At 38.2% G+C, this 72,089-nt stretch overlaps 2 protein-coding genes and 1 pseudogene across 3 annotated transcripts; 2 read left to right on the forward strand and 1 right to left on the reverse strand.

Moving 5' to 3' along the window:
* Positions 1 to 223: 223 nt before the first annotated feature.
* On the reverse strand, positions 224 to 7,940 carry LOC121247282 (annotated as a pseudogene).
* A 2,084-nt stretch (positions 7,941 to 10,024) lies between these two features.
* Positions 10,025 to 37,196, forward strand: LOC121244240. Its single transcript, XM_041142259.1, has 17 exons — positions 10,025 to 10,247; positions 10,429 to 10,509; positions 10,761 to 10,898; positions 13,501 to 13,611; positions 13,709 to 13,759; positions 14,496 to 14,596; positions 24,326 to 24,419; positions 31,030 to 31,158; positions 31,249 to 31,509; positions 31,627 to 31,705; positions 31,837 to 31,928; positions 32,039 to 32,122; positions 32,576 to 32,650; positions 32,781 to 32,828; positions 34,660 to 34,755; positions 35,046 to 35,275; positions 35,953 to 37,196. The coding sequence occupies exons 1-17, from the start codon at positions 10,083 to 10,085 to the stop codon at positions 36,899 to 36,901; spliced, it is 2,784 nt and encodes a 927-aa protein (XP_040998193.1). The 5' UTR covers positions 10,025 to 10,082; the 3' UTR covers positions 36,902 to 37,196.
* A 1,126-nt stretch (positions 37,197 to 38,322) lies between these two features.
* Positions 38,323 to 50,021, forward strand: LOC121244248. 2 transcript variants are annotated; one of them, XM_041142267.1, is made up of 10 exons: positions 38,323 to 39,480; positions 39,587 to 39,666; positions 39,827 to 39,907; positions 40,861 to 40,932; positions 41,001 to 41,145; positions 41,266 to 41,320; positions 41,660 to 41,788; positions 41,887 to 42,004; positions 48,603 to 48,685; positions 49,262 to 50,021. In XM_041142267.1, exons 1-10 carry the CDS (start codon positions 38,325 to 38,327, stop codon positions 49,665 to 49,667), a joined length of 2,325 nt encoding a protein of 774 aa, XP_040998201.1. In that variant the 5' UTR covers positions 38,323 to 38,324; the 3' UTR covers positions 49,668 to 50,021. The 2 variants fall into 2 exon arrangements, with proteins under 2 accessions (XP_040998201.1, XP_040998205.1); XM_041142271.1 differs by having other exon boundaries at positions 41,001 to 41,097.
* Positions 50,022 to 72,089: the final 22,068 nt, after the last annotated feature.

The following is a 72,089-nucleotide window of genomic DNA, read 5'->3' on the forward strand; positions in this document are numbered from 1 at the left end:
TTAATATTTATGAGGAATGAAAATAATTATTTCTATGATGCGTTTTAAATTTTTGGTACTACAAGGTCTAGTTTACTGACTAAACCTCTATCTTTTCCACTATGATTCTATATCTGAAACAACGTGCACTTCCATCTAGATGAGGTAGGCCAATTCCTGACCAAACCCTGAGTGTTGACCATTTGGCTAGCACCCTTGTCACCCCAGAACCTTGCCAAGACCTTTACACAAGGGACGAGGCATCTAGTTGGTAGTGGTAATCTTTTCCCAGGATCCATTCTTTGCAAAATGCACATATCCCTCTATGGTGCCATTCTACTAAAGATACAATCTTAAAATGCCTTAACCTGATCCCTCCATGCTTATCATCTTGAAGCCAACTTACAATAGGCACTTTGTTGCCTGAATCATTTGGTGTTTTAGGCGTCTCAACATGGAGAATTTCTTTCATCTTCTTTTGTTCTTCTTCATCTCCAAAACTAGTGTCCAAAAGAAGTACATCTTGTCCTGCAGAGACAGCTAAAATAGGAAGCTCATGCAACAGATTCCATGCTACACACTTAATTGTTTCACCAATCTCTCAGACTTTAAGACATCTACCAGTTTCAACTTCCCAGATTCGCATATTTCCATCAAGAGAACCTGAAGCAACCCATTGCCCAAAAGCTTCAATGGAAATTGACAGCAGACATCCTTATTACCTTTGTACTCGAGACATCTTTGTTGCCTTTGTACTCAAGATGACATGTTATGGGGTAAGACTTAAGATCTTTCCTACTTGGCAACTTGACCTTCAAGGATTTACGATCAATATTAATACATTTTTTTACAGACTCATGAGCACAAATATAGGTCCAAACAACGTTAAAAAATGTCCTTAACATCATTATCATATGTTGAGATACTTCTCAAAGACATATACCTTCTAGGTAGAAACTTCGACCGATGTTCCTCGTAAATCAGTTGATAAGAATTAATTTCTTCTTGTGTTGGGATTTATTCCAAAGAAGGCTTGTACGATCCCTCATGGCCTGGCAATTTTGTCTTCAATGCAGGAATTTAGGCTAAATGATTAGCCTTTTCTGTTGAGCTGGAATCATATCCCCACCACAAATATAAATGTTGTTCTTCCTTTGTCTTGTCAAACCTAATTACACCAATTTCCCTAACAAGCTTAACAACCTTCTTATTTTCCCATTTTGAAGGAATGAATCGCCTATTCGGCTCCGGAGCATTTGAGAGTGGGTGCTTGGCATCATCCCATTTAAACCACTCAATATAAGGCGCCTAAGGATCAAAGTCAACATGTGGTGACTTCCCTTTGAGTAATCTGCGAACAAAAGCCTCAGATCTTTTCGCGTCACCTTTACTTCCTCATCATTGAGCCAATTTTTGGAGTCATCAGCACTCACAAGAAACAAATCCAATTTATCTTTAGTTCTTTCTTCTTAACCTTCTTCCCAACAAGGTCATATCCAATATGGGCCTCGTCCAAGCCATTGTCATCATCTGAGTTGGCAATGCCCTAATCTCCAGATGATCCGAGTCACCAGCCTCTAAGAAATCCGGGGAAGGGGGGATATGTTCACTCGGTTCCCTCTCTTAGTAATTTCATCAAACAACTTCTTTGCTCTAACCAAATCTCCAACCACATTTGGGATATCCCTATAGACTCTGCTTCCTGTCATAAAGACCCTACTTAAGCTTGTGTAATTCCGATTATGCCACTGAAAGGCCCGACCAAAGATGGATTATCGACGAACACGAGCTTTTTGAGAGTGGACAAGAAACTCGACAAAGCGACATGAGAGAATGAAACACCCTGCATTGCCCTGTTGAAGCATTTATAGAAAAAGAGCTTGCAGAGAAACTTAAGGAGGTGAAGAAGAGTTGGTTGAGGGCAGAGAACTTTGGGGAGCAAGGCGGGTTGGGAGCGCAGTCCGAGAAGTACCGAAGGTGAGCTAGGTGGCATGGACCGTTTCGTTGGCCTCGTCTTCAATGTCAGAGAAGTAGTCACGGATGACACCGTGCGGGGCGGTGGAGCACAAATCGTCGGAGAAGAGGGAGCATCAAGCGATGGTGAGGTTGATGGAGTGGAGGACCTTGTAGGCATCGTCTTGCTCAGTCGGGTTCAATAGAGGTTGCTGCTGATGCGAAACAATGACGAGGGATAATAGTGTCGAAAGGAAGACAAGGGAAAAACCAAAAACTAAAAGGAATGGAGAGTGGGTTAAGCTTCTAAGAATGAGTTTTCGTGGTGAAAACAGAGAGTTGTAGAAGCGTTGGCGGTCATGGAAGAGAAAGGAGGGTGAGGAGCATAGGCAATGAAAATCGACACCACCAGGGTCAAACTCCCATATGGTGCTATGGATATCAATTTCCTCTGCCTCCCAATCAACTATGGATGAACATCCAGGTCCCTTGAGGAAAAAGCCAGTGGTGGAACCAAGGCTTAATTAGCGGCTGGGGTCGCTTGAGACAGGATTGTTGATGCGCTTGCGGTGGGTTTTGGGGATTGGGTACTCATCATCACATACATTACACATCACACTTATTTTTATTTTTTAATTTTATTTATTTTGGTTTTATTCTTGTTAAATTAATTGAGTTCTTCTATTTATCATCCATACATTACATATTTGTTAAGGAAAAAAAATAAAAAATCATATGTGGTGTGTAGTATAGGGGTGATGAATAAAATTTTTCATCACCTATACTCTCAAAAAATGCTAGGTTTCTAAAATGGGCCTCGAGTTTTTTTTTTTTTTTTTTTAAATAACCTCTTGTATTCAACTGAATAGTCATTCATTAGACCACTAGTTACAAATTCTGCTGCTTCTTCTATCCATACTCTCTCATAATCTAATTGTAGAGCTGCTTTTGCTAATGTGTGTGCAATTGTGTTTTTCTCTCTAAGTACAAATCTCACCTGCCACTCTTTTCTATCATAGAGATATTTATTTATTTCTTGAATGATGTTCCCATAGCTGAAATGGTCTTCCTCTTCATTGTTAACTGTGTTGATAATAACATGTGCATCACCTTCTAGTACCACTTTTGTAAAACTCAAGTCTCTACATAATTCTGTTGTTCTCCATAAGGATAAACTCTCTGTTGTAGCTGGTTGGTGTATAAGCCTTCTTTGATCACACATTGCTGCCAGTACTTCCCCTTTCTCATCTTTGATAATAATTCCAATTCCCACTTTTTTTTTTATCCACTGCTGCATCTCAATTTGTTTTGACAAAATTCTCCTTAAGTTTCTCCCAATGCTAGTTCTTCCTCTCTTAGATGGTTGTGTTATTGGCCCTCTTCCACAACTGGATGGCTGACTGGTATTCTTGGAGGTTTTCCCTTGATAATCTAATCACACTAATAGGACTTTTAAACTTGTTGTAAAAAATGAACCCATTCATTATCATCCATAAGGCCCTCATTGTTGTTGTTGTCACTTCCAATTATGCATTTGTTATCATCTCCTTAAGCTTCTCCCACAAGCTGAGGAAATCATCTTTTGCAATTTTTCACTTCTGTATTGAATTTATCATCCCTGCTACTAGACACTGCCATAACAAGTGCATCACTGACTCATCTTCATGGTGACAAATGGGACAGAGGGGATTATCCACAATCTTTTTCTTGAATAAGTTCCTTCTTGTAGCAAGCAAATCATTACCTGTTTTCCATAGAAATATCTTTAATGTTCGAGGGACATTTAGCTCCCATATATTATTCCATTTTCCATCCATCTTGTTTCTCCCTGAATTACTTTTTTCCTCTCAATCTCCACATGATAAGCAGTTTTTACTGTGAATAAACATTTTTCTAAAGGGCTCCATATCAATTTATCTTTTGTACTTACATTACTTAAAGGAATGTTGCAAATCTGCTATACTCCCTCCTGAATAAATATGCTCCTTATCAACTCATCATTTCAATCATTATTTTGCTGGTTGATTAGAACATTCACTTTTGCATCTTCATTTAGTATCGATATTGGAGACTAAACTTTAAAGGAAACTATTTTGGACAACCACTTGTGCCCCCATATTTTGATTTTGTGATCATTACCCACCCTCCATTTCAGACCCTCTTTCAACAGTCCCAAAGCTCCCCACACACTCCTCCAAATAAGTGATGATATATCTCCCAGTTTAGTATCCAGCATGGATTTTTTTTTTTTAAAAGTATTTCTCTTTGTAGATCACTGCCACCAAGCTGTTAGGATTCTTGATAAATCCCCAGCCTTGCTTAGCTAACAAAGCCATATTGAGACTCTCTAAGTCCCTGAATCCTAATCCTCCATTCCCTTTCTATTTTTTCATCTTTTCACAATTCCTTCATTGCACACTACTATTCTTTTGTTGAATACACCACCAAAACTTTGCACATATCACATTTAGCTTCCAACACAATTTTTTGAGAATCTTGAAGACAGTCATGGTATAAGTAGGAATAGCCTGCAATACTGTGTTTATCATGATTTCCTTTCTAGCAGCAGACAGATATACATTCTTCCAATTATTTATTCTTTGCCAAATCCTCTCCTTAATACTTCTAAAGGTATTGTATTTTGATTTGTCTACCATGGTTGATAATCCAAAATATTTTTCAAAGCTACCCCTCACTGCTGCTCCTCCTGCTGTTAGAATATCCATTTTGTCTTCTGTTATAGTGTTGGAACTAAAATAAATGGTTGTCTTATCTCTACTAAAAATTGTTCTGAGGCTTTTTCATATTTAAATAACATCTCTTGTATTTTTAACCATTTATCAAATCTATCCCTTCCAAACAACATGTAATCATCCGCGAATAATAGATGATTAATTCTTGTTCCTCACCTTACTACTGCTACCCCCTCTTGTGTCCCCTTTAGAATTAGATCTATGGAGCAGGGAGCTTAATCCCTCAACACATAGAATAAACAAGTATGAAGACAAGGGATCTCCCTGTCTTAAGCCACTTGAAGGAAATATTCTCTCACCTAGCTTACCATTGATCATTACTGAGTATGACAAAGTTGATACACAAAGCATAATCATCTCTACCCATTTACTACAGAATCCATGATCATCTCTACCCATTTACTACATAATCCTATCTTTCTTATTGTTTTCTCCAAAAAAGCCCACTTTATTCTGTCATATGCTTTTGACATATCTATTTTAATGGTCATACTTCCCTGAGCTCCTTTTTTCCTAACTTTCATTGAGTGCATGACTTTATAAGCTATCATAATATTGTCGGTTATCAATCTCCCTGGTATGAAAGCACTTTAATTGAGAGATATGATATTTGTCAATACTTTCTTAAGTCTATCAGCCAACACCTTTGACAGAATTTTATACAAGACATTACACAAACTAATTGGCCTATACTCACTTGTACATATGAGACTCTTTGTTTTAAGAATAAGCACAATGTGAGTAAAGTTCACTAAAGGATTTAAAACATTACCATTCAAACAAGCAAGTACAGCTGAGCTCATCTCTTCTCCAATTATGCTCCAATGATTTTGAAAAAAGCAAGCTCCAAAGCCATCAGGCTCAAGTGGTTTGAGTGGAACCATCTGGTTTATAGCAACTTCCACCTCCTCTATGGTGTAATCTTTGACAAGATCACATTCATCTCTTTGGAAACTCTGATCTCTAGATTCTTTAGATAATCCTCAATCTCAACTGTACATGGCTGAGAAGAAGTAAATAAATTTTCAAAGTAGGATTTAAATGCTTCTTCAACTTCCTTTGGCCTTGAAAAGCTTCTGTTTTGATCATCAACTACATGCTTTATTAGATTCTTCTTTTTCCTATGGCTTGCACATGCATGAAAGAACCTAGTATTTCTGTCTCCATAGTAATACTAATTCCTCTTTGCCCTTTGTCTCCATTTCAAATCTTCCTTATCAAGCAATACTCCTATCTCCCTTTGAATCTTTTTAATACTCTTCGAGTTATACCCATTCTCTTCATATTGTAACTGTTTTAGTTCTTCTGTTTTTCCTTCCAACTCCTTCCATTTCTCTGCTCTTAAATGTTTGTTCTATCTAACTAAAGCCCCTATGCTTCCTTCCATCAACTTCTGTACCTTATACATTTGCTCTCTACTTTATGGTTGATTACTCCATACTCTCTTCAACACCTCTTCACACTATTTCTCAAGTGCCCAACTTGCTTCGTATCTGAACAATTTCCTCCCTCTCCACTCACATTTACTAGCCTGACTTGTAGATAATAGAATGAGTTTATGATCAGAGCTACTTGCTACTAATACTTCCATTGATTTATCATTAAAAACTTCTAATCATTTCGCATTTGCAAAAACACTATCTAGCATTTCTTTAGTAAAAGAATCATATTCATGTTTGTTGATCCAAGGAAATTTGTCCCATCTCTAACCCAGGTCAAACAATTCCCCTTTCTCTAATGCTTCTTTAAATCTGTCCATTTGTCTTTCCTGTCTTATACTACCTCCTCTCTTTTCATCATGTGTTAGGATTTCATTAAAGTCACCAATTACACACCACCCATACTCTCCTATAGGTTTAAGTGCTACTAACAAATTCCAGGCTTTCTCCCTCTTGCTTGAATCAGGCTCACCATAAAACCCCGTCAGCAACCACTTCATATTCCCTTCCTCATTGGTTATCCAAGTCTAATATGCCTCTGTGAATAGTTTATCACTTCTACAGTTGTCATATTATCCCACATCAGTGCTAAATCTCCCCTTCTACCAACTGGTTCAACAACAAAACACCCCTCACAATTCAACCTTCTCTTCACTCTGCTACACTTCACTAAATTTAACTTAGTCTCCATCAAGAAGACTACATTAGGTCTCTTCTCCTTTGCTATATGACAAAGGTCATGAACTGTTTGAGGGTTTCTAAGCCCTTAATAGTTCCAACTTAGTGTTTTCATTCAGATTGGCGAGGCAATATTACAGGCTCCGCCAATTCTTCTATATGGATTTCTTCATTCTCAACACTACTATTTTTTGCTTTTTTACTCCCTTCCAACTCTTCATTCTTGCCCTCCTCCACCCTCATGTTTCTTTTCCCATGTGTATATACACTTGGATTTGATATTCCCTTGCCCTTGCCTCTTGCCCTCCGTTTCCATGCTCCCTTTGTCTGGTTTTTTTATTTATTAATACCCTCACATTTTGAGAGGCCTACCTCTTCTACTTCATTTTCACTTATACATATTTCTTCACTCTCTTCAATCCCTATACTAACTTCCCTTTCCCCTACAACTTTTTTATTGTTTCCATTAATTTTCATATTTCCTTTTTCCTTCCCTTCAAGTCCTTCCTCCCCTACCTCCTAATTACCCAACACTAAATCTATATTACTCTCTCTTGCTTCCACCTTCTTCCGACCCCCATACTTTCCTTCTCCAAAGGAGAATTGTGAACCATCCCGTTGTTCACCCCTTAGTTAGGTCCATTTCAATACTGACCCTTAGAAAATTTTCCCATTTGCTACTATCCTTCTTCACATCTACCTCTTCCACACTACCAACCGACTCACCTATCAGTTTACCTCTTGCTTCATTCATACATGAACCCACATCCTTTCCTTATTGAAGTTCATCCTCTGCAGTGGCATGAAGCCATCATAGAACCTTAAGACAAACAAGTGGTTGGGCCTCCCCTCCCAAATGCGATTGATTCTTGTTAGCTTGATTAGCAAACATGATAACGAATATGTTTGGACTTACCTCTTGAAACTTTGCTTTCTTACTGATCCTCCATACCTTCACCAGAGTGGATTCAATCACATATGGGTTTATACTCCTTTCTATACAGACCTTCCCTACTAGGCTTCTTTCCTCTTTGTAGCTCAACTCTTCTGTTAACTCTTCTCCTATCTCTATTCTTCCTCTTTTGTTAGACACAATTTTCCCCATTCCTCTTCCAGCTCGTTCATCTTCCTCCTCCATAGTTCTTTCTTCTCAGCATTGTTTCGCCACAGCTCGCCCCTCTTGTGGTAACTGCCTCTTCCCACGTTCACCACTATTTTTGCACTCCACCGCTGCTCACCCCGCTCGTGATAACTATCTCTTCCCACATCCACCATTATTTCTGCGTCAAACCTAAATTAGATTAGAATCTTTGTGGTCCCCTAGAAAAAACTTCACCTCTTCCTTTCTAGAGAGAAGATTAAGGATGAGTTTGAATAGAAAGTTCAGATGTAATGTTTTGTTGAAAGTTAAATAAAGTATTGTTAAATATAAATTTTTAATATAATTTTTATTTTTAAATTTGAAAAAGTTGAATTATTTATTATATTTTTATATGAGAATTTAAAAAAGTTGTAATAATGAGATAATATATATTTGTATATCCAAACTCACCTAATACTATGTGCCTCTTGAGTTTGCCCCATGTTTGGTACGTGTTTTCACTTTTTTTTTCCTCAAATAATAGCAAGGCAATGTAGGGTTGGGGTGAAAACCGACGTCGTCGGCGCGGTTTTTGGACAAAACCGACGCCGACCGACGTCTGAAAAAACAAAGGAGGCCATCGACCGTAATTGGTCGGGAGGAGGAAACCGATCGAGGCGGTTCTCTGGTGGTTCTCGGTCGATGTCGGTTCTCTGGCGCTTCTACTGAGAGAATAATGAGAGAGATTGAGCGAGAGAGAGAGAGAGAGGGTTGCATAGGAGAGAGAGAGAGAGTTATAGAGGAGAGAGAGAGAGAGTTGCAGAGATTGGATTTGGAAGAAAAAAGGGCTGGGGAAGAAGACGACTCATCTCGAAACGACGCCGTTCCACTTAAGTTTAAGTGGAACGGCGTCATTTGAGACTTATTTTTTTTCTTACGTCCTTAATAAAACGACGTTGTTTGGTTTAATGCCAAACGACGTCGTTTCCATTATCTGTTGTAATACTTATTAACATAAACGACGCCGTTCTACTTAAACTTAAGTGGAACGACGTCGTTTCGATAAGGGTATATTTAAAAAAAAAAAAAAGATTTTATTATATCGGTCGGTTTAGCGGTTCGGTCCAGCTTCAAACCGAGACCGAATCACTGAACGTCGGTTTCTTCAAATTACCACCGCATGCCGACTGGTTCTCTATCGGTTCCGGCCAGTTCCTGACGCAACCAGTCGGTTCGCATCGATGGCGGCCGATGGCGTCGGTTTCTGTACAGCCTACTGTAAGGGTAAAGTCGAGGCTGGGGCACATTTGGGACAGCGTGCTTATACTCTTATATCATTTTTAATTCACTGTATAACATTTTTATAATTTTTGAATTTTATTTAAAAAATTTTAAAAATTAATGACCAGACCATCACATCAAAGTTAATGATAGTTTTTAGTTTTTAAAGTTCATTTTATATTTAGAATTAATTTCAATTAATCTTATTTAATTATTATAAATTTTTAATTCTTTATATAAAATTATAATAAATAATTTAATTCTTTTAAAATTTAAAATAATAATAATATTAAAAAATAATATTTTATTCAATTTTTAATTTTTATATTAACTCATTTAATCTCATTTCATTTTACTATCTAAATTATTATTTTTTATTTTTTTATTCTTTCTAATTTCTTATTTATTTTTTTTGGCTTTTCGTTATTTTTATGTTTTCTTATTTTTAACTTTTCCAAAGCCCGTTTGATTTTTCTTTTGGCACCGTTGAGGTGGAAGTTTTCTGCCCTGAAGTTTTTAGACGCATTTTAGATAATAAGTTGAGATTAAGGGTGCGTTTGGTTACTAAATTCACCTCAATTCATCTTAATTTATCATTATAATTTTTTCAAATTTCAATACAAAATATAATAAACAATTCAACTTTTTTAAATTTTAAAATAATAATAATATTAAAAAATAATATTTTATTCTACTTTTATTTAGGATATGTTTGGATATTAAAGTGAGTTGAGTTGTGATAATAAAATATTATTAGAATATTATTTTTTAATATTATTATTATTTTAAAAATTTAAAATTATTATATTTTATATAAGAATTTAAAACAATTATAACAGTAAATCAGTAGAATCAAATCAAACATATAGCGTAGATGGTGAGTTAGACAGAGAAGGGCAGAGCGAGAGAGCGAGAGGCATGGAAATGGAGTTGGAGCCCCGGGTGAAACCTTTGCCCTACAAGGTGAAAGCCACATCGAGGGAGTCGCCATCTCAGAAGGCCACTCACGTCCTCGATTCCGACCTCCGCACCCACTGGTCCAGCGGCACCAACACCAAAGAGTGGATTTTACTTGAACTCGACGTACCTTTCCTTGAATTTCATTTCTGGCTTTTACGGGTTTCTAATTTCTGTACTTGAATTTCATGCACGGGATTAAGTTCCGTTATTTGCTTAAGTTTCGTGATTGAACTTCAGTAATATTTGTGTAGGTATTAATATATTCATTAACATTTGTTAAGATATTTCTTCTACTTCTCTGCAGGAGCCTTGTCTGCTATCACATGTACGGATTTATAACAAGTCTGTGCTTGAATGGGAAATTGCAGTTGGCTTGCGTTACAAGGTTAGGTGTTTCAAATTTCAGTTAGTCGATGTTTTATCAGATTGTCTGAGGTTATTTTTTTTTTTTTCACAAAGTTGTGAAGGTTTGAACTTGCGCTTGAAAGTACTCTGTGGTATATGTGATACGAAAACTATCATTTCATGTTGAATCACTCATTTGAAAGTACCTGAGTGTAAATTGTCTGTGAATAGAAGGGCCTGATTGTCTAACATTGAGGTTGTTTGATCTGGTGATCCACTTTTTCTTTCCAGCCAGAGACATTTGTCAAAGTTCGCCCACGCTGTGAAGCACCTCGACGTGACATGGTGTACCCCATGAACTACACCCCATGTCGCTATGTGCGAATATCTTGTTTGCGGGGAAATCCCATAGCTATTTTCTTTATTCAGGTAATGTAGGAGTATTGCATGTCCTTTCTTGTCTATACTGCGGTGACATTATGCTTTATGTTGATTCTGTTTCAGCTTATCAGATAATAATTTCTATTCATGCAGTAACCATCATGCATTAAGACTTTTCAAACTTGCAATTCCTATTCACTTGGTAAACTAGGCCAAAGTATGTTCTCAATCATGGAGGGTGGTTTCGGAGTTCGGAACCTGCTATTGTTCAATTGGGTACTATTCGGGAAGTGGCTTCACATTATTATAATGAAAGATAAGCATTGTAGAGGTAGTTGTAGAATCAAAATATGGATGCATGGGTGGGTGGCGTTCGAAGAAGGTACAAGGACCTTTTGGGGGTAGGAGTATGGAAGAGCGTAAGAAAAGGGTTAGAAGAATTTTTTAATCGTGTTATATTTGAAGTGGGAGATTGTGCTCGTATTAGATTTTAGCATGATGTGTGGTATAGTGCTAGGAATCTCAAGGAATCTTTCTTGGATGTGTATAATTGTAATACTCCTGATTTAGTATAGAAGGGTGATGAGTGGGATCCCACATTGCTTGGGAAGGAAAAATTCTTGGCCTTTATAGATTTCAAGGAACTCCAATTGTAACCTTGACTTGTATTTTTGGAGGATGGATAGATGTGGTTTGGGCCTCCTTGGGTGGTTAGATTAATATTGCTCTTGCTAAGAATGCTTCTTTGGTGTGCCATTTGGAAATATTTGGTGACTTCCCTTAGAAGAATGTTAGCTCCATTTGAGTGGCTCACAATTTATTTATTTATTTGATTAAGAAGAGTTTTATTAATCAACATAATTAGGCAAGGCCCAAGTACACAGGAAGCATACAAGAGATGAACCTAATTACAAGCTAAGTTCTGTGAAAAACAGCATAAAAGTCTTTAAAACTAGTCACATTCAATACAATAGCTGAAGCCCAATGTAACAATGCATGAAAGAAAAATAACCCTCCCATTGAATGTTCCCTATTATCCAAACAACGACCATTCCTCTCGTTCTAAGTGCACCACATTAAACATAGAGGCACCATCTTCCAAACAGCCGTGATTTGACGATTGCCCCGAATACCTCTCCAACATGACAATAAATCTACTACCCTCCTAGGCATTACCCATGTGATACCAAACCTAGTAAAGATTTCATCCCATAAAGCCTTAACCACATCGCTGTGAAGAAGAAGATGATCCACCGATTCTCCTTCTCTTTTACACATAAACACCAATTGATTATAAAAACCTTTACTGCATTCTTTAATCTACTATATTCCACTAGTTTGAGACAAGTAGGTGGAGACATGCTCCTTTGGGCCTCTTCCAGAAAATGGATATCCAAGGTTTACTCTTTTCATAATGTCCTTATTATTACTTGTGACAATAAACCCATTTCCTTGTTTGGTGGATTAAGGTACCTATGAGATCTGTGTTGTTAGTATAGACAGTCTCTTCGGGGAAGATTCTTACCTTGGATAATTTGGGGAAAAGACACATTGTTATGATGGGGAGTAAGTAGATTATCTTTTACTCCATTGCGAGTTGGCTAGTGATTTGTGGAGTGATTTTTTCAGCTGAGTTCGTTTTGATTGGGTCATGCCCAAAAGAATAGTGGAACTTTTTGTCCCATCGAGGCAACTATGTGGCCAACAAATTGCAGCAGTGTGGAAAATTGTCCCTACTTGCCTCATATAGTGTGTTTGGATGGAAAGGAGCGAAAAATATTTTGATGATTGTGAAGTTACAATGTAGTAGTTCAAGATTTTTTCCTCAATACTCTCCCCTTTTGGATAGCTTCTGTACATTTCAATGGGCTTAATTTATTTAACTTAATTATATCTTTTTGTCTTTCTAATCAGGTGAATCACTTGTTGATGCAGCGTATAGGTTAGATCTGACACTACAAACATAGCTGACATTGTAGAAACTGAATCCAAGATTGCACAACTCTTCTGTAATTTTAAACAAATCCACTCTAAAATCGCAAGGAATGAAGAAAAATCTCTTTTGAGCTTCTAAAATTGAAAAAATTAGAATAGCAAGAGTCTAGTTTTGCAAAACCCTAAATATTAAATCACTATTACAGTCCAGTTATGACTAAAATTCCTAATTAAAATCGAAGTTGTGTTGAAATGAAGATGATCCTGGTAAGTTCGCTCGTTCAAAGGTTTTCACTGTGTGTCTTGTGAACTTACTCACAAATCTTGCTTGAGTGCACCTAAAATAGCAGTCTTGCTCAGCCACGCCTTGAGCAAGGGTCAGGCGAATTCTTTGTGAAGGTTGGCTCGACTGAACCTACAATGAGAATTTGACAAACTTCTCTGTTAGGTCCTTTTCCTTGTGTGGTTTTCATCCTTCCAGCACTCTCCTTGCTACACATAAGCTCCTCCATGCCTATAATAGTGATGGGAGCTGCATCACTTTGTACACGTCCTGTGTACTTAGATTGCACCTTTTGCCTGTGATAATAATTTTAGTACTTGAAAAATAAAATGTTTATCTTGTCCCATAAGTTATAAACTCTTGCAACTCGTCTTTTGATGTTTGGTCTCAACTTATGGCACTAAAATTGTTTCCATTATTCTGGCCTTGCAGCTGATTGGTGTTTCGGTCACTGGTCTTGATCCTGAATTTCAACCAGTTGTTAATTACTTGTTGCCTCAAATCATATCACACAAACAAGATGCTCATGATATGCATCTTCAGGTGGACTAGTCGTTAATGCCTTTTATTATGTTCTGATGTGCACTTGATTGCATATATTATATCATTTATTTGCCAACTAATGGGCGTTAGTTTGTAGTTGCTTAAAGACCTGACAGATCGGTTGCTTGTGTTCCTTCCACAACTTGAGGTATATGTTTATTGCAGATTAGTTCATGATCGATATTATTTTCCCTAAGGTGTCATTTTCTTCAACATACAATATTTCATTTTCTGTTCGCATAAAACCCTGAAAATGATTTTTCACTTTTTTTTTTTCATAAAAAACTCAATGTAAATGCCCACAGAAACTAGTAACACTGAAGCCAATGAGCTATCAATTTTTTTTTCGTAAGGAGTTGGGGATGTTGGGTTGGAGATTGCAGGCAGTAGCAAGGTACAAAGAGCAAGGAAAGAGGGGATAAGAGATGTGGTGGTGGCCATGCAGAGGACTGAGGATGGGGAGGGTAGAGAAAGGAACTTTGGAGTGAGCAGGGCAGGCAATGGCTGCAAGGAGTGAGGATAAAAAAAAAAAAAAAAAAGAGCGAAAAAGAGAGAACAGTTTAAGTATAAAAAAGAATAAATAAGAGAGGAGGCTGAGGGCTGTGTTTTCAAGAAATAACTTATGTGTTGTTAAAGTGTAAGTCACTTTTCAACACAGTGCAAGTAATTTTTCTGCCATTTTAGGTCTGTGTTTCAGTTGACAAGGAAAATATTTTTAGTTAATTAATATTTCAGTAGTACCAATCATTGGAAAACATGGAAAACTTTTCTCAAAAACGTTTCTCACCAAATATATGGAGCTTTAGTTCTCTTTTTTCATTTTTCATTCCATATTCTTTCCTTGTTGCTATCATATTGATGTGTTATGTCTTAAATCTTTGCAGGCAGACCTTACAAGCTTTTCTGATTCTGCTGAGCCTAATTTACGTTTTCTTGCTATGCTTGCTGGTCCATTTTATCCAATACTCCACATTGTGAATGAACGGTTAGTTTATGAAGGCAGATATAATTCAAGCATGCTCTTCCCATATCCAATACTCCAAATTGTCTGTGCTTTTGGTTTCCTTTTGATTCTGTTGATAATTTTATGAGTACAAGATCGTAGTTATGTATGGTGGTATAATTCTGCCTCTTCCTTTACAATCCAACCATGCATGTAGAAATCTTCTAGATTCCCTAGCTCTTCATTCTCTTGACAATTTGACTACTCTAAACAATTAGTAGATGATTTAATTTTTTAATCAGAGAAAAGGAGAGGTAAATTTTCCTCCTTTATTATTTGCCAAGTTTCATAGTTAAAGAATATTCCGTCATTCAAACGTAGGAGCTTGATCTTCTTGAATTACATTTCATTTGCATCTCCCTTGCTGTTTGGGATTGCATTTAGCCATTTTTACTGCTTTTCCTCTGGCAAATCTTAGACTTAGAGATGTATATTTTTTAATGCTTATGAAAACTAGTTAAATCCTAGCTAGGTATTTCTCTTGTATACGTCCTGTGTACATGGGCTATGCCTATTTCCTTTATGAGTAAAAATCTTGACCGGCTATATAAAAAAAATGCTTTTGAAAACTAGTACCTACGAAGACTATTTCTTTATCAGAAAACTCTACAATTGTATGAAATTTTCTGAGTGAGTAATAATTTGAATTGACTTTGAAATCTCAGAAGGAATAAGTATTTTCCTTGTGTGGCTGACTTGTGTTTGTGAGATAGAATCTTTCCATTTAATTAATATTTGGTGTGTATTTGACGCCCTTTGATGGGGTTGCAAACTTAAAAGCTGTCATTTTTACTGGACAGCTGATTCCATTCAATCCTGAAGTAGGTATGGGATGCCAAACATCAGATAAGATAGAAATTATGAGCTTGAAAAGTAAATAATTTCATGTCTTTTAGATTTAGAACGTGTAGCGACCTGGGAATAGTGTTAGCAGTATCTATATTATAATCCCAAAATACTAGTCAATTTGAAACTTCTCTAGAATCATTTATAGTTTAATTTCCCCTATTAAGTAGCCAATGTGATTTAGCATTCATGACTACCTTTATAATTTACTTGGTCTCTATATGTGTTATTAATATTCCTATGTGGGACTGGGATGTTACATATGGATTTTATACATTCTTAGCCTGTTTCAAGGGAAAATGAAATTAAGAATGCTCAGAGTATTTCAAACTATACTTACAGATGAGTGTATTAATCTTACATTTGATATACCAAGCATTAGGAGTTGGAAATCGAAGTTGAAATGGCTGGAGAGGTCCAGACTTGGTCACCCAAAACCTAAGTTGAAAGCTTTACATAGATTATCTATGATTTTTGGTGTCTACAAGGCCAATAGCTTATTGCATTCAACTTCATAATTGAGCCTGAAGCTCAAGAGCATGTCTAGTTCAGTTTATCCAATGTTTACATCTGGTGGCTCCATTAATTATAATTCTATGAAAAAGCCAGCTCCTACAAGCTGACTGAATCAAATGGTAAAGTTTTGTTGGACCTCTTTTATATGTTGCCAGTTAAGTTTTACTCGTTAGTTGGTGTAACACCCTCTTCCTTTCTCGTTTGGGAAAAGATGCTACACATTGTACATACTATGGTGCAAAGATTATAAAATTCAGTAAATAAAAAATGTAAATAGCTTATATTAGTAACACGTTGTTATTAGTCATTAAAGAAACTTAGACATCAATTTAAATCTTCAACCGGAAAGTAGCGCAAGGCCTCGTTTGGATTCGAAGATGAGTTGAGATGAGTTGTGAATAGTAGTAAGATTTATGAGTTAAAGTTGATGAATAGTAGTGAATAGTAGTGAGATGAGTTGAGATGAGTTGTGAATCCAAACCGGGCCTGAATAAAGTCTCTATTGTGTTGTAAGCAGTTGTTGAAAAATATTCTTTAAGTAAAGACTCTGACTCTAGATTTGTTGGCCTATGGACTTGTTCTTCACAGTATCTGTGTAGTTAAAAAATAGAAATAAAAATGAGTCAGAATATTTAGTGAATAGATGTATCATATGTAAAAAGAGTTACTGGCATCTTTTATATTTAGTGAATAGATGTATCTTTTATAATCGTTTACCTATAAAAAAAAAATATTTGAAAACATATTGTGAAAACACAATCAAAACATTGCACATGGATAAAAAAATTTTCATTAATCTCTTGTAGGGTTGTAAGTAATTTGGTCCGGACTGGCAATACCGACTGGACCGAACCGAATTATGGACCGGTCGGTCTCGGTCCCAAAATATGTGGACCGATAACATTCGGTCCGGTCTCGGGGTCTACAAATTTTGGATCGGACCGGACTCCTATATATGTATTTTTAAAATATTTTTAATAATTTAATATATTATTTTTATATAGTAATTATATAAGTTAATGATGTAATTTTCATCTAATTCAGTGTACTTGTTATTCCTTTTGATATATATATATATATAATATTTTTACTTATCAAAAAAAATTTTCATCGAATTTATTATCATTGACCATATAAAATATAAAATAATATATGCTATCAATTAATAATAAATCATAAATCATGTGATAATTTATGTCATTATATGTAGATAGTTAATACATCATACATTCATACATACTCTACTATTTACACTTAATTAAAATAATTAGGTAATTTTTTTTAAATACCTAAGTTGCAAGCAAGCATGAATAATTTATGTACATGAAATTATTTGATATTCATTAACATTGGCTCGAGCGGGGTGTCGAGCGTGGCTCGAGCAAACATTGGGGTTTGTGTCTCGCTTGAGCCCACTGTTGCACGAGACTCAAGCGAACTCACGGGTTGAGTTTTGCTCGGGCCCACTGTCAAGCGAACCTCGAGCTAACTCACGATTAAAGCTTCGCTCGAGCACTAGGTCAAGCGACAATCGAGTGAACTCATTGTTTCTAGATTTTTCAGCTCCAAAACCAGTCTCCACCCTAACAATTAATAATTATGCATACTAAAGAGTAAAGTCTAATTTAGTAAGTAGTAACTATCAACATCATAAATATAATTATAATAAAATAGTTCAAATTCTACCTGGTTAATTGGTCAACAGTTTGTACCCCAATTTCTGGGGATGGTTTGGGGATTCTCCACTTGATGAAATTCAACCAGGCTCTTTTGGGTAAGTGGTTGTGGAGGTACCAAAACGAAAGGGAGGCCTTATGGAAGTCTGTTGTAGATTCACAGTTCGAGGAAGCTTGGGGAGGATGGTGCTCGAATGAGATACGAGGCACTCATAGAGTGGGGTTGTGGAAAAACATTAGGAACCTTTGGGACCTTCCGAGGACATGTACATTTTGTTGTGGTCGATGGTTCGCGTGTCCCTTTTTGGTTTGATAGATGGTGTGGTAGCCATTGTCTACGAGATACCTTCCTTGCTATCTTTGCGCTCGCTAGAGAAAAGGAGGCATCAATCGCCGATCTTCTGGTTTTTTCAAATGGCACCCCTCAATGGAATATTGACTTCATTAGGGCAGCCCATGATTGGGAGTTGGAGCCTATCACGGAGTTCGTTGCGGCATTATATTCCGCAAGTTTTTCAGGGGCACCGGAGACAAGATGCATTGGAATCATTCTAAGAAAGGTATTTTCTCTGTTAGTTCTTTTTATCAAAAGCTTACAAACTCCGGAATGTCTACGTTCCCATGGAAGAGCATATATATGGTAGATGAAAGCTCCTTCAAAAGTAGCTTTTTTTTGTTTGGAGAGCATTTTTGGACAAGATCCTCACTACAGATAATTTGAGGAAACGACGGGTTGTTGTCCTAGATTGGTATTGTATGGGTAAGAAGCATGGAGAGTCAGTTGATCATCTGTTGCTACACTGTGAGGTGGCCAAGGTTATGTGGGATGATTTTTTCTCAAGGGTTGGATTGTCTTGGGTTATTCCCTGTAGATTAGTGGATTTCTTCGCAAGCTAGAGAGGACTACACGGCGATTCTCAGGTAGTAGCAAAATTTGGAGATTGGTTCCAATATGCATGTGTTGGTGTATTTGGAGGGAGAGAAATGCTAGATGTTTCGAAGATCAAGAGAGAACAATGGATGAGCTAAAACTTTTCTTTTTTTAAGTTGTCGTTCTTATGGGCGGGGGCCATAGTTTGTAACGGATCTAGTGTTCATGATCTTCTTTCTATTGTAATCTATAGTTAGACATTCTTCATGTATACTTCTTGTATACTTGGGCTTTGTCTATTTCTATGAATATAATATCTTTGATTACGTATAAAAAAAATTATGGTAAAATATTTTTTTAATGAGTTAGTTACATAATCTACATTAATAATTTACTTAATTTTAATTTAGTAATTTAAATAATTTTTTTATTAATTTATTTGAAAAAACAAAGATGAAAAAAATAATAAAATAATTAGGCTGGATGGAACGGACTGACTGGACCGGACCGATAGCTATTGGTCCGGTCCAGTCTAGGGAAAATGATGGACTGTCACGGGACCAGACTGGACCGATTTACACCCCTAATCTCTTGGGTGGCCTACTCATGATTACTCCTTATGCGTTGGGGTTGATGTTCACAAGGATTATATTTAGTTACAACTGAAGTTTATCACCTATCAAGGATTATACTCATGACAACACTTGACAAACAGTGGTGCACACAATCTGCACTCCGTGAATCATACAAGGTGGTTGCCTACATCTTTTAAACAAGTACAATTGGACATTCATTCTGTTCATATAGCCTAAAAATTAAATAATATTTCGTGCAATCAGACCATACTTGTTTTTTTCTTTTCATTCTTACCTAATATTCATAACATATTCAAGGCAATAACATATCAGAAGCATACAAGTATACAACATAAAAACATTTGAATAAACTCATGGAACTAACACATAAAATGCATGAAAAGGGACTTCTAAAGAAGCTAATTAAAAAATATTTGCGTATTCATACATTATCTTTTTTTTCTTCTTCTCTCTTTCCCATATTCATATCATAAACATATCAAAAGCATAAAACATTAAAACACTTGAATAAACTCGTGGACATAACACATAAGGTACATGAAAAGAGACAGCTGGAGAGGGTAATGGCAACTCACAAGTCGCAGCAGTGTGAAAGATTATCCCTCTATCTAGTATGGTACATTCAGAGGGAAAAGAATGATAGAAATTTCGAAGACCGAGAGTGAACAATGGAAGAATTTTATACCCATTTTTTCAATACATTGTTTCTTTGGACAAGACTTTAATTGGTTTCTTTTCATAATTTTCTTGTATCCTTTTCTCTTTCCATCTAGGTGTTTCTCTTGTATAGTTCTTGTGTACTTGGGCTACATCTTTTGAGTTCTTTAATAAAATTCTTGATTATTATCACAAAAAAATAACTTAAAAACAGTTTTGAGAAATCATTTAATTGAATGGTTGAAGCAATAAAGGTAGGATTATATCTACTTACATCATCCCTCGGCTCAAAACTCAACTTCTAGTCAACACCTAACAATCATATTTGTAAACAATCAATCTTTTGTAATATTTTCCATCATTTGACCTTCCTAAACACCACTCTCAACACTAAGCTTAGATTTGCTATCTCCTCTTTTGAACTCTCAAAATTGCGAGTTTTTTGCTTTAAAAAAAAAATTCATCATTAAACAATCACAATATGCATGCATTCTAACCTATTTGCTATGTATGATGTAATGTATGTCTATGTCATGCTATGCTTTGTTTGCAAATTTAATGTTATTTGAACTTAGCCGTCCAACATTTGTTAGTTCTCTAAAACAGGATTTTAATGTTACTAGTCTTAGACTTGCTGAATTACTGTCCATTGATATTGTTAAAGTTTATTCGACTTTGGGTTCACTAATTTGGGTTCTTTTGTGCCTTAATGGCAGCAGCCACTAAGTAATATTTTCTAGGTTTTGACAGCACTCAAAAGTCTCTCTAACAAATATGCTCTTGGTCTAAGAAGGTGACCTTTTGAGGCTGACCATAAATTTGAAGTGTTGGTCTAAGAAGGTGACCATAAATTCGAGCAACTGATCTTAATCATTTTATCTAAAATACAGTTCAACCTATGCCTACTGCTGGCTGATTATTTAGAAAGAAAAACAGTACTCTTAACTCTGCTTTCTTCATATTTTTGCCATTCTAAACTCTTGATTAAAATATTACAAATAAAATGATAATGTTTATTTTTTTTGATAAATAATAAGAAAATTTTATTCATACGAATGTTAGATAATGTTAGAATGTGACAAGGCTCTTACATAATAGAATATTTTTATTTAAAAGCTAAGAAAAAAAACCAAGAGTGGCCAGGAATGAATCTTGATTAGGGCTGCCAACGAACCCAGTTGAACCGAATTTGAACAAGGGTGCTCAAGCTCGATTAGCATATTTACTCATTCGAACTCAGCTCGAACTCGAATAAAACTTGAATATCCTTGTTTGAACTAGGCTCGCTAACCATTAATGTTGTTCGAACTCGTATTGAGCTCGACTAAAAATAAATGAGCGAATCGAGCTCGAGTAGCCTGAGCTGGAGCTCGATTTTTTATTTTTGGAAAATCTGATTTTTAATCTTTCGATTAATATAAGAAATTTTAATTTTACATAAATTCTATCCATTTAACTATTCAACCAAATAGTTTTGATTTAAAAATTCTTATGATATAACTTTTAAATTAACTTATATTTATAAAAAAAGTAATACATAAGATAAATGCAATAAGTTGAACCATTTAATATATATACATAGCATAATAAGTCAAAAGTTCTAGTTGTATACTATATTATTAAATATAAATTGTGAATATATCATAGCATACATTGTAATGTTATATGTATTACCAGCATACAATATAATATATAAGTTATTGTACGTATATTATACTATAAATATATAATAATATGATAAGTAATAAGTAATAGTTATAAGTTACAATATGTGTTATCATTTATTTAGTATAATGAAAACTATATTGTGTATAAGGTTAATGATATGATTCCTTAATTAAAAGGAAACACTATCAACTTTCATTATGATATGTATTATTTATATGATCTATAGTAAACCAATTAAAGTTAATTTGGTAACTGTTTCAAGTAAATGTGCATTCACTCCTCCATTTATAACTATATCACTAAGTTATAACCTATATAACAATTAGAAAATTGATATATAACACTAATGTTATATTATATAATACATAATTAACTACGTATCAAAAAAAAAAAAAAATAATACATAATTAACTAGGTATGTAAAATAATTTGTATTGCAAACATAAAATAGCTTGATATATCTTATAACTTGTAATAAAATACACAACTAAATATAGATAACTAATTACATAAAATATATCCTATAAAAAAGAATTATAGAAAGTATCCTATACACACTTTGAGAACATAATAAATATATTAAATAAGGTAACTTATAAATAAATTAATAAGCCTCCAATTTTCTTTGTTTAGCAGTTTGGTGGACAACCATCCCATTCTGTTTGTATATTTTTGTTGGACTCACTGCTAATTCCACTCGATCGCTTTTTCTTTGAGGAATAATTATCCTTACACAGCTGTAACACCCCCTTTCCATAGGTTAGGAATACTACTCATTCATATCTCTGCACCAGGTAACAGATCAAACATAACAAAAGATTTTATCTAAGTTTGGAATTCCATCTAAGTTTGTCCCATCTGCTCGTCAACATCGTCCTCTTTACACGGCAGTCTATTCTGGCCGAGACAGCCAGCTTCTTCAAACTTTCCATGCTTCAGTAATTGTAAGAAACCTCCCCCAAATGGATCTCTATGTCGGAAGCTTTTTCTTGGAGGCTTCTTGGTTTTTACATGCTGTAATAGCCACTTTTCTAGGTGTTTCCTAATGTTCTTCGATCTCTTAGGGTTATGTGGGCAATGCCTTCAAAGGTGGTGGAGTTGTTAACATGCTGAAAGGGACAGTTTAGCTACCATCAGTATGTTTCATCGTGCAGGATGGTCCCTTTATTAACCCCAAGGGGTTGGCCCAAGTGGTGAAGGCCTTGGTTTTGGGGTATCACTCCCTTCAAGGTCCAAGGTTCAACACCTCATAGGTGTAAACAATCCTTTGGGGCTACACTTCCTAGTGAAAAGCTAGCGATTTAATTAGTTTTGTATAGGGAAACTTCCGAGAGTGCGGTGCACGAGATCGGGGTTTACTTTGTAGGGGTAGGTCCGAAGGGCCCTACCTTGGAGAGGTTCCCCGACATTAAAAAAAGGGATGGTCCCTTTGTTTGTGCTCTGGTGCTTATGGAGAGAGAAACCGGCGAAGCTTTGAGGATAGCAAAATTTTTATGTTTTAAACACTTTGTATCAGTGAACAAAAACCCATTATTTCGCTTTCTTTTCTATTTCTGGTTTTGAGGACTTTATAGCTCCTCCGGTGTATTTGGGCTATGCCTATCTTTATCAATACAATTGCTTCTTACTTATATAAAAAAAAAGGCCTTTATAGCACTTTTCCCCTTTGGCTAAGTGAGTTAATGCATACTTCCTGATAGTTGTGGGATAAGAGTAATGTTACATGCAGTCGTGGAGTGCGCAAGCGCCGTGCAATCGCTTTGAAAAAGAGTGGGGTACACTATTAAAAAATTATTATTTTTTTATGTGGGTCCTATATTTATTCACTTTTTCCAAAATGATTGCACGGCGCTTGCGCATTCACGACTGCAACTATCATTTCTCGTGGGATAATATCCCTTTCTTATTAATAGAATTTATCTTACTTATCAAAAGAAAGTAATCCGGGTTGGCAGGGATCTCGTAGGGTTTTACTCATGTGCAGCCTAGGACATGACGAATATGCTAGAGTCATTGCTTATTGTCGGCATTGTGGCTTTCCCTAGTAAAACTAGGAGTCCTAGTTTATTTAGGAGTTGTCATTAGATAAGTTTTTTCCTCCTAAACTTATCTTTTATTGACCCCGACAGCCTCTACGTACAGAATTAATTCAGACACCCGATAATTAAGCAAGAAACAATCTCCCATGGATCTACATTTCAAATCTCAGCCCTAACCCTAAAACTTTAGGGTTCGGGTGTTACAACAGCATAGATAAAAAAAAAAAAAAAAAAAAAAATACTATTATGGCGGTTGGGCTTGTGTATTTGGAGTTTACTCCCCTAGGATGGGTCTGAAGGGACTGTCTCGTGAGGTTCCATGTTATCTAAAGATATCCCACTTAAATTTCATAGTGGAAGATGCTTGCAAGACACCAAGTAATGCTTATAAATGTGCATAAAATATTTATGAATTCTATGGATTAAATTGTTGGGTCATCCAACTACCATGATAATGGGTGAGTGATAGCTGCCATTCTCAAATCCATCTGAATGTTGTTTCCCTTTCTTGTCTCTCCACCCAGAACATGCATTGACGAAGTATTCTAAAAGATTTGGTTCCTAGTGTCTTTGTAGTTGATGGACATGTTATGGTTGGAATGACCTGTCATTGCACTGCCCTTCTTGTTGAACTGCTCTATAGCAGATACTTTGAGTGATTTTCTTCATAGCCTTAACATGGCTTTTCTCTCAATCGCTTTCCCTTGGCAATGAATTCCCAATTAGTGTTTTGGGGGTTGTTGTACTGATTATATTCTATGTTTTGCAATTTTTAATATTTTTGTATTATGTCTACTTAGCCATACTCACAAACTATTTTTGGGGCTAATTTTGAATCGTAGAGCAACAGGAAAGTCTCTCAGCAGTATTACAGACTCTGAAGGCTCTAAGAATTGTCAGCTATCATCGGCCTTAACTGTTTCTTCTAACTTTGAGGTAGTTTTTGTTTCCTTTATCTTGTTCTTATTTTTTGCTTTTTTTATTTATATAGAAAAGCAGCTTTTATAAGAGTAGGGAGGAAAACTAAATAAATATACAATTTTTCTTTGTTAAACAATCATTGGTGGCTCTCCATGATAAATTCCATTAGCTTTGGTTTGATCATCCATGCTTAACAGGGTTAGTTATATAATGATTGCTTTATGACTTTTCTCTCTGTACACCTCACTGAGGATGACTCTCGGTGTGTAACAACATGATCATCATGGCTTTCTCGAGACAAATTCTTATAGAATCTAAAGTATTTGAATTGTTGGAGGAAGGTAGACGATGGATTCGCTTAACCGAGAGAAGTTGGAAGGTTACAAAAGCATTGGTCTTGGAGATGTCCACGATGAAATGTTTCATTAGAGCCCTTGAGGAATGTCTGACTGGAGACAGAAAAGAGTTTTTTGCAACCTCACGGGATGGTAACAGAAGCTACATCGCACAGAGATGTTCCAATGCTCAAGGTCGATATATGGCTTGGGTGGAATATGGCAGTGATGGCGGGAGAAACTTTGTTTTCATACCTGAAGAAATGGAGGGGAAAGGGTGGAAAAAAATGACGATGGCATTGAGGGAATCTTATGGTAGTTTGGAAGATGGGAGAAAGGTTGGTTTGTTAAGGTCTCAAACTATAACCCAGAAAGTGCTGATGAATACTCTGTCCAAGTCTTAAGCAGAGGTGGTCCGGTCATCAGGGCTTGCTGCCGGCAACGACGATAACGAGGTATGTCATATATGCTCAAGGAAATGCAGCAACTTTGGTACCAAGGATGGGGGGCAATTCTGGGTTTTCAAAGACCAAGGAGATATCCATTGTGGAAGAAGGACAGAGATGTGCGCCGTCTGTTCAAGCCTTCAGAACTAACATCGAAAGGGAAAGAAACCGAGAGAGGAACTTGTAGAGGTTCGTAGAGCTTTCTTCTTTTAAATAAGAGCTGTTACAGTTGAGAAGCTTGGTCAATCTTATGATCTAGAGGGTGGATAAGGCAATGGGATTGGGCTTGGGCTTGAGCCCGTCACATTCAAACTTAGACCTACACAAAAATGGGCTGCATTAGAGATGCTATACTCGGGCCGAGAAAGGCAAAGCCCAAGCCCAGCCCAAGCACTAGAGGGCTAAACAACCTAGATTGCACGCAATGGGCTTGGTGCCCAATATCAGCAAAGATTCGCCATCTTGATTCAACCAACGGCCGTCGACCACATAGATCCCATCGCTGGGAGCAAGCGATGCCATGGGTGGAACCCTGGACAATGGGCTGTTGGTATTGAGGCTGCCGATTGAGTTAGAAGCTGAGAAGGGCTGTCGAGGAAGAGGGGCAGAAGGAGCTGGTGACCACACAGACTTCGTCGTCGCGAGTAGGCAATCTGGTGGGTGGGCTTCTGGTCGACGAATTGATGGATTTGACACCGCCGATGGAGGTAGAAGCTGAGAATGGTTGTGGGGTAGTGGAACAACGTCAGATGGAGCTAGTGACCACACAGACTTCGTAGCCGGGAACAAACAATTTTGTGGGTGGGCCTCTGGTCAACGGCTTGTTGGAGATGACGCCGTTGACGGAGGTAGAAGCCGAGAATGCTCATTTTGGCTGTGAGAGGGGGTCTCGGGCTGAGGAAGAAGGCTAGAATGAGCTAGGGACCTTGTTTGTCAGAATGGGAAGTCCCATTGTTGATCTATCTGCATGGGAACCTCAAATGGAAAGGGAAACGCTGATGAAGGGCAGTTCTGAGATGTGGGGAGCTCAGGATACCCAAAGAGAGGATGGCACCTTGGTATCATTCACACCCAAAGTTTCTGACCACGGTAATAAGGAGGTGGAGGTAGCAGATGGTATGGATATTGAGGTGGAAGATCACTGGGATGAGCCCATCCCCTTGAATTCAATGCTCCCGCTGAAAGACCGGACTCTAGCCTCAGATTGGGTTCTACTTAAACCAAGGAGATTCAACGGTGTGTAGGTCTACCTTGTACTAGTAATTTCTGGCCCTACCTGCTGCGATCAAAGCTGGACAGTCCAATTTAGCCATGAAATGCCACTCAGCCAAGTACTTGGGCTATTGCTGTGGACTTTAATGGCATGAACCTTCATGATTTCTTAGTTTCTAATGCGCCTACGTAGATAGGGCATAATGACTTTTGTAATTGGCTGTTGTTGCTCATTCTTGAATTAATAAGACTTGTTTACTTATAAAAAAAAAAAAAAAAATGCCACTCATCCAAGAAAAGGGAAAGGGAATTAAAGCGACTTACTTGTTCGGTAAACTATGAAGGAAGTGCAAGCCGTGACAGGACAAAGGGTAGGGCAAAGTTGGTGGTTTTATGAAAATAGTCTCGTGGAATGTTAGGGGGCTGAACGAGCTAGAGAAGTGTACCAAAATAAAAAAAATCAGCTTCATTTTTAAATAAAAAAAAACTAATAAAAAAAAAAAAAATCAGCTTCGTGGCTGGAAAGTGTATGTAGTATGTTTACAAGAGACAAATATGGAACTCATCTCCCTTGCTATAATACGGAGCTTGTGGAATTGTTGTCATGTGGGATGGTAGTATTTTCCGTCTAAGGGGGCTTTGGGAGGTATATTGGTGATGTGGGATAAACGGGTGGTAGAAAAGACATATGAGTGTGTGGGGGAATATACAATGGTTATTTCTTTCAAGAATGTGGAAGATAACTTTCAATGGTCTTTTTCCGGTGTTTATGGTCCTAACTCTAATATCGCGAGAAGAGGCTTGTGGGATGACTTGGCAGCCCTTTGTAGCTTATGGAGCCTTCCTTGGTGCATTGGGGAAGATTTTAACATCACACGCTTCCCAAGCGAACGAGTGGAGGTCCTAGCTATAGTTCAGCAATGACATATTTTTCTGATTTTATTTACGAGCAAGATCTTCTGGACATCCCTTTAGTTGGTGGCACCTTCACTTGGTGCAGTAATAGAGAACATCCAGCTTGGTCAAGACTTGATAGATTTCCTCATTTCGCCTGATTGGGAAGCAAACTTTCTGGATCTCATTCAGGAACGGCTTCCAAGGTTATGTTTGGATCACTTTCCCATTCTCATTGATTGTGGAGGTATCCAGGGAGGTAAAAGATATTAACATGTGGCTGCAATCTGAAGGATTGGTTGAGAGAGTTAGACAATGGGGGTCATCCTATCATATACAAGGCAATCCTAGTTACATGCTGGCATATAAGCTCAAGGCTTTCAAGGAGGGACCTGAAGAAGTGGAACAAGCTGATTTTTGGGAATGTGGAACACCGAAAAAAGACTCTCCTCGACGAATTACAGGGTTTGGAAGATGTGGAGGAGGAGAGGGGTCTCTCAAAAGAAGAAAAGACTCACAGAAAGCAAGCGACCTTAGATATTGAAAGGATGACATTAATGGAAGAGATTTCCTGGAGGCAGAAATCGAGGGCTCTATGGCTAAAAGAAGGGGATAAATGTACCAAGTTCTTCCATCACATGGCTAATTGCATAGAAGACACAATGTCATTGAGTCACTATTAGTAGATGGGAGGATTACTTCGAACCCGTTTAAGATTACAGACCATATTACCAACTTCTATGTAAAAAATGTCGGAATGGTTTCTTGGAGACCATGTCTGGATGGCCTCATTTTTTAGTCGATTGATCATCAAGAAGCAAGTTGGCTAGAGAGGCCATTTGAGGAGTTGGAGATTTGCAAGGTAGTGTGAAGTATGACAAGTGATAAAGCTCTAGGTCCGGATGGGTTCACTATGACTTTCTTTAAGGCATGTTGGGAAGTAGTTAAAGATGACATTTTGAACTTCTTCCATGAGTTCCATGAACAAGGTAGTTTTGAAAAAAGCCTTAATGCTACTTTCATTGCTCTTATTCCAAAGAACTAGGGGGTAGTGGAGCTTAAGGATTTTCGTCCGATAAGCTTGGTGAGCGGAATGTACAAAATCCTTTCGAAGGTATTGGCTAATTGATTGAGTACGGTATTGGAGAAGATCATTTCCAAGCCCCAGAATGCCTTCATTCTTAACTTTGTTCTCATTGCCAATGAATGTTTGGATAGTGGCCTCAAGTCAGGAGCTCTAGGGCTACTATGCAAACTTGACATGAAGAAGGCTTATGATCGAGTAAACTGGAACTTTTTGCTACATGTGCTTGAGAGGTGTGGCCTCGGAGCGAGATGGTGCTCTTGGATCAAATTTTGTATATCCATTGTACGGTTCTCCATTTTGGTGAATGGTACTCCAATGGGCTTTTTCAGAAGCTCAAGGAGACTGAGGCAAGGTGATCCCTTACTCCATTACTGTTTGTTTTCTTTATGAAAGCTTTTAGTAAAATGATTGTAGGTCTTGTAGAAGGTGGATACTTACCTGGCTTTGTAATAGGGGATGCAAGAATCGGCACACTGGAGATGACCCACCTCTTATTTGTAGATGATACTCTTATTTTCTATGGTGCTAATCACAATCATATTCAAGCTTTGCGAGCTTTACTACTTTGCTTTGAAGCGGCATCGTGATTGAAAGTGAATCTCGCCAAGTTAGAATTAGTTCCAGTTGGTAATGTTCTCAGAGTTTTGAGCTATGCCAATATTCTGGGGTGCAAAGTCTCCACCTTGCCAATGAAGTATCTTGGTCTTCCCTTGGGTGCTTCCTTTAAGTCGGAATCTATCTGGGATGTGGTGTTGGAAAAAACGGAGTGGAAACTGGCGAGTTGGAAGAGGATTTGTTTGTAAAAAGGTGGTAAAGTTATGTTGATAAAAAGTACACTTTCCAACTTGCCTACTTACTTTTTATCTCTATTTCCAATACCATGTAAGGTGGCTCACCAGCTAGAGAAGTTGCAACGAGATTTCCTGTGTTTTTTTTTGGGGGGGGGGGGGGGGGAATAGATGAAGGTTTCAGTTGGTGAATTGGGATAGGATTTGTACCCCAATACTTAAAGGCGGGCTGAGAATTCGGAACTTGTTGGTTTTCAATAAAGCTTTTTATTGGGTAAATGGTTGTGGAGATACCACAATGAAGGGGGGGGGGGGGTGTTGTGGAGAGACATCATCGATTTAAAATATGGTGGATTGTGGGGAGGGTGGTGCTCGGATGAGGTGAGCGGATCATGGGGTGGGGCTTTGGAAAAACATAAGAAGAGGTTGGACCGACTTTCATCGATATACATGCTTTCCAATTGGGGAGGGTTCCAGAATTAAATTTTGGAATGACCTTCGGTGTGGAGACCGAAATGTTAAGGAAGCCTACCCAACTTTATACAGCATTGCATGACAACAGGAGGCTTCTCGCAGAACTCATGGATCTATCTAGTGGGTATCCTCAATGGAATATCACTTTCATTAGAGCTGTCCAAGATTGGGAAATTGACACATTTACAGATTTCTTCAATCTTGTGTATAACTATGAAGTAAATGGAGGAGCTGATGCGATGTTGTGGTCACCGTTCAAGAAGGGGAGATTTACTGTTCGGGCTCCTCTAAAAGCTTATTTTTTTTGTATGGACTACTTCACTAGGCAAGATTCTCACTTTAGATAATTTAACAAAATGCTGACTCATTGTATTGGATTGGTGTTATATGTGCAAGAAAAGTGGTGAGTCTGTGGGTGACTTATTATTGCATTGTGACGTGGCTAGGAGTTTGTGGAATGATATCTTTGCTAGAGCGGGGCTCCATTGGGTGATGCCGCAAAGGGTTGTTGAATTTTTGGCCAGTTGGCAAGGCCTCCAGGGCACCTCTCAAATTGCAGTTATGTGGAAGATGATACCAATATGTCTATGGTGGTGCATTTGGATGGAGATGAATGGTCGCAGCTTTGAGGATTGTGAAAGGACAATGGACGAGCTTAGAACTTTTTTTCTTCAAACTTTATTCCATTGGTCGATTATAATAGACTTTAATGGCATGAACATATATGATTTCCTTGTATCTTTAGATACCCATGCACAGTTGTTGCTCTTGTATATATTCGTGTACTTGGCTACGTCTTTTTCAATAAAACTCATATTTACCGATAAAAAAAAACATTTATATATATATTGTAAAGGTTTGTTAATTTTTTAAACGCTCTCTCTCTCTCTCTCTCTCTCTCTCTCTCTCTGTTTTTTTATAGGTGATACACTCTTATTTTTAACTTCTTGAAAGGCAAGAAAAAAAGTGAGACAGAACATGTGCATGATTTTGAATATTACGTGTTCTTTATGTACTTCCAAATTCAAGATAGGTGCATTTTCAACATTATGATACTCCGCACTTTGTTCAATGCTTTGCTTTCTGAATTTTGCTACAATCAATAAAAAGAAAAGTTTGTTCAGTAACTTCAGCTAGTATGGCCTGAAACTTTCTCATAAATCTTAGATACAGCAATCAAGATGGAGAAGGAAAAGAATGAAAGAAAGAAAAAGGTTGAAACTTAAGCCATTAGTTTGGGGAAAGGATTTATGTAGCCATCCCCATTAAGTTGATGTTTAGTTTTTGCAATTTGTTATTACTTTCTTGTTTTTGGACTTATCAAAACAAAAAATCAATTTGTTGTTTTTGGGCCCTTTTTCTATTTAAATTTGCTCCTTTTGCCTGCAGCCTCAGAGGTCACGCATGTCACCTTTTGTCTTTTCCACATCCAGTTCCATTGCATTTCGTCCTGATTCGATTTTCGTGCTGTTGAGAAGGGCATATAAAGATTTTGATCTGGGAACTGTTTGCAGAATGGTAATTCATCTGTCTGTGTCTTATATAGCTTGGCGGGTAGTTGTCAACCTTGAGATTCTAATCTGGCTATACATATGCCCCTTATTTCAGGCTTCCAGAATCCTTCAGAAGTTCATAGAGCCTGTTACAGTGCAAGAAGCATCAACCTCTCCTAATGCAGCAACCCCTGATGAGGACGAGACATCAAAACCTGAATTATCTAATTCATTTCCTGTAGTAGATTACTCAGATTTGTTTGGAGAAGAATTTCGTATTCCTGTTGATCCCTGGGACTCCAGCTATCTTAACATCTTAGATTTAGGGGAAGTGGAAGAGGGGATTTTACATGTTCTTTATGCTTGTGCGTCACAGGTTGATTACTGTAATAGGGACATAAAACTCCTCAAGCACCAGTAAAATTTTGTGATATCTGTTTGTTTCCTGGCATTCGATCCATGAATTTACAATTTAACATTTTGTCTTTTGCAGCCTCTACTTTGCAGCAAATTGGCGGAGGGAACTTCTGACTTCTGGTTTGCATTACCTCTTGTACAAGCATTGCTACCAGGTCTAACTGAAGCTTTTAAAATTGTCTTATTACCTGAAAGCTTATTCCATATTCTTATGAATATTGTGTTTATTATTTTCACATGCATCTTGAAAATATTTTTGACATGCACCGTTTTTGGCAATCCCTAGCACTTCGCCCTACTGTGAACAGTCCTTTTGATGTTGTTGATGAAAGTTTTTCGCAATGGAAGCAGCCTATTGTGCAACAAGCCCTATCTCAGGTCATACTTGATGTTAAGGGGTTTGTTTCACCTCTTCTTTTGATGTAATTTTTATGCAATATTCTCTCTTTTTATTCATACCCCACTCATACATTGTTTATAAATTGCAGATTGTGTTGACATCAGCATCATCATTATACCGTCCACTTCTTCATGCCTGTGCTGGCTATTTATCGTCATTTTCGCCATCACATGTTCGTCACTTGTTTCATTTTAATCAACCCAGCAGCATTTCATGCTCTTCTTTTACATTTTTAATATGTAGCATCTTATCTTGATTTGTATCTGATAGACTGTCACTGGGAAAAAGAATTGAAACAGTAATATTGATGGAATCTTACATAGCTCAAGAAATATAAAATGAAAAAAAGATCCACCAACTGTTCCACTTTCAAATCTACCTAATCTTTAATATCAGAATAGTGGATGATTCAATGTGCCAGTTTCACTTTAATTTGTTTGTTTCTAGTCAATGAAAGGTGAATAAATTATCCTCTTTATAACTACTACACTATGCTTTGTATTCCTTCACCAATCCATGCTGATAATTCGTTTGCTCTGTAAATGTTATGTTTGAACTAAGGCTCTGAGCTTCCTTTGTATTTTCCTCACTTGGAAACAAACTGATTTAACCTCATCTTCTACAGGCAAAGGCTGCATGCGTTCTGATTGATCTGTGTGCCAGTGCATTTGCACCTTGGATGGCTCAAGTGATTGCAAAGGTTTGCCTTGGGCATTTTTGGTTGGGTTCAGTTTATGCTGTACAATTGGCACTATACAGATGCTTTAGTCTTTTATTTGTACTTGAGTTTATTTATATTTATCTTAGATTTGAGAGTGATTTTGATACAGATTGATCTGGCTGTGGAACTTCTAGAGGATCTCTTGGGTATAATCCAGGTGTGGTTATCAATTGTGTGAATCATATGCTTTGTAATTGTAATATCCCTTTCCCGTTAAGAATGGATTGCTACATATCTTTCATATATTAGTGCATTGATTAAAAACATCTGTAAGCTGAAAGTCTTGACAACCTTTATTCAACAAAATTTGATAGGGAACGTTGTCATTGCAACCAATAAAAAATAAAACCGAAAATAAACTCAATCTTCAATATGGAAAGTAGCATGCTAAACACCAAGCTTTTATTGTAAATTACGCACTTGTTGAAAGACATCTTATACATAGAGACTCATACATTTAGTCCTTCCTGTAGTAGCATATTAGCATCTAGGTGGTTTAAACCGAAAAAATAAAATGAGTCAATGTTTAATAAATAGATATCTCGTGGAGGAAATAGAATCACAAATATCTTTTACTTTTGAAAACGTCATATAAAGAAAATAAAACCTTCCACATGCATCATAAAAACATGTTACTTAATTTGATCTCTTGGGTGACTTGCACACAACTACCCCCTTGTCAATGTTGGCAATCACATGATCCTGAACCCATTCCTGTGGCCAACGAGTGGGGTCGCATCTTGGATATGGACGTTGCTCATTAAATCTGGTACAGTCAAATGATCCAATCCCAATGGATCATACAGGATCGCTGCTCCTGCCTTTTACCTCTGCTACCATCTTACATTATTTCATAGGCCCCAAACATTTTAAAAAATTGAATGCATACCATCATCTTTATTTCCTTTTGCTTTTCTTTCCTACAAGTTTTCATGACATGAACGTATTCACAAGGTAGCTTTATGTGTAAGGATAATGTGAGCATTCAACATAAATATTTTAATAAATTTAAAGTAACTTATCATATAAGTTATGTTGAACGGGACTTCCAAAGATAGGCTGACAATTTCTAGAATATATGTTAGTTGAAATTTTTATTTTTTATTTTTTTTTATTTTGAAGAAAAGTCATATTGAAAAGTTAAAACAATAAGGGTATCGTTGTATTTAATCTCTCCTATGAATTAACATCAAGAACTCTACCAAAACAAAAAGAAAGAGATACGAGTACAGGGTGGCCGGTATGCTGTTTTGTTAAATTGTCAAGACCTTAAGCTGCAACTTGACTTATAGTGGTATATGCCACCCCTATACCCAAAAAAAGTAATTATTGATCCTTAAAGTTCATAATTTCATGAAGGATGTGAATCCCTGATAATTTTCTTCCTTCTGTTTTACTTTTAAGAAAATTGCATGGTAGGGTTTTGATAAAAAAATATATGGTAAGCCAAGAAGCACTGGATATGCATGCAATTGTTGTGTCTGTGTGCGCATGTGTTCGTAAGAATTCCCACCTTGCTCTCTCGCCCGGGGCAAATTTAGAAACATTTAGATAGTGCCAGTTATCTATTAGGAGTATACAAGAAGTGTTGTTGATAGACACGAATATGATATGTATATCTTTTCCTTGCGGTACTATATAGAAAAAAGAATTTATCATGTTTTTATGTTGGATAACTGTAATAGAAGTACTTATCAACTAGACAAAAAAAAAAAAAAAAAAAGAAAAAAAACTGCAATAGAACAAATCGCTCTTAAGAGCAGTCATTGGTATCTCACTCACAAGTTTTTTTTTTATAACCCTTGAGCATTTTAAGTTGCAACTGTTGGTTTTAGACACGAACAGAACTATTTGCTTGTTCCTGTATGTGCAGTTATTAGATCATGCATGTTTGCTTATATTGTAACTTTCTGGCAGCCGTCTTTTTCTTGGATGGCTCACATTCATGGAAAGATTTTGTCTTATGGCTCTTTTAATATATGTCTTAGAGTGCTCGCCATTCCCTAACTCGTGCTCGGGCCGCCTTAAAGTACCTTCTTCTTGCTCTGTCTGGTCATATGGATGATATACTAGGGAAGTATAAGGTATGAACTCCTGCTTTGGTTTTTTGCTCTCACCCCACAAACCTTTGGCATTTTGTTTTTGAGTTGATTTATGGTGCCTCAGAGATAAGTGCATCTAAACCAAATTTTTCGAAAAATAACCTATCAGTGTCTAGTTGGGCAATCAGCTCTGCCTAAACGATGCTCTTAGAATTCTTCGGTTTTAAAACAACGCCTACATATTGTATGAATTTCTCTAGAAGGTTTTAAATTTAGCTTGTTCGTAAACAAAATATTTTGGCTTACTTACATCTTTCCAATACCCTCATCAGGAAGCTAAGCACAGAATTCTTTTTCTCGTGGAGATGCTTGAGCCTTTTCTTGATCCTGCCATAACCACCATGAAGAGCACACTACCTTTTGGAGATTTTTCTTCTACTTTTCCGGAAAAGCAAGAACATGCTTGTGTGATTGCCATCAATGTTATCCGGACAGCGGTAAGAAAGCCAGCCGTTCTTCCTTCTTTGGAATCTGAATGGAGGCGTGGCTCGGTGGCCCCTAGGTAATACATATGTCTATTGTACTTAGGCTGAAATCTACTGTGCTATGAAAATTTTCATATCACGTATCTACACCTGTTTTTATTTACTTCTAAGGCCTGATATCTTTTGTACCAGATGATTTGTAGGATGGGAGGAGCATATAGAACGTATGTGGTGGATTGTTTTAGACAGTAATTCAACTCTCACATGCTAAAAAACATTATGGATGTTACAAGCTACTTACAAAGAGTGTGTTAGCATCAATATAAATTTCAGTCTTTCAGTTGATATTTTTAAGTTCATTAGTCAGTACTGATCTTTTATGCTTGATTGGTAATTGACAATAAAGTAAATAAATCAAAAGATTCCTCACTGAGTTCCTCTTAAGAGTTTTGAATGATCTGGATCCCGATTATGATACTGATCACTAGTGTTTGGTGATTTTTATCTTATCAATAGATGTGCTACCAAAAGCATTGATGATGCATTCATTTTGAACATGTTAAAAACAAAGCCAATATGGATGTCTATAGAATGCCAGTGGGATTTAGAAATGCCCATCTCTAGTTATTTTGGCTGTGCATTTATCACTCTCATGGTCTGTCATTATAGTCATCTACTATAATGCCAGTTTCATCAGACAGTCTTCTTGTTCTTTTATGATTGGTTGGTAATAAACAAAAAATTCTTCATGCAGCATACTTCTCTCAATACTGGAACCTCACATGCAGTTGCCTCCTGAAATTGATCTTCGCAAGTATCCTATGTCGAAACCACTTGAGCCTGATTCTTCAAATATTTTACATCTTTCCTCTGTCCCTTGCGAAGGAGGAGCTTCTTCAAAATTAAATAGCCAAGATGACTATGATGGAAGGGCAGATATTTCTGATGCAGCCATGAAGACTGATGTTTCTGAAGACGTCCGCCTATTTTTTGCACTTCCAGAACTTCAGAGCATAGCTCTGACAAATTTTACTGGTGGTCAAGACGAGAATGGCCCTGTTTCTAACCATGAGGAGGCTATCTCAGATCCAATACAGGGGACCGAGGAAAATGTTACTCACCGGATTCATACTGACTTAGCATTAGATGCTGGTTTCACTGCTGAATACTTTAACTTGCATGCAGATTATTTACAACTCATAAATTATCGAGACTGTGAGCTAAGAGCTTCTGAGTTTCGGCGTTTGGCTTTGGATCTACACTCTGAGAGTGAGATTACAGATGAGGGTCACGATGCTGCTATAGATGCTTTGCTCCTAGCAGCAGAGTGCTATGTCAATCCCTATTTTATGTTGTCTTTTAAAGGCAGTCCAAAATTTATGGACCAGATGAACATTAGCAAGGCTAGAATTCCCCAAAATCATGACATTTTGGAGCTGAGAATGGTTTCTGAAAAGAGTAAAACCAATCTAAAACAAATAGCTCATTTTGAAAAGAAAAGAGACAAAATTGTTCTTCAAATACTGATTGAGGCCGCTGAATTAGACAGGAAGTATCAGGAAAGAATGTCAGTTGAGGGACAACATTCCTCCTACACTGAAGGATTTGATGAGAAAGTCATCCAGCTATCTCCCTGGATATACAATTGGCTGATGCTATCACCTTGGTTCGGCAAAATCAAGCCCTATTGTGCAACTTTCTGATTCAACGATTGCGGAGAGAGCAACATTCGATGCATGAAATTCTGATGCAAAGTCTTGTGTTTTTGTTGCATTCAGCCACTAAGCTATACTGTGCTCCTGAATATGTGATTGATATAGTGTTAGGATCTGCTGAGTACTTAAATGGTATGCTAACATCCCTTTATTGTCAGTTTAAAGATGGCAATTTACAACTGGAGCCTGAGAAAATACATGGGATACAACGACGGTGGATACTTCTTCAAAGACTAGTAACCGCTTCAAGCAGTGGTGATGAAGGGGCAGGCTTTGCGATCAATATCAACAATGGTATTCGTTATGGAAATTTAGTTCCACCTTCAGCCTGGATGCAGAGAATATCAACCTTTTCAAGATCTGCATTCCCTCTGGTCAGGTTTCTTGGTTGGATGGCAGTCTCTCGTAATGCGAAACAGTACATGAAGGACGGTCTTTTCCTTGCTTCAGATCTGTCACATCTGACACACTTACTGTCAATATATGCAGATGATCTAGCCCTAGTAGATAATGTTGTCAATCGAAAGTATGAACATGTAAAGATTGAAGAGTCAGGAGACAAAAAGTTTTCTTCAGATAGAAAAGGATTTGCTAATGAATGTTATGAGGATCAATCTTTCCGTGTCATCTATCCCGATCTCAGTAAGTTTTTCCCTTCAATGAAAAAACAATTTGAAGCTTTTGGGGAGATCATTTTGGAGGCAGTTGGGTTGCAACTGAGATCATTTTCTTCAAATATGGTGCCTGATGTCTTGTGTTGGTTTTCTGAGCTGTGTTCCTGGCCGTTTTCTCATGGGGACAAAATTGCTTCTGAAAATGGTTCCAGTAAATGGAAAGGTTATGTTGCAAAGAATGCCAAAGCCGTAATTCTTTATATACTTGAAGCCATTATAACTGAGCACATGGAAGCGATGGCACCTGAGATACCGAGAGTAGTGCAGGTGCTGGTATCACTTTGTGGAACTGCATACTGCGATGTATCATTTCTTGACTCTGTACTGTGTCTGTTGAAGCCAATTGTTTCATATTCTTTACATAAAATGTCTGATGAGGAAAGATTACTGCCTGATGATTCTTGTCTTAATTTTGAGTCATTATGCTTTGATGAGCTTTTAGAAAATATCAGACAAAAGAAAGAGAATCAAAATAGTTCTGCAGAAAAAGTGTGCAGCCAAGCATTGACAATTTTTATTTTGGCTTCTGTCTTCTGCGATTTGTCCATTCAATGCAAAAGGGAAATTTTGCAGTCCTTAATCTTTTGGGCTGATTTTACTGCATTTGAGCCAACAACTTCTTTCCATGACTATCTATCTGCATTCCAGAGGGTAATTGAAAGTTGCAAAGCTCTGTTAGTTCAAACTTTGAGAATGTTTGGTGCTATCCCTCTTCAGTTGCCCCCTTTTCTGATGTGATGAGTGGTCCACTCCCTGGTACTAGCTTGGGATCGCATGCATGGTTTCTTAGTGATGTCTGCCAAAGCTCATGTCTGAATGAGGTTTCTGAGAAGTTAGGAAATGAAAGCTCTAATGCTGCTATTGTGAATGAAAAGGTTTATCAATTGTCAACAGAGGAAATAGCAGAATTTTCTAAAGATTTGGAAGCTTTAATTTCCAAGCTCAACCCTACTGCCGAGCTCTGCTGGAATCTTCACCCCCAACTGGCTAAGAAATTGACTATGTCTTTGGCAGAGTGTTTTATGTACTCTAGATGCTTATCTTTGATTGCACAGCAGGTTCATAATGCTGCAGAGGATGACAGTAAAAGTCATTTGCCGTTTAATTCAGCTGACCAGTTCTCGGATCATTGGAAGACTGCTCTAGAAGGACTTGCTGAACTCATAATGATACTCCAAGCAAACAGCTGCTGGGAAGTTGCTTCCGTGATCCTTGATTGCCTACTTGGAGCACCTCACTGTTTTTCCCTGGATAATGTGATTGCTTCTATCTGTTCTGCAATTAAAAGCATTTCTTGCAGTGCACCAAAAATCTCATGGCGCTTGCAGACTGATAAATGGTGTTCGATTTTACTTGGAAGAGGTATCAATATTCTTCATGAAAGTGTGGATCATCTGGTTGACTTGTTCTGTACAATGTTGGGTCATCCTGAACCTGAGCAACGATTTGTAGCACTTCACCACTTGGGAAAGCTTGTTGGCACTGATGTGAATGAAGGAACAGCTATTCGGTATTCTATGTTTTGCAAAAATTTAGTTTCACCTGGCTTGGTTATTTCTGTTCCCGAGTCTATTCTATCTCATCTTGTGTCAAGCACATGGAATTGGGTGGCAGTGCTGGCATCATCTGATACATCGCTACCATTAAGGAATTGTGCACTGGCAGTTCTCATAGATTATATCCCATTTGCTGAGCGTCATCAGTTGCAATCATTTCTTGCAGCAGCTGATAGTGTTTATGGTTTGGGAAAGCTTGCACATCCAACATGTGAGGGCTCGTTACTACAACTTTCATTAGCACTTATATCTGCTGCTTGTCTGTACTCTCCTGCTGAAGATATTTCTTTGATTCCTCAAAATGTGTGGAGAAATATTGAGGCATGGTCACAAACTGGTATGGACATTTGTCATTTTATTTACTCGTGTTCCAAATGAATTTCTGGAAGTGTGAGAGCATGCTTCTGAATCTTGTTTTCCTTTTCCAACTTATCCTTCTTTAGATAGTAAGCTTGGGGATCTGGAGAAAAAGGCTTGCCAAGTCTTGTGTAGATTGAGAAATGAAGGAGATGAAGCTAAAGAGGTATGTGATAGGGTGAGCCTGAAACTGTGATATACAATCTACTTATAGTATAATGTATCTAAATGGCTTAGGAAAAATCTGTGTATGCGCTTAATTTCTTTCGCCTTCAGTCCATTGTTTGTTAACATTGTAATTCACTATACCGCTTTTACTTTTAAAGGTCTTGAATGAAGTGCTCTCTTCAAGTTCTTCAAGACAATCTGATCCAGATTTTGGGAGTACCCGTGAATCAATCCTTCAGGTAAGATATATTTCAAATTCCATGCTCTGAATCATGATAGAACACTGAAATTTAAAAGTTTTAACTTTAGTTCTGTTGACATTCCAAGATTCTAGCTAATGGTAATTTGCAAGACTGAGAGTGATTTCTTTTTTTACTGCTATTGGCTTCTGTAAGTTCTTTATAGGCATCTGATATTACTGGCTCTACTGTATACTTAAGTTAATGTTACGTATCTATGCTTGCAAATGAGTAGGGTCCACGCATAATGTCTATGTTACCAATATGTATATGTCTATGCATTTACGTGTCATACACTTGTAACGGTTTGATTTATTGTTGGATTTACAGATCTTTAATGTTTTGTAGTTTATTGTAAATGTTCTACATTTTCATAGAAGTCATGAAGCTTAAGATTGATCGACTCAGAATGTTCAACATGATATTTGTGCAACATGGATTTATTACTAGAGATCCTTGTCTTCTATAATGAAACACGTTATCTGTAGTGGAACATATTTATCCGTCAATACAAGTGTATACGTTAATGTGTTTGCTGCATACTAAAATGTTTTTGTTTCATTGCCAATACTGCATTGTCTGTTTATTTAGACCCCTAGCAACTACAACAACCTATTATTGGACAACCAGTTTGTGTACAATAATTAAAGTTGTTCAAATAGGTTCTTCAATAAGATCGGTTCAATCAAGGATGGCAGTCCCACATTGTCATTATTTAGTCTTGCTTTTCCCTTTTTTCAACTTGAAGGATTTCTTTATGCTTCATGTTGGATCCCTAGTAGTGAAGTGGAAGGAACAAATAAAGGGGCATATGAATGAGTAGACTCTAATCCTTTCTCATTTTACTTTTTTAGACTTCGTGAATATTTCTTGCTGCCTTGCGGCCATTATAAGTTATGTCATTGTATCCTCATCATGCGGTAACTAATTTATTAGTTATGAATTTGTAACAGGTTCTTGCAAATCTAACTTCTGTTCAGTCGTACTTCGATATCTTCTCCAGAAAAATTGACGAAGAGGTCTTGGTAAGCCTTGGTGAGTGATGGTACTGTCTGTTTCGTCCAAGCTTCTGTGTAATTTAAATATATTGTAGGAACTAGAGGAGGCTGAAATGGAATTGGACATCCTTCAAAAAGAACACTCACTACAAGAAGATTCCAAAGATGTGCCTCAGATTCCTTGTCAAGCCTGTAAACCATTTCTGACCTTTGCATCTACATCTCATTGGCTGCTTAAAAGTTTGTGCTAACCATGCAGTTAATCTTTTACTTGTCAAAAGAAAAAAATGTTAGTCTTCACATACAATGTTAATTATTCTTTTTCCTGCTCTTGCCTACCGTTCAACTTTCTATTTCCAGCTCCTATGAAAGATGTTACACGCCTTCGTCAAATCAAGGATTGCATTCATTCCCTGTATGTACTAATTTTACTTCCTACTACTTTGCAACCTTTGAGATTCGTTGTAGAATGCTATATGAAAGCCCCATTTATGGTAAAAGAAGGGATGGCTCTAGTACACATAAATAATTATACAAGATATATATAAGAGTTTTTTATGTTTTCATACCATCTGTTAGTTTTTATTTTTTACTTGCTAATACCAATAAATCTGATTCCATATCAAATTTCAACCTAACATTGCCATTGAAGCCTATGTTTTACTCCTATTTATTGCTAGAACCAATCATATGTATGTTAATCCAAAATTAATCCTGTTGACTAAATGTAATTTATTTCGTATTTCCTTATAAGAGAGAAGTCTATACTCCGAGAGGACATAGTAGCCCGAAGGCAAAAGAAAATTATTATGGGACGTGCCCGTCAGAAATACTTGGAAGAGGCAGCTTTACGTGAAGCAGAACTTCTGCTAGAACTTGATAGGTACAAGTCTTCCCAGCAGCTTATCTAGAGTTTCTAACTGCTAACGTTTTACAAAGTAGGCGGTTTTGCAACTAACAGCTGGTGTTTTTACATATCAGGGAGAGGGCAGCTGAATTGGAAAAGGAGATTGAAAGACAGCGGTCGCTCGAACTTGAGCGTGCTAAAACCAAGGAGCTGCGCCACAATCTTGATATGGAGAAGGAGAGGCAAACACAAGTAAGAAGCCTTCCCCCTGTATCTCAATTTATGACATTCTATGAACTTTGTTGTGGTTTTTTATGTGTTCAGTTTCATGCCATGATACGGCCAGTAGCACCTGGTCCTAACTATGCGCTTGAGATGACTTTCTAATATTTTTATGGTTAATACACTTTTCCTTTTTCCCTTTTTTTTTTCCCCTGGTTGGGTTGGGTACGGCCTGTTTAACCCTTTTAATCCCTGATAAGGGACCCAGCATGCAATTCTGTTGATTTGCTAAGTAAATAAATATATTTTGTATTTTCACGTCCTCTTATTTGTGATTAATCCAACTATATTGTTCTAAGCCTTGTTTTTCATATACTCACTTTTTAATTTATGTTATCAATGGTTATCTATTTAGGTTGGACCTGCCCAAGGACTGGTATCCATAATTTCCTGTTTCGAGTTCCTTTTAATCCCTTTTTTTTCCTGCTGATATAACATCGTCCCCGAAGTATACAGATAAACTTACTACGCTATTCCATTGGTCATTATGTGATTCAAAGAAGTTATAGTAGGTGTAGAATGGAAATGGATATACCAACAGAAAGAAATGGTAAATGAAAGAAAACAATCTCATGTGGTCACCACCTGCCCTAAGTTGAACATAAAAGATTTTAAGCAAAAATCTACTTACATCATTTACTTTTTTATTTTTATTTTTATTTTTTATTTTTTTATTTTTATAATTAATAAGAATTTTATTACCAAGAATAGGCACAGCCCAAGTACACATGAAGTATACAAATGAAATACCTACTACACACTAGAAAACAGGAAACTATGACAAACAGATTCAGTACATTATCATCATTCCTTACAAAGATCCTAGCCCACAAACTCAAAGTAGAAAAGAAAAAATAACGAAGATCTTCAGAAGAATGCTCTGTCTTCAAAACATCTCCCATTCCTTTCCAGCCATAAACACCACATTAAACACAAAGGAATCATTCTCCATCTGGCAGCAACACATTTCCTTGCCTCGAAACCACGCCAACATGGAAGGAGATCCACAATTTCCTTAGGCATCACCCAAAAAAAACCTGTCCGACCAATAACCTTATTCCACAAAGACATTGCCACCTCACAATGTAAAAAAAAGATGATTTACAGATTCACTATCCTTCTTGCACATGACACACCAATCAGCTATACACAAACCACGTTTTCTAAGGTTATCCGTGGTCAAAACTTTTCCCTAGAGCAACCACCCAACTGAAGAACGCCACCTTAGTAGGTGCTTTCACCCTCCAAATGCTTTTCCAGGGGAATACACAGCCAGAATGACAATTAAGCACCTTATAAAAAGAACTGACTGAAAACCTGAAATTTCCTGCATGATCCCACAATAGCCTGTCCTCTCTTCCCTGCATCACTTTTGAGTTATAAATTCTTCCCAGAAAATCTGAAACAACATTCACTTCCCAGTCATTTGCATCTCTAATAAAGTCAACATTCCATAGAATATTATTATCCATACATTGAAGGAAATCTGCCACAGCAACATTTTGATCCCTTGCAATCCTGTAAAGAGATGAAAAATCTGATTTGAGCTGATTCCTCACACCAGATGTCATGCCAAAAGAGAATCCTCTTCCCTTCCCCCACCTTAAATTTAATATGTTTAGAAAACTCCACCAACCTTTCCTAATACCGTTCCTTAAACTCACCCCATACGCTTCTCTAACTTCATCAGAACACCAATCCCCCACCCACTCCCATATTTAACAGCAACAACATTCTTCCATAAAGCATCTCTCTCTTCATGATATCTCCAAAACCATTTTCCCAAGGAATGCTTTATTAAACAACCTGAAATTTCTCACCCCCAATCCTCCACAAGAAACTGGTTGACAAACCTTATTCCAACTAAGCAAATGAAACTTCTTTTCCTCTCCTATTCCTCCACATAAGAAATTACGATAAATATTCTCAATTCTAATAGTAACCCCAGCCGGCAAAGGGAAAAGTGGAAGAAAATACGTAGGAAGATTAGACAACATACTCTTAATCAAAGTAATTCTTCCCCCTTTAGACAAATATAACTTTTTCCATCCAGCCAACCTTCTCTCAATCTTCTCAATAACCCCATCCCATATCAAAACAGATTTGTGAGGAGCACCCAAGGGAAGACCAAGATACTTCAGCTGCAGTGAAGCAATCTTACACTCCAAAATATTAGCCAAATCTGAAATATTACCTACGGCACCCACTGGTACAATTTCAGACTTGTTTACGTTGATCTTGAGACCCGAGACAGCTTCAAAACATAACAACAATGCTCTTAAAAATTGAATATGTTCTTGATTGGACTCACAGAAAATCAATGTGTCATCGGCAAAAAGAAGATGAGATAATTTCATGCTATTCCGTTCCTCATTGCCCACCTCAAAACCCGACAAGTACCATCCTTCTACTGTCACTTCCAACATTCTACTCAATGCATCCATGACAAGGATGAAAAGAAAAGGAGATAGCGGATCTCCTTGTCTCAAACTACATGAATTATTAAAAAACCCAACCAGAGTGCCATTCACCAAAATGGTGAATCTCGACGTCAAAATGCAATGTTTGATCCACATACTCCATTTCTCTCCAAAACCATATCTCCCAAGCAAATACAAGAGAAAATCCCAACTAACATGGTCATACACTTTTTCCATGTCCAATTTAATCCAGATTCCAGATTCATTAGATTTAGTTCTGCCGTCCACATACTCATTAGCAACTAATACCAAATCAAGAATTTGTCTCCCTCTTACAAAGGCATTTTGAGATTTCAATATAATATTTCCCAACACCCCGCTCATACGATTAGCTAACACCTTAGAGATTATCTTGTATACCCCATTCACCAAACTAATAGGCCGAAAATCCTGCATCTCCACAGCCTTTACCTTTTTGGGAATAAGTGCTATAAATGTAGCATTGAAACTTTTCTCAAATTTCATAAATGTATAAAATTCATGAAAAACCTTCATAATATCCTCCCACACTATATCCCAACTAGATTGAAAAAAAGCCATTGAAAAACCATTCGGAACCGGAGCCTTATCCCTTGCCATTCCTCTAACCACATCGAGAACTTCATCCTCTTCAAAAGCTCTCTCCAACCATTCTGCACTTGTCTGATCAATAGAGTCAAAAAAGGGCCCATCAAGCTTTGGTCTCCATGAATATTCTTCTCTAAACAACTTCTCATAAAAATTGACAATGTGATCCTTAATGACCTCTTCATCTGAAATGATTTTTTTACCATCATGAAGAATCTCAATTGCATTATTTTTTCGATGAAAGTTTGCCATACGGTGAAAAATTTTGTGCACTTGTAACCTTCCTTCAGCTAAAGGACCCGGGATTTCTGTCTCCAAGAGGGGATTTCTGTCTCCAAGAGGGAATTTCTGTCTCCAAGAGATTTCCTCCATTACAGTGATCTCTAAATCATCCACCACCACTTTTTTTCTCTCCAATTCCTCTCTGGATAAGTCCCCCAACAGCTCCCTTTCCTCCGAACTTTGCAACTGCTGCATCAAAAGTTTCCTTTTATTTTCTGTGTTCCCAAACTCCTCAACATTCCACTTCTTCAAATCTGTCTTTAATGCTTTAAGTTTGCCAGCCAGTACAAAGCTCGGAGTACCAGAAAAAAGACGAAGACCACCACATTCTCGCCCTATCCACAAAACCCTCAGCCTCCAACCACATATTTTCAAAGTTAAAATACCTTTGTCCTCTAAAAGTGCCCCCACTCTCCAACATAATAGGATAATTGGTCAGAACACAATCTTGGTGACCTTTTCTGCCTCAAATCAGGAAAACAAACCTCCCAAGAAGCTGAAACCAGAAATCTGTCCAGCCTAGACCATGTCCTTTCATTGGACCACGTAAAATCCCCATCCACCATCGGGAGATCGATCAAACCAAGCTCAAAAATCAGATCAGAAAAAAGCATTCATGGCATGAGAGAAATAATTATTCCCCACTTGCTCGCTAGGGAACCGAGTAATGTTAAAATCTCCTCCAAAAACACCAAGGAACATCCCAACAGCAGTAAACACCCACCATTTCATCCCATAAAATACTCCTACTATTATCCACGTTAGGACCATACATCCCCGCAAAAGCCCATTCAAATCCATCATCCACACATTTGAATCGACAAGCAATCAAAAACTCTCCCACATAATGATCTACCATCTCCACTAACCTCCTATCCCACATAATAATAATACCACCCGAAGCCCCTTTTGAAACTAATTCAATCAATCTCACACGTTGACAGCTCCATAAACTGTTCACAATTGTCTGATTATCCAACTTCAGCTTGGTTTCTTGAAAACAAATAACATCAGCACTCCACTTTTGAATCATTTTCTTTACTCGAAGACGTTTTCTATAATCATTTAGCTCTTCACATTCCAAGAGATGATTGTTGGTTTCATTGATGACTATAAACACCCTCTCCTTGCCTTTATGTCTAAAAGCGCTTCCTCCCTTTGCATTATAATTAATAGAGCACGATAACCTCTTCAATTCACTCTTCTTCTTAAGAGCGGATCTAGCTAATGAAGGCTGACCAGCCTCTATAGCTATTAAAAGTGCTCTATTTTGTTCCTCAAATCTGACACGAGATTCCCACAAAATCCTTAATTTCATCCACTTTCCTCATCACCCAATCAGATGAGGAATTGGGCCAATCAATTTCAGGAAGGATTGAACACAACGGATCAGAGTCAATTCCTTCATCAGACTCCCTCAGCTCTCCTGACTTCCTCTGCCTCCTCCTCCCCTCCAAGAACCATTTGCATCTTAGAGTTTAACCTTTGGGTGCAAGGGATCCTAGAAACAAACTCCTCAATGGACCTAGTGACATAACCACTCAATTCCACATCTCCCTCCACCACTTCCACCCCCTCTGAAACCCTCTCATTGCCTTCATAACGTAGCTCAATAGGATCCAGTAACGACTAAGAAGAGAACCTCCCAACCCCAAGATGAGAATCTCCCTTTTGAACCTCGGGCTCGAAGGAAGACAACATGCTCCCCTTTGCCAGAGTTGAACACACCACCTGAGTACCCCTCAGAGGGATTGACTACCACCATCGTCTCTTTCTGTGAAGAAAGCACAACCTTCTATGCCGTCGAGGGTGTAATATGGACCACCTCAGAGTTTCGATTCTCAGATGTGAGTAACTGAAGATTTGCCAGTGGATAGACCCTTGTCGGAGAGCCTCTCGGAGACTCGCTGTCCGCCATCCACCCTATCTATGAAGTCGAAGTGTTTGTCGGAGCCACCAATCCCTTGGGCTGGGCCACCCCTCCCTCGAGCTTTTTGAGCCCTGTATCTCGCTTGGCCTTCAAGCGACTAGGCCTGTTTACTGGGCCTCGATCCGGCCCATTCCGCTGCTCCCCCATCCTTTTTCCTTCTTCCTTATCCTCTAAATTTAGGCCCAAACCCATAAACAAACCCAACCCTTCATCTACCTTCTTCAACATTGACTCCAACCTCTCCTTCCAACCAAATAACTCTGCCCTTACGGTCCATAGAGTTTCAACTTCTCCAACTTTCTGCAATACATCAGCAGGCCAACCATTCTTCCTTCCATTCATCTGCTTCCACCACAAAACATCATTCCTTTTGTTACTATCCAACACCGATTCATCCTTTCTAAATTTACCAATGCCATAACTCTGATGAGGATCAGAACCATCCTGACTTTAATTTGTTAATGCTGACAGGTAAGAAATTTCACGATGATGATTAACACCTTTCGAAGATGTATCAGAAATCAGCTTCTTATTTCTAGAATCCCGTTCACTGCCACCCTTCGTAGGAGCAACTCTGTTTTCATAACCTGAAACAGAGTTCCTAAAATCAACCATCTCTCTCACTAATCTCACAAAACCTGCCCAACCACCCCCTTCCCTTCTGGAATCATTCCATTCCCCTTACCAGCGCCAAACTCAATCAGCTTCACAAATCTGCCAAACGCGTTTTGACACTTTTGGGCCATAAAAACTCTATTACTTCCCTTGTCTGAAAAGAATCTTTATTGCACGCTAACCTTAGACAATCCTCCACCATCTTTGCCATCCAAATAACCATTCCTCCACTGAGATGAAGGGACCTAGACATCTTCTTGCTTCTCTCAGTAATACAAAAAAAAAAAAGTTACCACCTTACCTACTAAACACAAACCTCTTAGCTTCAATCCAAAAACTATGATCCATCTTCAACAAACTAAGAATAAAACTAAAAGAAGAAAAAAGACAGAAGGAACATGAATCAGGGAAGCAAAGAAATATTAAGGACTATCCCCGGCAAGAAGCGCCAGGGATGGTTGATGAAAGGTCATACCCTGAGAGAACCCAAGTAAACTCTCAGAGAAAATATCCCTGTTTTGCCGCTTTCATTTTCCAAGCAAGCATCAAGATTCTCACATCAGTATGATTTACTTTATAGTATGAAAAAGAAAGTTTTTCTAATCTTTCGAGTGAGTTTCTCTGAAAAGTTTTTCTTATTCATCTCTGGTTTTTTGGAATGGTATTATACCTAAAAGGGTACATTTTCATGTAGAGAGAACTCCAGCGAGAATTGGAACTGGCTGAATCGGGATTACGAACATCCCGACGAGATTTTTCTTCCACTGGTCACAGTAGGTAAGCTTCTTATTCATTTATTGATACCATGATCTTTTTCGGTAGTTGGAGAATCTGTTTGTACTAGAAAAGTCAGGTGAATATTTTTTTCTTTTCATTTATTTTCTTTGTAGTTTGAGGACTTGGGGGCCCTGATACTTTGTGGGTTCAAGCAGTTATAGAATCTTTATGAAGTATTTTATGCATGCAGATGAGATGGATCTTACCAAAATTATTCACATCAATTAGGTTTATTCGAGTAACTTATAAAAAAAACTGATAGATCTACTTAAGTATTTTATTAGGATTTATAGCTGCGAGTAGTCAAATCTATGTTTGAATGTCCATTCTGGTTCACATTTTTTGTTTCAGTTATCAATAACTGCCATGCCAACTAGGACGTATTTTTAAACTCGATCACTCGTGTAATTTCAATATCTGGGTATCAGAGGTTTGTCAGATGGACCATGTCATTTCAAACCAATCCCCACTTCATATTTCTTTAAACAATTTACTGGTCATGCATTAATTTCTTGCTGCATTATTAATGCATGCATGATATTGTCGTAAAATAGTATTTGGTGTCTTCATTGGCAGTCGACCAAGGGAAAGGTATCGTGAAAGGGAAAATGGAAGATCCGGTAATGAAGGGAGCACAAGAAGTAGTGGAAGCCTACAACCTGAAACTTCTACCAGTAGTACGTCAGTGATGCCAACTGTTGTTCTGCGTCAATTTTCTGGCCAGCTGCCAACTATTTTACAGTCGCGTGATCGCCCAGATGAGAGCGTTAGCAGTTATGAAGAGAATGTAGATGGAAGCAAGGACTCTGGTGACACATGTAGTGTTGGGGATCCTGAGTTGGTCTCAGCATTCGATGGACCGTCAGGCGGATTTGGGTCTGCGCAAAGGCATGGATCCAGAGGGAGCAAGTCTAGGCAGGTGGTAGAGCGGAGAGAACGGGAAGGTAGGCGTGAAGGGAAGTGGGAAAGAAAACATTCATAGCTCGGGGCCTGGAAATGGACCTGAAAGTGAGGATTACTTGGTGTATACACGCGTTGGAGTGTAATATTTGTTCTCAATGCTTGTAAATATACGGGAGAAAAAATGCTCGAACAGTGATATTAAACATTATCCACTCCCTGTAGTTTTATTCGGATTCAAGCGGAGTAGGATATTTCTGCAACACAAGCTGAATTACACTTTTAAGACACCGTACGTAATAATCTCAGTTGTAACCTTAATTACGGACCGAAGTGTATCACAATAAACGATCTCTTGTCCATTAGGACCAAGACCCAATGTTTTGTGATCTTTTATATTTACTTTCAAGGCTGCTGTCAGCATAATTTGTGTGCATGTAACGTATTGTTGGTTCGACGATATGTGCTCCATGTTCAATGCTTCTATATCCTTTGCTGGTTGGCTACGAACAACTATTCAAGAATTGAAAGTGTCATTAATAGAGCCTTGATAGGCCCAATAGGAGGTCCAATCCATTAGCCAAACCCACCAGCATGGTCCAAGGCCTAGCCACATTTAAATAATTAATTCATGCTAAAACCACAGCTCCTCCAATCATCACTGACATATTTCAAACTTTTCCTTTATTTTTGTGAAACAAGAAAACTCTTCCTGTATTACCTCATAACTGGATCATTACAATTCCTATCCTGTAGAACAAGGGATAAATGCCCGTAGGCCCCCTTCCACCCAGACTGTTTCATCTATTACATTCAAACCCATTTTTGCTAACGTATGAGCTACTCTATTGCACTCTGTATATTGAATTGACCCAATTCAGTCTATTTTGTAAAATCAGCTTAATGTCTTCAACTAATTGTCCATGCCACTCCCAGCAGCAATTCTTCCTATTTACAGCAGTAATGATACCCATAGCACCACCTTCGAAGATGACTTTGTTCCACTGTAGCTCAGCACAAGCTTTAAGGCTCTCCATAGGGGGCTTGTAACTCTGCAACAGCTGGATTACAAAGACCCGCATCATAACCACACAAAGACAACAGAACCTCCCCAACTTTATCCCTCACAACAATCCCTACCCCCTTCCTTTTTCTTCTCAATTCACCTTCACAAAACCCCTCCTTGGTCTCTTCCATTTCACTTCTTTTTCCTGCATTTCCCCTCTCCTTATAGCCCCATCCCCCTCTGCTCTAGCCTCTGCAAATCCCTTTAGAGTTTCTTGGGCTTGTAGAAATAGCTCAGATGGCCCCTTAAAATTATTTTCAAAGATAAAAGCATTTCTCCTCCACCACATATTCCTCATCACAGTTGCCACTAAGTCTAAATCTTGCCTTGGTAATTTTTCTATCAGCTTCAGCCACAGGTCCATAAAATCCTCCTCCATTCCATGCCATTTCTGAACTGGGCTCTCTTTGTCTGCCCACACATCAACAGCTGCACTGCAGCTCCATAATACATGGCATATTGACTCATTCTCCCTTCCACAGAAAGGACATAAGGGTTTTCAATTACTTTTCGTCTATTCAGGTTCAGTTTGGTAGGTAGGCTGTTCACAACAACTTTCCATATGAACATTTTCACTACTTCAGGAGTATTGAGCTTCCAAATTTTGTTCCATACCTCTTTTCCCATTTTTGATTCTGAGGGGCACCCTTTCCCTCTACCTCTTCTGGACCTCTCCAAATGGTATCCACTCTTTACGCTACATAACCCATCCTTTATAAAAGCCCAAATTCTTTTGTCTGGTACATTAGCTTGACTGACAGGTATACCCATATGATATCAGCTTCCTCTTATAAGAAAGTGTCATGTACTAGTCTAAAATTCCACCTTCCATTCAGTAAAAGATTCTTTACTTTTGCCTCTTGACCCAAAGTATTTTGAGGTGATTGAATAGATAACAAAGTAGGTCTAGGTAACCACTTATCCTCCCAAATGTTCACCTGTTCACCATTTCCCACCCTCCAAACCAACCCCTCCTTTAGTAACCCCAATGAACCCCACATACTCCTCCATATCTTTGAAGGCCCATATCCTAGTTTAGCTTTCAACAGGTCAGTATGCTTGAAATACTTGTCTTTTAGCATCCGAGCAGCAATTGAGTATGGCATGTTCAACACTCTCCAGCATTGTTTTGCAAGAAGAGCAGTATTAAAACTTTGTAGCTCTCTAAACCCCATCCCTCCCTCTGATTTTGCAATCCCCATCTTAGGCCAACTCTTCCATTAAATCCTTCTCTCATTTTGCTAAGAACCCTACCAGAAACTGGCCATTAAAGCAGCTATTTCTTTACACAATTTCACAGGTAGTTTAAATACATTCATGTGATAAGTTGGGACTGATTGCACCACTGCCTTTAACAAAACTTCTTTTCCAGAAGGTGAGAGGAAATGATTTTTTCAGTTGCTAATTTTGTTCCAAACTCTGTCCTTTATACCTCTAAAAGTATTGTATTGGGATTTCCCCACCATCGCAGGTAAACCCAAGTATTTCTCACAGCTGTTTTTCCCTACCCCCACATCCATCCTAATCATTCTCCTTATATCATCATTAGTATTTGAGCTGAAGAATAAAGAAGTTTTTTGCCTATTTAAACATTGCCTAGAAGCCCTCTCATAGATCTCAAGCAACTCTTTCATCTTCATCCATTCCTGCCAAGAGGCTTCCCCAAACACCAAACAATCATCTGCAAAGAGCAGATGTGTTACCCCTATCCCACCTCTAGCAACTGAGACTCCTTTTAATTCCCCTTACTTTCAGCATGGTTTATAAGGGTACTCAACCCTCTGCACACAAAAGGAATATGTAGAGAGATATAGGGTCTCCTTGCCTTAAGCCTCGAGTTGGAACAAAAGTATTACCAGGTTTCCCATTCACCAAAATGGCATATGAAACTGATTGCACACATTGCATGATAAGGGCCACCCATTTTTCTCCAAAATCCATTTTAACCATAACTGCCCTTAAGAAACCCCACTCAACTCTATCATATGCTTTTGAAATATTGAGTTTCACGGCCATACTCCCATTCTTTCCCTTCTTCTTAAGCTTCATGGAGTGGAGAATCTCATAAGCTGCAATTATGTTGTTTGTGATCAACCTCCCAGGTATAAAAGCACTTTGACATAAAGAAATAACTTGATTCAGCACTCCCTTGAGTCTGTTGGCTAGTGTCTTTGCAATGATTTTATATAAAACATTGCAAAGACTAATAGGCCTGAAATCCCCAACATTATTAGGCTCCTTAATCTTTGGAATAAAAAACACATAAGTGTGGTTCATTGACAGCTGATTCCCATCCCCTTTAAGAAAACTGAACACAACCTCTATCACTTCCTCCCCTACAACCATCCAATAATTTTGATAAAAAACTGCCCCAAATCCATTTGGGCTTGGGGATTTCAAAGGACCAATCTGCTTCATAGTTGCTTCCACTTCCTTTCTAGTAAATGCTCTTTCCAGACCATCATTCATCTCAACTGTAATACAACATTTCATTGCACCCAAACAGGTTTCAATGGCCTCACTCGATGGGGAAGTTGACTGGTATACCTGTTGGTAATGATTGTAGAAGGCCCTATCAATTTCCTCTTGTTCTTCTCATAGCCTACCATTAGAATCCACCACATGTTTAATCAGGTTTCTTTTCCTTCTTTATGAGGCACAAGCATGAAAAAACTTGGTGTTTTTATCACCAAGTTTATACCAGTTGTTTTTTGCCCTTTGTCTCCATTTCAGGTCCTTTTGAGCTAATAAGATCCCTATCTATTTGTGGAGCCCCTTAATCCTCTCAACATTGTCTAGCCCCTCCTTGTCCTGAAGTAGCTTTGTTTCTTCAGACAATTTCTCTAACTCATTTCCTCTATTTTTTTCCTTATCTTTAGCCCACTCCTTTAATCTCCCACAACAATTTTTTAAAAGGCCTTACACCTTACTCAATGGATCGTAGTTGGGACCCTGAGAACTCCAACCATCCCCCTCACCACCTCCTCACACTCCTCATCTCTTATCCATGAAGCTTCAAAAAAGAAACTTCTTTCCCTCCTGCCTGCCACAAATGGTGTTTCCCTAGCCTCAAGTACAATAGGTCTGTGATCAGAGCAAATAGCACTCAAGCTTTTAACCTTCACCCTTTTAAACATGTCCCTCCATCTATGATTGGCAACAAATCTATCCAATCTCTCCTTGGTAAATGTATGACCCCATGCTTATTACTCTATGTAAAAGGGCATCCTACATACCCTAAGTCAGAGAGGTTTTTTTTAGCTAACACCTCTATGAAAAGACCCATTCCTTCCTTGTCTCTCAGTTTTCCCCAATTTTTCTCTTCTTGCCTTAATATCTCATTAAAGTCCCCTCCAATGCACCAAGCCTCATCTGTTTTCGGTCCCAAAGAAGCTAATAACTCCCATGACAAGTTCCTTTTCGAGGCATCAGGATGCCCATAGAACCCCGTAAAGTTCCAATTATTTTTACCTCCCTTTCCTCTAATAATACTGCTTATATGCCATTGAGAGTAATGTAATATTTTTACTCTCCTCACTGTTTTCAGGGATGACACTCTCCTCTTCCTCCACCTCCACCTCTCTTCTCACCTCCTCTATTAGACCCCTCCCCATCATTTTTGCTCTTAACTAGGGCCCAAATTGGCCTAGCCCCCATTTTTCATTCAAACACCCCTCTGTCCCGTGCACTATGCATCCACATTTCAAACATATCCTTGGTAATTTCTCATATTGGAAAGGGATCCACATTTTCTTCCCTTGTAGATTAATACTTCTCCCTCTTCCTAATATCCAATACTACCTTCCCCCTTAGACACTTCCCCTATGCTACCTCCCCCTCATGAACTTCCACCTTTGTTACTCTCCCCATGGACTCCCCAACATCTCCCCCATTATGCGATTCATATAGTCCAAAGGTTGATTGAACATTTGAATCCAAAACCCTGTTTAAAGAAATCCATCGAGTGGATTTGAGATTTCCCCTCGGAAGGCATTAAGGCAAACAGATGGTTGTCAAACAACCATGGACACCCCTTCATCACTTTCACCATATCTCTACGATTCGTAAACGTGATCACAAAACAATTATTGCCCAACTCTCAGAAAGTCAGAGGTATACATACCTTCCATATCTTCTCCATGGTGCTCCTAATGACCTCCTTTCCTATTTTGCGCTCTGCAAAAATCTTCCCCAGCAGGCTCCTCTCCCCAAATTCTTCAAATCTTCATTATCATTTGGAGAAATCTCAATAGGCTTGCATTCCTCTTCAACTAATTTCAATTTCTCCTAAATGTCCTCTAGTCCTTCCATACTCGACCCTCTGTGTACCTCAGTAAACAGATACTATAGCAGTCTCCCCACCAGAGTGAAGAAAACCTGACCTAACACCACCTAGACCATTCACCTTCAACTGATTTGCTGAGATGTTTTTTTTTTTTTTTGGAAGGAGCATAAAGCTCATTTCATTCATAAGCTAACGAACTAGAAATACAAGGAGGAGGATCCTCAATGTCCAGAATGGAATCTGAAATAAGAAGTGCATTTCAAGCTAAATTATGAGCCACTTTGTTGGCATTTCTTCTAACATGCCTAACAGACCACTTGACATATTGGTTTAGGAGAAGTTGAATGTCCTTGATGACCATTGCAGTAGTAGAACCATCTGTAATCTTGGACATAATATCACGAACAACCTGATGTGAGTCACCCTCTAGCTCCATGTGGTTTAAACCCAACTGGATACCAAGCTTAACCGCCTCAAGAGCTCCACAAGCCTCAACTAGCAAGGGGTTTGGGAAGAGTGGTCTGTTCTTCCTCAAAGCAGCAATCATGTGACCTTGATGATCCCTAACAATGACCCCTATGCCAATCCTGTAGTTGACCTCATTCACTGTAGCATCCCAGTTAATTTTATAATAGTTTTCAGGAGGAGCAGACCACTCTTCAACAGGCTGTAGCCTTGTCCTCTTCCTATCTCTCGATGACCTGATAGCCTCTAGTCCTAGCAAGGTCCCTGAGGCCTGTTTGATTACATGATTGGGGTGGGAGAATTCCTTCTTAAAGATATAATTGTTTCTTCTTAGCCAAATGAGTCTTGACACCATAACAAATTCTTCTAGTATTTCCATATCAGCCAAGTTGCATAAGAGAAACCATAGCTCCTTAAAAGACATAGGAGGGAAGGATCTCTTTTGAAGGAATCTCAAGCACTGCCCCCACACATCTTGGGCTGCAGGGCAGCTCCAAACCATATGGAAGGTGGATTCATCCTCTCTTAAGCAAATTGGGCAAAGAGGCTTCTCCACAATTCCTCTTAAAGACAGGTTGTTGATGGTAGGTAGTCTATTTTTACGTGCTCTCCGTAGGAAGTTTCTTATGGCAGGGGTGACATTAAACTTCCACAAAATCTTCCACCCTTCTGAGACCTCATTACTGCTAGAGGACTGTCCTTGTGACTGTTCAACCAACTCTTTGTGGAGGTGGTATGCTCATCTAACTGTAAACTGGCCATCAACTACACTACTCCATATCAGTTTGTCAGGCAAGTTGGAGCAGCTTAGGGGGATCTGCTTTATCAACCTGGCATCCTCCTCTCTAAAGGAACCTTTAACCAGCTCCTGGATCCATGTTCTTGTGTCAAGGTCAATCAAAGAGCTAACTGCTGCTACAGGATCTAGCCACTGAACCATACTGGTTACTCTTCCTGAATGGGCCTGAGGGAGCCACTTATCCACCCATATTCTAATAGAGCTGCCATTCCCAACCCTCCACATTGAGCCCTTATCAACCAAAGGTTTGGCTGCCAATATGCTCCTCCATATGTAGGATGACTTGTTACCAGTCTTAGCTTCCAAGAAGGAGGAGTTTGGGAAATACTTTAGTTTCAAAACTTGGGAGGCTAAGGACTGAGGGTGCTGAATGAGGTGCCAACCTTGCTTAGCCAACAATGCTAGATTGAAGCTCTCAATGTCTCTAAAACCCAATCCTCCCACTAACTTGGCTTTCCCCATCGTATGCCAAGAAATCTAGTGAACCTTCCTCTCTTGCTCCTGTTGTCCCCACCAGAAATTGTGCATAACCCTGTTCATCTATCTAATAAGTGTACCAGGGAGCTTAAAGACACTCATGCAATAGGTACGCAAAACTTGGACCACAACTTTTAACAGAATCTCTTTGCCAGCTTGTGAGAGGGACTTGAACTTGAAGTTGTTTACTCTCTTCTTCATTTTGTCTAGTATGTTTATGAAAGAACCAACTTTTGATCTCCCAACCATTGCAGGAAGACCAAGGTATTTTTCATGAGAGGAGCTTGATCTGACCTCTGCAATCTGCAGAATTAATTCTTGGGCAGCCTTAGGAGTGTTCCTGCTAAACTGTATAGAAGTCTTGTCTTTATTCAATCTTTGACCTGAGGCATATTCATACATGGATAGAATGTGGATCATCCTACTCCACTCAATAGCATTAGCATTGCAAAAGAGTAAGCTATCATCTGTAAAAAAAAAAAATAGATGATTAATGTGCATTTGGCCTCTAGCAATTGGGATACCTGATATGGCACCTCTCATCTCAGCCTTGTTCAGCATGTTACTCAATACCTCAGCACAAAGAATAAATATGTAAGGGGATAGAGGGTCCCCTTGCCTCAGCCCTTTAGAAGGAAGGAAACTCTGTTATGGGATCCCATTAATTAAAATGGAGTAAGAAACAGATTCAATGCAATTCATGACCAGGTTAACCCAGTCCCTAGTAAAGCCCAGTTTAAGTATCACAACTTTAAGGAAGACCCATTCAACTCGATCATATGTTTTACTCATGTCAAGCTTCATTTCCATATGACCTATCTTTCCTAACAGCTTGTTGTTCATAGAATGAAAAGCCTCAAAGGCCACAATCACATTGTCAGAGATCAATCTACTAGGCACAAAAGCAGATTGGGTAGGGGATATAATCTTAGGAAGTACTTTTTTGAGTCTGTTTGCAATGGTTTTAGAGATGATTTTGTAAAGGACATTGCACAAACTAATGGGTATTGAGACCTTTAGAAGGCTGGGGGAAATCCATCTAGACCAGGTGAGCTGAGGGGATTCATTTGAGATATAGCCTCTTCCACTTCCTTCTTAGAAAACTTCATTGACAAGAAAGATCTCATCTCACTTGTAACTCTAGCTTCCACACTGTCCAAGCAAGCTATGATGCATTCAGGACCTAAAGTTGTGAAAAGGTCTTGGAAAAAGGATTGGAATTGGTGTGCAATTGCATCTTAGGAAGCAAATTCTCTCCCTCTTCATCTTCAATGCACTTGATGGAGTTAGTCTTCCTTCTTTGGATGGCACATTGATGGAAGAACTTAGTATCCCCATCCCCATCTTTAAGCCATTTCTATTTAGCTCTCTGCTTTCAGGAGACATCTTCTTCTTCCAACAATTTGTCAATTTCCCTTTGGATTATTTTTATCTCTTCTCCAAGTGCCCTTGTGTTGGAACTTTGCAATGCATTGAGTTGCTTGGGTTTATTTTTGAGCTGTCTTTTTGAGAACCCAAAAGTATCCTTGCTCCATTCCATCGGTTTCAACTTGCAGCTGTGTAAAGAGTCCATTGTTTTGGCTAGTTTGTTGGGGAATAACATAGTTGCCTTCCAAGTGTCCTCCACCACCTTTTTGCAATCCTCTCTATTAGCCCACTTGGCCTCATACCTGAATGGCCTTGCTTTCATTGGCACCTCAAAGTCCTTAACATCCATGAAAATCAAAATGGGTTTATGATTAGAGGTGTGTACTAGCACTACCTCTACTACATGTGACTTCCACTGATCCAGCCATATGGAGTTGCCCAAAGCTCTATCCAATCTCTCTTTTGTGAATTGAGCCCCTTCTTTGATGTTGCTCCAAGTGAATCTGTCACTTTTGTACCCCAGGTCACTCAAGCCACAATCATTCACAGCTGAGTAGAAATCCTCCATTTGACAGAAGGGTCTAACAACAACTCCACTTATCTCATTATCTTTCATAATCTCATTAAAGTCTCCACAGTACAACCAAGCCATCTGGGTAGGAGGTCTTAAGGCCTTTAACAACCTCCAACTGTCCCTCCTTCCTCTAGTATATGGAGAGCCATAAAAACCAGTCAACAACCAAGTCTTGATATTTCATCATGGATTTTCAATGAGATGTGGTAATGAGAATAGGTATCAAGGGTACATTTGAGTTCATCCTTCCACATGAATGCCACACCACACTAAGTCCCCTACTGTCCACCACGAAACTATTGTCAAAACCTACTTTGCTTTTAATTTTTTTCAACTCTATCTGTCCCACACTTTGTTTCAATGAGGAAGATAATAGATGGGCGCTTATACCTTACTAATCTGTGAAGATCTCGAACTGTCCAGGGGTTCCCAAGCCCTCGACAGTTTTAACTGAGGCAGATCATTGCTAGTGGTGCTGCCACCCCTTACTCGAGGCAACTCCTTTAGATTTTTTGCTAGCATGTCCCTTTAGTTCAGTCAACAAAGAAGGATCTCCTGGTCTTTTGTTCCCATCCACCATAGAAACTTTGAAGTTTGAGAGATCAAAGAGAAAGACCTGTCTCAGGCCCTCATTTTCCACGTGGCTTTCATCCTAGAGTCAGCTAGTTCTTTGATCTGTTTGTCCAAAAACCTATCCATGGAGTTGATTTGACTAACCAGGCCCTCAACGTCTGCCTTTTTGGTAACTGACACCTCCACCTTTTCCCCCTCCTTCCTATTTTGGTTCCCTCCTTTACTATATAGGCTTTCCTGATTCGGCACAGGCTTTTCGTTTTGCCACATCGAGTCATGAAAGGTCTGGTGCAACTTATGGACATTCGAGGGTTGTCTAAGGGGGTGCCAACTTTATTCTGGTTCCCTAGGTCACACTGCACCTTTGTTGGCGGCCCCTCCCTTGAGTTAGAAACCGGTGAGTCAATCCTAATTTCCTGGGCTTCCTTAGAAGACTTCGTCCCTGAGCTGCCTCCTTGCTGAGCCTAGTAAGGTTTCTGGTTCATGTCACCACCGAAGTGTTTTACCTCAAGACCACTGATCTTAGCAGGGTTGGCCCTGAGCCAAGGACCATACTGGCTACTCTCTTGCTTCTTGAAATAACGATTGTTGCCATGGCACTGTTTGTTGTGTTTTATAGCCCCGTAAGCAAAACAGAAAGATGGGAGCCTTTCATACTTGAAGGGAATCCAATGTTGGGAACTGTCCACTGATATGAACATACCTTGTATTAGAGGTTTGGTAATATCCACTTCCACTCTGGCTCTCAGCACACTCCCCCATCCACAACCTGCATCTTCTGTCTCCACCTCAATAACGTTCTCCATTCCTGAAAACAACAAGGTACCAACCTTCCCAGTCATGCAAGCCATTGGCATGTCATGTGCCTGAACCCAGAATAATTCCTTTGTAAACGCTATATCCTTCAGAGAAACTTGCCCATCGATTTCCTGTAAGCACACTAACACCCTATCAAAAGACCAAGGCCTCCCATACAAGACTTTTATCTTGTCACGTTCATGCTAAAAGTTGAACTGTAGCCAACTCTCGGGTCTCCACACCTTGGTCATGGTTGATTTGAATGCATGTCTGTTCACCACCCTATCTGCATTGATTAGTATGACAAGACACCTTCTCCCTTTTTCTACAAGTTGTTCTAAAGCTACATTCTCTACCCTCACTGTGTCTACTTCCTGCTCCGTCAGAGTCCACCCTTCCCATTGCTTTTGAATGTCGTCCTCCATGTATGCTCTTATCTATAGACCATGTCCAAGAGACCTCTCCTTGTAGAGCAAAGACTAAAACCTCACCTCACAGAGAGAGGACCCATAAAAATTGACTTATGCAAGACTTCAATTTGTTGAGATGTTGAACGCATATTCTGTAGTATGGTCTCCACGTGCTATTAAATCTTATGAAAAGTGCAAATTATTCTTTAATAAATGTGTTGTGGTGGAAGCATTCAAATAAGAAACATTATATATACAAAAGAAAAAGAAACTAATACCATCTAATAATTTAACTGTACATTCTCAAATACTAAGCTTTTAGTAAAATCTCTATCCAACTCGAGCCAACATGGGTTCATTAGTATCCAATACACATAACCTACATTCGGTTTGTCCCAGTCTCGAAAATACATAGCAAATGTTTACAAACCAACACCGGTTGGCAAAAGTTTGCATTGTATTGTAACTTTTACAGACCTTTTACACAAAAGAAAATTTGTCATGATCGTCCTTATTTTCTTCATTTCCTTTTCCGGTTGGATCAATTGTACCTGCAAAAATTGTAACCCTTGACATGCTTTAGGTACTTTGTATGTGTTTTCTATTATTTCATGCGTGAACCAAAGTTGTTATTTTATGCTAGTTAACTAGTTATGTATTGATGATCATTTTTTTCGGGGTATTGTTGTTAGGAAGCCTAGTTCGAGTTTGGATGAAGCCTAATCTGCCCATTTTTCTTCCGAACGACCACGATGTTAGATAACCAACTGGTATAGATGCAGGGCTCAATAAAACCGGCCTACCAAAAGCAGCCACCGATTCCCTTTTTTATTTTTTTGTTATTATTATTTTTTACTTAGTGATTAAGGAAGTATTTTTAAATGATACTGTGAATTTTTTTTAAAAAAAATATTTAAAGGTATAAAAAAATGTATGAAAAAAAAGAAAAAAAAAAAAACACGTTTAGTCTGTTTGGTGGCCACCCTTTGGTGGCCTTCATCTGTGTACGTAGCAGCATCCTTTGTTATTTTTATTGAGGCTAAATAGAAAGGTTTGGGTTTGGACCCTAAGAGACTTTGGGTTTATGTTTGGATTTATAATTGATTGGAGATAGATTTGGGCTAGGTTAGTAATCCAAGATCCAAGAGTTAAGCCCATTATATGTGTATGAGGAATCAAGACCAAGACCCATGAAAAAAGGGCCCAAAATCGTGACCCATCTAACTAGAGGCCCATGTCTTGTGTTAAGACCCAAGGACCTGACTACACCATGTATTATAAAACTAGGTTACCCCATGCACATAGATTTACCCTAAGGTTTCCTTTGTGTTGTAGGCTTGTAGCCTACAAACTCCCTTCCAGCAAGTCCACTGCCAAGCCTTGTGGCCAAGAACCTTCGGTAGTAAACCCCGACGCACCACACCTCAACACGAGGGGTTGTACTACAAACCACTCGGTCTCTCTCTCTCTCTCTCTCTCTCTCCACCAACCTAATTGCTAACTCTCCTCTACAGACCAAGTCGTCCAAGCCTCCACCGTTCTGGACCATCTTGTAATACCGTCATTATCAGGTAAGCCTTGCAACGTTGAACCATACACACGTGTACACATGTGGGAAAACAGTCTCTGTTTTGGACGTAAGGCTAATCACCAAGGATCTTAACTCACTTCACCAACCCTTCTCCCTCTCAACTACACCACAACATCGCCCAAGTCCAGGCCAAGTATAATACCTGGTGGATTAATTATTAAGCTTAATAAATTAAAATCTAGATCTTCATCTTAAATTTTATTTTAATATATTCATTTACTCTATTTTTGGAAATTTGGTGTCTTTTATTATAAAAATAAAAAATAAAAACCACATATGAACTTGAGTGAGCAGAGACTCGAAATGAGTTCGAAATTTTTGAGCATAATGGCTTACTTGCTTGGAATGACTGAGCATACTTGCTCGAATGATGCCAAACGCGGAAGGACTGAGCATTATGGCACATGAGAGTATTCCACCAAGCCTTAGGGTGTCAGAGTAGACACTAGGGTATAACATGGGTTAACTTAACTGACTTTCAATTTTACTTTAGCTGTAAGGATCCACTATAAATTAGGGGGACCGATAGTAACTTACAGAGAAAAGAGAGAGAGAGAGTGCAAAGTGAAGAACTGAAAGGCGAGGTGAGAGTATCAGCAAGGAAAGAAAGAGATTGAGGGTAAGAGTTAAAAGAAGGAACAGGCGAGCCAAGAGTGAAGAGTGAGAGTGTCAGGCGAGAAAAGAAATTAGAGCATCCGTGAGAGTAGGCGAGGTAGCTGAATGTGGTACCAGTGAGCGTGAAATAAAGAAAAAAGAAGGAATAAAAAAGAGAGAAATTACTCTTAACAATTGTTAAAAACTTACTGATTGAAGTAAGTGGGAACTGTGCCAGTTCTACGAACAAGTCTTGTGGATTATTTATTGATATTTATTAGCTATTAATATATTGTAAATATGACTAACCATTTATTTTTGATTTTGTTTTGGACTTAGGACCGGTTGTTGAAATATTAATTTTTTTTTGTGATATTAATTATTTGTCTTTACAGCATTTGTTTGCTAATTTTTTTTAATAATTGAAAATGGTTAAAACTGACAAGCATGTGTCCTTTTTTCCGCCACTCATTAAATTGTGCATACAAAAGACATTGCTTCAAGCATGTCTCTATAACAAGCTATATCTTCGTGCAAAAGACATTGTTTTACACATATCCCCATAACAATCTTATGGAATTATGGAAACAAGGTTGGCCAATTTGTTATAATTTAAGACTCAACTAGAGATGTTTTGATTTTGAGATTGGTACCATATTTGATTATGAGACAGTGTAATACATTCAATGGTGCTAGATGTAGTCGTTGGGCCATAGCAAGTGGCCACGAGTGCTGTGAGAGGACAACCCTATGTGATGAAGGGGATAAAGATCGCACAACCCAACGACTTCAACCTTGCTCGGATCAACTGATACTCTTTGACTTGAGATTACGTGCCCTAAAAATTTTACCTCCTTGAGCCAAAACTCACATTTGCTGAATTTGGCATACAACCCTTGTTCTTTCAGCCCTTCCAATGCCAAACGAAGATGTTGCTTGTGGTCTTCTTCATTCTTCGAGTATATCAATATGTCATTGATGAATACGACAACAAAGTTATCCAGGTAGGGTTTGAATACTCTATTTATCATATCCATGAATGCGGTGGGGCACTTGTTAGACCAAAGGACGTCACTAAAAATTCATAGTGACCGTATCTAGTCCGAAACGCCGTTTTAGGGATATCCTTCTCCCTAATCTTGAGTTGATTGTAACTAGACCTTAAGTCTATCGTTGAGAACATTGATTGATGGGGAATGGTTCATATCACTGATCCTCCTTGCAATTGATCTAACAGGTCATCGATACGCGATAACGGTACTTGTTCTTAACCGTTACTTTGCTTAATTCCCTATAATCAATGCACATCCTTTACAATCCATCATTCTTCTTAACGAATAGAACTGACGCTCCCCAAGGTGATGGACTAGGTCAAATAAAGCCCTTTTGCAGTAGTTCTTCTATTTGCTCCTTCAGTTCTTTTAGTTCTAAAGGGTCCATACGATAAGGGGCTTGATGGACAGGGGTTGCAGTGGGTTCTAGCTCTATAATGAACTATGTTTCTCTATCAGGGCGTAATCCTTGCAGATTGTCAGCGAAAACCTCATGATATTCCTCAACTACAGGTATCCCTTGAATCTCCTTATTACAACCATAATCCTCCAGTATGAATGCTAAGTAGGCCGTGACACCACTAGTGATGCATTTCCTTGCTTGCAAAGCCGAAATTAGAGAGGAGGTAGCCTTTACAGTCCCTCCCGTATGACTGATTTTCCCACCTAAGGGTGAATCGAAGATAATCTCCTTGCTCCAGCAATCTAACCTAGCACAATGTTTGGATAACCTGTCCATTCCTAGTATAATGTCGAACCCTAGTTGGTTGAAGACAATCAAATCGGCTTCCATCGATCTCTCTTTCAGGGTTAATAGGCAATTTTTCAACATGCGAGTATAAGTGATTGTGCTTCCATCAGGAATTGACATTACCATAGCTTGAGGTAACATCTGAGTCGGCAGGTTAAATGTGTGTGCAAATGCCGCAGACACAAAAGACCTTGTAGGGCTGGAATCAAACAAAGTGCAAGCCGTGTATTCGTATAACGTGATTTTACCTAAGGTCTGATCAACTACTAAGTACTAAGCAACTATTTAAAAAGCTAATTTCTAAAGATGGGTATTTAAAGAAAAAAATATCAGTGATGACTCCCATCTCTTCATCCTCGGGAACCTCCTCGTTTAACTCTCCAGGGGCGATGTCGTACACACGAGCTTGAACAGGTGTGGCCTCTGATTGGGCCGATTGTTAGGAGCGTTCCTTGCACCTTGCGCATTTTGAGGGCACTCTCGTATCATATGTCCTAACTGACCACATTGGAAACATACTCCTAAACCCATTCAACGTTCTCCACTGTGATTCTTCCCACACTTCTTACAGGTAGCAGGTGGAGCTATCATAATGCCTTTGCCCTTGTTGGCTCCCTGTATAATCTTTCTTTTGGCATTACTCCCTCATGTAGAGAAGGAAGAAGTCCTCCTTCGCTCAAGGTTAATTTGGGCTACCACATTCCTTTGTTCTGCTTCTATTATTGTGGCCACGTTAACCAACTCCTGGAAATTATTGATGCGGGACCCAACTACGTAACTGAAAATCTGTGGTTGCAGTGCTCCTTGGAAATTTTGAGCCTGCATCTTTTTAGTGGCAATAAGATGCAAAGCAAACTTTCTCAGCTCCATGAATTTTGCAGCATATTGCTCAATTGTGAGATTGCCTTATACCAAGGTGGCAAACTCTAGGGCCTTCTGGGTCTTCATCGATTCAGGGAAGAATTGATTATCGAACTCCTCTCTAAACCTATCCTGGGTCAAGGTAGTGATGTTGCTCAATTCCTTTATTAAAAGTTGCCTTTTGGTATCCCACCAGATATCGGTTTCTCCTAGTAGTAGATGCCTTGTGTATTGTACTTTTTGCTCCTCTGTACAACCGTTGATCTCAAAGGTCCCATCTAGATCTAGTAGCCACTTGTTGGCCTTTATGGGTTCTTCAGTTCCCGTGAAATTAGGGTATCTGTATATGAGAAACTTCTCATACGAACACCATTGGTTCTCCTGCCTCTCAGCTTGCGGGCGTTGTTGGCTTTGCCTCAGGATTACCTCCTGTTGTTGTATCATGGTTTCCATCATCTGACGAATTGCATTCTCCAAGTCACATCCTCCATCCAAACAACAGTCCTGATCTTGACTGGCATTGGATCCTTCAGGGTTTCTTTCCCTTCTTTCACGTGCCAAGCTACTTTAATTCTCCAAATCTTGTGAGGTACGAGCATCACATCCAATTCCTGCTGCAAGATTTCAAGCCTATCAAGTCTAAAGATTAAATCCTATACTCTCACATATTATTCCTAGGGACATGTGGGTTTACCAAGAGACGTAATTGCTCTGATACCACCCTGTGACACCCTAACCTCCTCTTGGGATGGAACAAAGACTTAGAGCGTCGGGACATATAACACATGGTTATATACCCCCGTACATGACAGTCAATATACAATGCATCCTATAAGTGTAACTAGTAGAATGTAATATTCACAGCAGATTAAGGGTGAAAATATAGCTTATGCCAAAATAACTAAAAGCATCCCAATACATTAGTGATCCATTATGAGTTCAAAACCAAATAGCAGCATAAGCTAAACATAAAGAGTCTTCAAATCTAAATCAACCGCTTCATGCGTTCTAGAGCATGAAGGACTGTGCTATGAACATAAGGATAAGGTCTAGTCTTTTTTCATGGTCTAGCTCCTCCTTATCAGTTGGATCCAGTGTTCCATCCAGTCTGTCCTCCTCGAATCCTGACACAACTTCTATCATTCAGAGTGAAATGATAGTGGGTCCAGAAGGGGTGAGATTTAATTGAAATTTCAGTAAGTTAAACAACCAACGTCCATAAAGATAAATTATACATGAAGAATGATAAATATGTGAAAAATCCGTGTGCATCTCCCATCTAGATTCCTTAACATTTTCAGAAAAACTGAGACACTTTCTTTTAGAAAACATTTTCACTTTACTGGCAAAATAATCATAATGTTTCATCATCACTAGCAATTCATACTTGATCGTAACATCATAACGTGTGATAACTTCATAGTTCTCCATATGCACTGTGAGTACCTGTCGGTGAACGTAGTACAACTCACGTCGAAACTATGTTGTTTGCAGACTCGTTCTCAATGTATTGATAATATAACATAACATCATAACATGTACACCCACCAGTCTTAGGTGTCATAAAATTTGATTTCACTTCGGCGTTCTTTAAAAAGAACTCATTCGAAACTCATTGATTGTTCTTTGTCAACCCAGCGGTTGTCACTCCATTCTTAAACACTCCAGAGTGGATAGAGGAGTTTCACTAATATAATTCTCCATCCTACCCTTTAGGATCATGACATAAATTTTTTTTATGCAATGTTTTGAACAAAATGTATTTCATGACATGTGTATATATAGTAAGTTCTATGAAAAATGACATTTATATATGCAATATGTAAATAATGGTAAAAATTTGACATTTCATGTAAAAATGCACTCAATGTATCATATAATAAGATATTTTATGATGAAAATGACAATTGAAACATGAATGTGACATTTATCAATAAATCATAAATAACTTATCAATGTGTAAGTTGGAGGCCAACTTACAAATTTCCTGAGTTTGAAAAGTCGTAGCATCTAAAATTAAATTCATGTTAAGCTAGGATTTATACCACTATGGATAAGATTCATAATCAAAGGCTTCAAAAATAATTATTTACAAAAATACCCTAAACTTTTAAAAATTGTCGTTAAGGCCCTAAATTTTTACTATTTGCAAACAAATCTCAAATTTAACCAAACTTCATGGATCTCATATTTTTCATATTCTAAATCCATATATTACCCTTAGAATTTTAAAATTTAAAGTGGAACTAGCTCAAACAATCTCAACCCATGGCATGCACTCTGGTTGATGCCTTAGTGTGATTTCAACTATTGATCTTGATCCCTATGACTACATGCTTATGCAATTTTTCTTAGTCACAAACAATCACTATAGTCCTTAATGATATGATAAAGGTCAATATTTTGGTGAGCAAGTTCATCCCAACACTTAATTATGGCTAAAAACCTTAATATTCATTAATTCTCTATTAATCAAGTTTGATGTTCTTAGTGCAAATCATCAAGGCATGCTTCCAAAAATTTACCCAAAATATATATTTTCATTCTTATCCCAATCTGAAGGTTTCTATATGCTTAATCATCAAGCCCAGATAGAATAAAACAAGCTTCATGCCTTAATCACAAACTTACTTAAAACCCATGCATGTTTTGATGATCAAAACAAGATAGAATTAAAACTTATCATGACATGCTTTTAAATAAAAATAAAACCTTTCATGATCATTTATAAGACATTAATAAATCATAACAAAATATGCTAAGACATGCCATAGCTAAATTTTTCACTTAAAACAATTTAAACACTTAAATCATCCTTAATGAACCTGGTTTTGAGTCAAGCATAGTAACCTTTTCTAAATTCATCCAAAAATTACTTCAATACGTAAAATCACAACTTGACATGTAAACTAAGATCTAGGGCAAGAATACTTACAAATTTTGTAGCCCACTCAAGCTCCTAGCACAAGAACTCCAAGAACACTCCAGTTCACTCACCTTTCGGTTTCTCACAAAACCTAGGGGGAAGATGGCTCTCAATGCTCAAGGGGGAGCTGGAGATGAGGTGTGGATGAAATGAGAGGGTGGATGGGCCTTTTATAGGTGGGCAATAAGTTGGAGACGTTGGCCTTAGTCTTTGGGGATTAGATGAGGTGGGCGGTGGTGTAAGGGGCTGAATTTTCAGCTTGCACTCCATCACTTTCTGTCACTTGTGCAGAGTGAATAGCCTCCTAAAACCACCATGATTTCATCACTTCGGGTGCTACATTGCTCCTAAGGGTGCTAGTCAAGTCGTGGTGCAGAAGAAAGAGGAGAAAAGCTATTAAAAAAACCATCCATGTGGCTGACAGGTTCAAGTGGTTTTCTTAGGCAAATTTGATCATAACTTTGACTAATCTTCTTAGTTCTTCTTCAAGGCTGAATTGTGCAGGTGTAAGGTCAATTATTGAAGGCTTTTTTAGGTGGCAGAATGTGGAGGGTTGGCTGCCATGTGATCATGGAGGTGCAGCTCAAAGAAGATGATGCAATGGAGGGTGGTTGCCCAGTAGAGTGGTGCACAAAGCCATTCGGTTTTGGTGCCTTCTTTGGGTGGAAAAACCTGGTCAAAGGCTCTTGATGGCCATGAGGGCCTCTTGGGGATTGGGTGGTGCTGGAGGTGGGGTGGGGTGGTGGCTCAGCCATGGGTAGATGGGTGGTTGAACCTTAACCAATCTGGTTCCCATCCAACTAGTCTTTTGGGTGTAATTGTTTTTGGCTATTTGGTTTGGTTTTTTAAATGAAGTTTTGTTCAAGGCTTGGTCTAGGTTTAAAGGGGTCATGTAAGGTGTTTAAGAACCATAGTGCTCTTGAGAAAAAGGCACAAAAGATTGGCCTTAAGGGCAAAACAGTCCATTGCACCCAAAGGGCACACATGTGTGCCGATTGGTGTAGTTTGGGGTTTGATATGTCATTTTCTTCTAATGAGATGTGTGGAGGTTTATCTAGGGTCTTAATATGATCTAAGAATGATGTAATTGAATAATAAAACAAGAAAATTTCAGATCAAGAAGGTTAGAAAGATTAAGAAAGAAAATTAAGTTCCAAAACATGGTTTAAAGATCACTAATCTTGGGTAAGTTGATTAATAGTCTTAACCAAATTTCAAAACTTAATTTGGGTTCTTAGGGTATGACATGGGCTTAAGAAAACCCATGGTTTGGTGTATTGAGCTTTTAAATTGAAGAGTGAAATAGAAGCAAAACAAGACTTTGGGCCTTGTGGGCTTAAAAGGGCCATTATTGTGGGTTAAAGGTCCATGGGTAGTTAGGTTTGAGTGAATGGGAGCCTTGTTTTTAGATTTTGAGGGATTAAAAGATGCCTTAAGATCCACTAAGATGGGACTTGAAAGGTTTTCCTTGACATAATTGGGCCATGAGTCAAAATCTAAACTAAGCTTGGCCCAAATGCCTTATGCCTTCCTCATACTTGGGTCAAGGCTATTCTACCAAGTCTTGAATTCCTAAGAGGCTTGGTTTTAAGGCTTCTAAGGCTTGGCCCATAAATGTCTAAAGGTTCTAAAGGCCTTAATAGAATCACTAATTGTCTTGCTTCTCTAATCTTTTATGCTTAATAATTAATGACACTAAGTTTCATGGTCTAAATAAATCTAACTATTAACATTGAAGTAAATAAATAAAATAAGAAAAAAAATAATATAATAATAGTAGTAACAATAAAATAAAAGAAAAAAAAATTTAAAACCCAAACTCATAAGCTTAATCTAAGGGTGTTTAATGGCTAATCCTAACGGTTAATTAGGTAGGGTGTTACACTAACCCTTTTTCACTAAGAATTATACTGTTGCGAAGTTGTTATTGAATAATGTTGTGATTGTGTTGCGTTGTGAATTGTGGATTTTGGGATGGAGTTGTTTGTGATGTGAAGCTGTGTTGTGGACGTGTCTGAGATTATGTAGTTTGAAGTGTTGGATGGTTGCATAGTTTTGAAGTGTGTTCTGTGGCAACGTAGTTGAAGTGTTGGGCATTACTGTGCGGTTTGTATCATGGCCGTGAGTAGTGTGGAGTGATGGGACGTTGTGTCATGTGATGTAGTTGGTGAAGTGGCAATATGCTGTGAATTGATGGGACTAGGTGTGGAGTACTTTGAAGTGACGGGCGTCGCTGTGTAGTTGTGTTGTGGCTGTAAGTAGTGTGAAGTGACGGGGTTGTGTAGCTGTGGAATGGCAGGATGCCACCAGAAGTGTTGGGATGAGCCATGTAGTTTGAAGTGCTATGTAAAGTGATTGGATGAGGCATAACCATGATGTGGTTGTACGTCATGTAGGTCGTGTGAAGTGTCGGGACAAGCTAAGTAGTTGGATGGGTTGCATGAAGTGTCATGTTGTATGGGTTTGAGTTGGAGGTTAGTATCAGAGTATGGAGCTTGTTTACACAAGCGGACATTAGTGGATTATATATTGATCTTAGGTGATAAAAAGGGTAAGGTACATGTGTAATTTGGTTGGACACATGTGCCGGATAGATTTATCATATATGTAATGGATAATCTATCTTAAGCATGAGTACACGATGTTTAAGTCTCAAGGTTGGCTTAAGTTGTGTATTATGCATGGTTGAGATTTCGATGAAGTGTTGGTTATTGTGCATGAATGAATAAAAGGATATGTGTATTGACTAGGATTAGGTTGTATAACTTGGTTTGTTCAAGTTATGCATCGGGATGGATGGTTTGGTAGGAAAAGTATGATGCATGTGGCTGTGTATCTTAGCCTTTAAAGTGAATCAAGGAGGCTCACTTTGAAGGATAGGAACATGAGAACGCTCTGTGTTTGAAAGGTGATCTCAAGTGGGTCACAATTTACGACCTTGAGATTGAGGAAACGTGATAAAGGAAAGCATAAAAGATGGACTGAGATGAAAGAGTATGTCTGGATGAAGGAAGTCCAAGTCGAAAGTAGTTTATGTATTTTTTAAATTTAAGTTATGCACTTGAGGAAATGAATAATGTGAGGTTATGTTTGCATGTGGGTTGCCATCTGACACACACATTAATGGACCAAATGAAATGAGTATAGCATGGAGTCCAGGTAATTATTATGTTCATACTTTTATAGAGTTTTCTATAAAATATCAACTTAAATCACAACTATAAAATACAGAAAATTCCACAAAATATTAATTTATTTAATCAATCCGAACATCTAAGTTCCTCCATGAAAACAATAAAAAAATTCCCAATAACATAAATTAGAAATTTTCCAAAAACTCGAAAATATCATCAACTCATCAAATCAAAATACCCGAAAAATAAATCAGTTTACTAACTGCGACTCTCAAATAAGCACTTGTACCCTCAAACACTTATTCCACTATGATCATCACACCTTGCTAAACTTCCTACTCTTGTTCTCCAGCTGAACCATCAAAATTATCTGAAAAATAATTAGTGATAAGGGTGAGTTATCAACAACTCAGTAAGTAGAAGATATATACTAGTGTGTAAACATGAGCATTTACAGAATTCAAAATGCAGAAACAAAATATTTTCTTTCAGAATGTAGAATCAGAATAACATTTTCATAATGCAGCATCAGAACATGTTATCAAAAATATAAGAGCGAAAGTTCAAAAATATTCATAATCAAAATCCCTTTGGCATAGCATAAACTGAAACATCACATCTTATCTTATCATATCAGAACAAATACCATGTTTAACTCCCGTGGTAGAGTTGTGCAAACCCCAATAGCTAATCGAGTAGAAACAAAATGTAAATCTTCCCCTTATTCATTCTCGGAGCCCCAAGTGTACACATAGGAAAGACCACGTAGAAAACCACTTT

Source organism: Juglans microcarpa x Juglans regia, chromosome 1S (assembly GCF_004785595.1).
Source record: "Juglans microcarpa x Juglans regia isolate MS1-56 chromosome 1S, Jm3101_v1.0, whole genome shotgun sequence".
NCBI classification, from domain to species: domain Eukaryota; kingdom Viridiplantae; phylum Streptophyta; class Magnoliopsida; order Fagales; family Juglandaceae; genus Juglans; species Juglans microcarpa x Juglans regia.

Bases quoted from the DNA above. Each gene is read 5' to 3' on its own strand.
- LOC121244240 (XM_041142259.1), top strand. From the start codon at position 10,083: ATGGAAATGGAGTTGGAGCCCCGGGTGAAACCTTTGCCCTACAAGGTG. The intron at 31,159-31,248 runs GTAATTCATCTG...CCCTTATTTCAG, and splicing joins TGGGAACTGTTTGCAGAATG to GCTTCCAGAATCCTTCAGAA. The intron at 31,706-31,836 runs GTCTAACTGAAG...GGCAATCCCTAG, and splicing joins TGTACAAGCATTGCTACCAG to CACTTCGCCCTACTGTGAAC.
- LOC121244248 (XM_041142267.1), top strand. From the start codon at position 38,325: ATGAGTGGTCCACTCCCTGGTACTAGCTTGGGATCGCATGCATGGTTT. The intron at 39,481-39,586 runs GTATGGACATTT...ATCCTTCTTTAG, and splicing joins TGAGGCATGGTCACAAACTG to ATAGTAAGCTTGGGGATCTG. The intron at 39,667-39,826 runs GTATGTGATAGG...TTACTTTTAAAG, and splicing joins AAGGAGATGAAGCTAAAGAG to GTCTTGAATGAAGTGCTCTC.